The 69,773-nt window shown below is 40.1% G+C and overlaps 18 protein-coding genes across 18 annotated transcripts; 11 read left to right on the forward strand and 7 right to left on the reverse strand.

Moving 5' to 3' along the window:
• Positions 1 to 3,645: 3,645 nt before the first annotated feature.
• On the forward strand, positions 3,646 to 5,926 carry MELLADRAFT_111006 (uncharacterized protein; the record flags this gene model as incomplete). Its single annotated transcript, XM_007415205.1, has 5 exons — positions 3,646 to 3,844; positions 4,287 to 4,770; positions 4,902 to 5,272; positions 5,582 to 5,809; positions 5,883 to 5,926. 5 exons carry the CDS (start codon positions 3,646 to 3,648, stop codon positions 5,924 to 5,926), a joined length of 1,326 nt encoding a protein of 441 aa, XP_007415267.1.
• A 353-nt stretch (positions 5,927 to 6,279) lies between these two features.
• Positions 6,280 to 6,963, reverse strand: MELLADRAFT_111007 (uncharacterized protein; the record flags this gene model as incomplete). Its single annotated transcript, XM_007415248.1, has 2 exons — positions 6,280 to 6,700; positions 6,806 to 6,963. The coding sequence occupies 2 exons, from the start codon at positions 6,961 to 6,963 to the stop codon at positions 6,280 to 6,282; spliced, it is 579 nt and encodes a 192-aa protein (XP_007415310.1).
• An 11,951-nt stretch (positions 6,964 to 18,914) lies between these two features.
• MELLADRAFT_72991 (uncharacterized protein) lies at positions 18,915 to 21,228 on the forward strand (the record flags this gene model as incomplete). Its single annotated transcript, XM_007415206.1, has 3 exons — positions 18,915 to 19,449; positions 19,514 to 19,809; positions 19,895 to 21,228. The coding sequence occupies 2 exons, from the start codon at positions 19,535 to 19,537 to the stop codon at positions 20,745 to 20,747; spliced, it is 1,128 nt and encodes a 375-aa protein (XP_007415268.1).
• Positions 21,229 to 22,966: 1,738 nt separating this feature from the next.
• On the forward strand, positions 22,967 to 24,475 carry MELLADRAFT_72992 (uncharacterized protein; the record flags this gene model as incomplete). Its single annotated transcript, XM_007415207.1, has 3 exons — positions 22,967 to 23,722; positions 23,809 to 23,928; positions 24,008 to 24,475. The coding sequence occupies 3 exons, from the start codon at positions 22,996 to 22,998 to the stop codon at positions 24,109 to 24,111; spliced, it is 951 nt and encodes a 316-aa protein (XP_007415269.1).
• Positions 24,476 to 24,771: 296 nt separating this feature from the next.
• Positions 24,772 to 26,833, forward strand: MELLADRAFT_92166 (uncharacterized protein; the record flags this gene model as incomplete). Its single annotated transcript, XM_007415208.1, has 3 exons — positions 24,772 to 25,527; positions 25,639 to 26,429; positions 26,524 to 26,833. 3 exons carry the CDS (start codon positions 24,772 to 24,774, stop codon positions 26,831 to 26,833), a joined length of 1,857 nt encoding a protein of 618 aa, XP_007415270.1.
• Positions 26,834 to 27,852: 1,019 nt separating this feature from the next.
• MELLADRAFT_92167 (family 10 glycoside hydrolase) lies at positions 27,853 to 28,079 on the forward strand (the record flags this gene model as incomplete). Its single annotated transcript, XM_007415209.1, has 2 exons — positions 27,853 to 28,003; positions 28,045 to 28,079. The coding sequence occupies 2 exons, from the start codon at positions 27,853 to 27,855 to the stop codon at positions 28,077 to 28,079; spliced, it is 186 nt and encodes a 61-aa protein (XP_007415271.1).
• A 235-nt stretch (positions 28,080 to 28,314) lies between these two features.
• MELLADRAFT_57387 (uncharacterized protein) lies at positions 28,315 to 29,039 on the reverse strand (the record flags this gene model as incomplete). Its single annotated transcript, XM_007415247.1, has 2 exons — positions 28,315 to 28,559; positions 28,641 to 29,039. The coding sequence occupies 2 exons, from the start codon at positions 28,986 to 28,988 to the stop codon at positions 28,419 to 28,421; spliced, it is 489 nt and encodes a 162-aa protein (XP_007415309.1).
• Positions 29,040 to 29,330: 291 nt separating this feature from the next.
• MELLADRAFT_25337 (family 33 glycosyltransferase) lies at positions 29,331 to 31,276 on the forward strand (the record flags this gene model as incomplete). Its single annotated transcript, XM_007415210.1, has 8 exons — positions 29,331 to 29,445; positions 29,533 to 29,735; positions 29,807 to 29,958; positions 30,030 to 30,119; positions 30,202 to 30,274; positions 30,411 to 30,925; positions 31,003 to 31,078; positions 31,136 to 31,276. Coding segments are annotated over 8 exons (1,365 nt in total), but the record flags the coding sequence as incomplete, so codon positions are not given.
• Positions 31,277 to 33,554: 2,278 nt separating this feature from the next.
• MELLADRAFT_39080 (uncharacterized protein) lies at positions 33,555 to 35,852 on the forward strand (the record flags this gene model as incomplete). The annotated part of the gene is made up of 4 exons (XM_007415211.1): positions 33,555 to 33,885; positions 33,946 to 34,937; positions 35,005 to 35,584; positions 35,650 to 35,852. 4 exons carry the CDS (start codon positions 33,555 to 33,557, stop codon positions 35,850 to 35,852), a joined length of 2,106 nt encoding a protein of 701 aa, XP_007415273.1.
• Positions 35,853 to 39,847: 3,995 nt separating this feature from the next.
• Positions 39,848 to 41,240, forward strand: MELLADRAFT_72993 (uncharacterized protein; the record flags this gene model as incomplete). The annotated part of the gene is made up of 2 exons (XM_007415212.1): positions 39,848 to 40,831; positions 40,913 to 41,240. 2 exons carry the CDS (start codon positions 39,869 to 39,871, stop codon positions 41,141 to 41,143), a joined length of 1,194 nt encoding a protein of 397 aa, XP_007415274.1.
• A 1,569-nt stretch (positions 41,241 to 42,809) lies between these two features.
• MELLADRAFT_92172 (uncharacterized protein) lies at positions 42,810 to 44,995 on the reverse strand (the record flags this gene model as incomplete). Its single annotated transcript, XM_007415246.1, has 9 exons — positions 42,810 to 43,090; positions 43,156 to 43,377; positions 43,437 to 43,481; positions 43,573 to 43,780; positions 43,843 to 44,085; positions 44,166 to 44,314; positions 44,377 to 44,460; positions 44,535 to 44,661; positions 44,705 to 44,995. 9 exons carry the CDS (start codon positions 44,993 to 44,995, stop codon positions 42,810 to 42,812), a joined length of 1,650 nt encoding a protein of 549 aa, XP_007415308.1.
• A 2,183-nt stretch (positions 44,996 to 47,178) lies between these two features.
• Positions 47,179 to 48,835, reverse strand: MELLADRAFT_72994 (uncharacterized protein; the record flags this gene model as incomplete). Its single annotated transcript, XM_007415245.1, has 3 exons — positions 47,179 to 47,761; positions 47,860 to 48,177; positions 48,263 to 48,835. 3 exons carry the CDS (start codon positions 48,829 to 48,831, stop codon positions 47,530 to 47,532), a joined length of 1,119 nt encoding a protein of 372 aa, XP_007415307.1.
• Positions 48,836 to 50,141: 1,306 nt separating this feature from the next.
• MELLADRAFT_57390 (uncharacterized protein) lies at positions 50,142 to 50,946 on the forward strand (the record flags this gene model as incomplete). Its single annotated transcript, XM_007415213.1, has 4 exons — positions 50,142 to 50,344; positions 50,432 to 50,547; positions 50,622 to 50,773; positions 50,841 to 50,946. The coding sequence occupies 4 exons, from the start codon at positions 50,264 to 50,266 to the stop codon at positions 50,849 to 50,851; spliced, it is 360 nt and encodes a 119-aa protein (XP_007415275.1).
• Positions 50,947 to 51,539: 593 nt separating this feature from the next.
• On the reverse strand, positions 51,540 to 53,136 carry MELLADRAFT_67094 (family 10 glycoside hydrolase; the record flags this gene model as incomplete). The annotated part of the gene is made up of 8 exons (XM_007415244.1): positions 51,540 to 51,628; positions 51,723 to 51,908; positions 52,004 to 52,039; positions 52,113 to 52,247; positions 52,321 to 52,568; positions 52,659 to 52,721; positions 52,804 to 52,858; positions 52,932 to 53,136. 8 exons carry the CDS (start codon positions 53,134 to 53,136, stop codon positions 51,540 to 51,542), a joined length of 1,017 nt encoding a protein of 338 aa, XP_007415306.1.
• A 2,323-nt stretch (positions 53,137 to 55,459) lies between these two features.
• On the reverse strand, positions 55,460 to 55,798 carry MELLADRAFT_111018 (uncharacterized protein; the record flags this gene model as incomplete). The annotated part of the gene is made up of 1 exon (XM_007415243.1): positions 55,460 to 55,798. The coding sequence occupies one exon, from the start codon at positions 55,796 to 55,798 to the stop codon at positions 55,460 to 55,462; it is 339 nt and encodes a 112-aa protein (XP_007415305.1).
• Positions 55,799 to 56,197: 399 nt separating this feature from the next.
• MELLADRAFT_92176 (uncharacterized protein) lies at positions 56,198 to 57,587 on the forward strand (the record flags this gene model as incomplete). Its single annotated transcript, XM_007415214.1, has 6 exons — positions 56,198 to 56,482; positions 56,549 to 56,627; positions 56,700 to 56,788; positions 56,882 to 57,219; positions 57,288 to 57,458; positions 57,557 to 57,587. 6 exons carry the CDS (start codon positions 56,198 to 56,200, stop codon positions 57,585 to 57,587), a joined length of 993 nt encoding a protein of 330 aa, XP_007415276.1.
• A 7,331-nt stretch (positions 57,588 to 64,918) lies between these two features.
• On the forward strand, positions 64,919 to 66,793 carry MELLADRAFT_67097 (uncharacterized protein; the record flags this gene model as incomplete). Its single annotated transcript, XM_007415215.1, has 1 exon — positions 64,919 to 66,793. The coding sequence occupies one exon, from the start codon at positions 64,919 to 64,921 to the stop codon at positions 66,791 to 66,793; it is 1,875 nt and encodes a 624-aa protein (XP_007415277.1).
• Positions 66,794 to 68,561: 1,768 nt separating this feature from the next.
• MELLADRAFT_111021 (uncharacterized protein) lies at positions 68,562 to 69,576 on the reverse strand (the record flags this gene model as incomplete). The annotated part of the gene is made up of 2 exons (XM_007415242.1): positions 68,562 to 68,780; positions 68,911 to 69,576. 2 exons carry the CDS (start codon positions 69,574 to 69,576, stop codon positions 68,562 to 68,564), a joined length of 885 nt encoding a protein of 294 aa, XP_007415304.1.
• Positions 69,577 to 69,773: the final 197 nt, after the last annotated feature.

Raw genomic sequence — 69,773 nt, forward strand, 5'->3', positions numbered from 1 at the left:
GGAAACACTTGTCATTTTTGGTTTTGAGCTTTTGTTTTAACAACTCTGTTCATTAGAATTATTAAGGATCATGATTAAGGATCATGAGCGCTTGATTCCATCAAGCTACCCTGCTATTACAACATGGTTTGTAATTGAGTTGGAAATATGACTCCATTATAGGAGGTGACTGGATATTAAGAAAGGATAGCTGATGAGTACAAACTTTGCTGCATAAGAAGTTCTCAGAATGCAATTTATCATCCTAAGCAATTTAAAAGAAGCTGTTGGAAGATTTTGGAAGATCAATTCACATCTGCAGCTGTACTACTGAACTAGCTGCAGGTGCATCTGCAGCTCATGCATATCCCCCACTCAAACTGAAGCTGAGGTCAATTTGATATTGAATTGAGATTGTTTTGAGATTGTTTTGAGATTGTTTTGAGGTTGTTTTGAGGTGAATCGTACTCACTGGCCTGCCAGTGAGTAGTAAAATGTCACTGTGTGGACTCTCTCCATACTTTTCAATTCAAATTCATCCAAGCTTCAAAAATCAAAATCAATCAATTTTGAAATTGATCGACTCAATCTCAAAATCAAAACCAAAACCAATCTATTCATTCTGAATGAAATCAGAAGTTCCAATTCATTTGACTCAATCAACTTCAAAATCAAATCCAATTTATTCATCACTTTGAGTTTGTTATTTTTGACTTTAAATTAATTTTTGGAAGCAATGCAGGTTGAGGTGAGCTTATCTTTTGTTACAATTTTATTCTCCACCTGTCTACAACTATAGCTGACAATAAACAATCCTCCCAGCCAACCCGCAGACCTCGCAGAACCAAAGTCCAGCTTGCGCAAGATCTTATTGCTAGTGGACGTACAGGCAAGGGCAAGCCTACAGCTGCAGAAGTTTGCTGATCGCTTGTAGCCAGCAAAGCTTGTGGTCAGCCGGCTGGAGGATTTTTTTTTTTATGCATTGCTTAGAGTGCCTCCTGAGCCAAAGGCTATCAGGCACTGTAACTACTTGTGCTCCGCTCCAGTAAAAACCCCTGTGGGGAAAAGGAAACGTGCTGGCTGTTTGAAGTATTACAAGTGTTATTTTTTTGGATACATGTGGTGGCGCTAAAGGATTGAGTTACATATGAGATGAATTTAGATTGGAGGATTGGGGATGTGTTGAGGAGTAGCCTCATCGGTAATTTTTGCCCAGACCCAGAGACTTTTGAGCCGCCACGTTGAGTTGCAGAATTTGGCGATGCTTTTGAAGGCCTTCCGGTTGTTGAGTATATACATCTCAAAATGCTCCAAATCCTAATGAGCAAACTCGCCGCAAACCCCCATCCCAGCCGCCTCAGTCTTCAGGAGCACCTAAATCAGGTTACATCAACCCAAACTTTGTTATGCTCGCCTGGGAAGAGATTGTCAATCATTTAAGTCGTCCCAACTTCCGGAATGCGCTTTTTGGTGGTGGGAGTAAAACTAAAGTTGTTGGACAGGGAGCAAAGGAGTTATGCAACAACCTAGCGAGTCACATCAACAACAATTTCAATTGGCGCAATAACACTACTAACATGCAACTCACTGGACGTGTACTCCAGCTGCGAATCATCCGATACAAAGGCAAGTATATGGACACAAAGCGGAAGAGTTTAGATACCGGTTTTGGAACAACCAATGCGGAACGTGTACGTGGAATGGGACCAGGAGATAAACTTGAGATGATGTGCCCTTTGTATTCAAAGATGGATGAGATTTTTAAGGACAAGGGTAATGTCAATCCTTTTGGTATATTGGACAGTGGTTTGATTGAAGAAGAAGATGAAAAATTAGAAAAGGATGAAGAAGACTTAGAAGATGAAGAAGAAGAAGACGAAAAGTTAGAAGAATTAGAAGATGAGGAAAACTTAGAAGAATTAGAAGATGAAAAATTAGATGTCAAGCCTCAAATTGGTTTCTTTGGCGCTAAAGAAATTGTCATTTCTGATTCTGACTCCAATCACGGTAAAGCCAGAGATGCCAGTACCAGTGACTATCTGCCTGCGGTTTTAACTCCCCCTCTCAATTCCCAGATTTGATCAACTCCTAAGACTCAGAACTTCAAACTGGTCAGCAAGGCATCTGAAGCCTTCACTTCAACCGGTGTTAGCCGCACTCAACGTAAACGGGCAACACCAGCTGTACGCAAGAATTGTCAAACCAAAAAACTTACATCTGCCAAACTTGCCTTAGATGATTCTGAAGGTGAGAACAACGGAGCCAATGGAAGTATGGCTGTGAAGGCATTTGAAGCCTTGACTTTGACCAGTTAGCCGCACTAAACGTAAACGGGCGACGCCAGCTGTACGCAAGAATTGTCGAACCAAAAAACTTACATCTGCCTAACTTGCCTTAGATGATTCTGAAGGTGAGAACAACGGAGCCGATGGAAGTATGGATGTGGTGCCTTATTGAGGAACTTTAGCAGGCCGGCCTTTGGATCCCCTGCCCTCAATCAACCCTTTGAATGTCCGCATCAAAGAGCACAAACATCCGGTTGCGCAAGCCGTCCAAAGTGGGAATGATGCAAAGATGTCCATCTTGAGGGACAACAGCAATTGGCGCCACTCATTTGAAGAGAAGAAGGTCGCAGAGGAACACCGCTTGACCGCTGAGAAGGCAACTGTTGAAACATCTAAGTTGAACTGGGAAAGAGAGCAATATTATCACGAACATAATGAAGCTAAGACTCTAGCTGTTTCTGAAAAGAAATTGGAAGAAGCACGCGAGAGAAGCAAAGTCGCCAAGGAGTTGGCGCTTAGTGGTAAGTCACCAGAAGAGGTGCGAGATTACCTTAATGTTATCTTTCCAAAAGATCAATGATATATATATATAACAGGTGTGTAATAGTTTTGTCTATCTTATTTGATCTGAGTTTTGAAGCCCTTGCTGACTTTGAACTGATTTGAACATTTGGTTCAGTTTCCTCTAAATCTTGCTTTTAATATTTCACTCAGTATCTAACCAAGTAGTCAGTGTGTTGTGTTGTTCTCAGTTCTCAGTATTGCAAGATTAGTGCCCCTCCTGGGGTTTGAACTCCCACCTCATGACTGTATGGATATAATTCAAAACAGCAACAGTTCTTCAAAAATATATCATGTCTTCACCCCGGGCAAACAGCACATATGTAGCGTTGCCCCGGCCTCGCGTGTGAAGTGTCAGATGTTACATATAGTGGATTTCAACGGGGTCAGCTGTCTGAATGTGGCGTCAACTACTGTTGTTGGCGTCAGCTACCCTCGCCTACCCATGATCATTGCGACCTACCATTTTGGCCTGAGCTTCCATCCCATGGCATCCAATTTTGTTATGGACCCCCATTGTACTGTTGAATTTCAACTCATACCAGGATCTCGCCCCCTTCAACCCCTTTTGGCCGATGCTCAAAACGCACAGCCAATACGGATTTGCAAAGATGGCGAGCTTAGATCAACTTCCATCATCTTCCTCGGTTCCTTTTAGTTTTTCTTTTCATATCTGACGCTATTCTGCTTTAGTCCCTTTTACATTCTTGTACGGACCCACAGTAGCCAAATGGGACAACTATTTTTTCTTGTGGCCTATAAAATCCACAGTAAGTTCTATGTTCAACCTCTTCACCCATCCCGCTTTCATAATCAAAATATGTTACTCGCTCTTATCGACTTACTTCTGTCTATCTACCTACAGATTATTCAGTTATTGTACATCTTCCTCATGGATGAATCCGAACCTCAGGCGCTGTTGCAGGAAACCAGCAAGCAACTCGCTGCCCAGACACAGGTCATTGCTCAGATGCAAACCCACACTCCCGCGAACAAGCTTAAAACACTCTCCTCAAGAGGTTCAAAGACGTTGCAATTCAACCACCGCCTAAATCAAAGTCCAAAGCGAAACCAAAGGACGCCAGAGATCAACCTGCTGCTGGAAGCTCACAACAGCAGCCGCCCCTTGAATTAATGTCCAGCAAGACTCCCACACCCAAACGCCGCACCTCTACAACCACACCTAAGAAGACGCAGATCCCGCGAAGAACTCCAAAATAGACCCCAAAGTCTTCACCTGCTATGAAATCTGCAAGACGTGCTTCCGGCCCCCCAACCAGATCATCCCCCAAACAAAACCCTCATGAGTTGGAAATGAAGACGCTTCCGCCAGGTTATACAAAGACAAAGGTGCTTTTTTGTATAGATACATCCATTTTGGTTTCAGTTTGGTACTAATCCTTATCTTGTAGAAATCTTTCTTCACTTTCATCCGAATCATTTGGGACTTGGTGGAGGCAGGTTCAGTTCCTGTTACCCCCGATCCGACGCTTCTGAACGAATTCAACGCAAGATTCTTTGATTCAGCTCAAATCTCAGCGGCTGCCAATGCCACAGCGAGTCAGGAGCTCATTCCACAATCAGAGATAATTTCTCTTCAAGAAGCCCGAGCTGGTCATGTGAAGATCAGTAGGGGTATCGTATATGTGCAAGATTTCTTTGTTCGATACTCTCTTGCAATGTTGGCCAAGCTCGGAATTCGTAAATGGGGTCCTGATCTTAACAATGCCTCGGACTCCATGTGGAATGAGGCCTGTTGGATCAGTGCTATCCAAATCTTTAGAATGTGGGTCACTGGAAAGGCTTTTCCAAATGTGAACCCAAAGTTTGTCAACAACCTTCTTCTACTTGAACAAACCTACAACCATTACATACACTTTTTGATGACTCAGAAGTTCAAGAAGGAATCAAAGGAGGCTGGGAAGAATCAAAAAGACGATGAAAGGTAATTCAAAGGGGCCGTCAACGTGTAAGTCGATCTGGCTACGGATTTCCCTTCATCCTATGAACACATACTAATGATATTGTATGTGACTAGCTTTGAAAACTCTGCTACAAACACGCCGAGGTGCACAGTTTTCCTGAAAGGTACATCAAGATGTTGCGCAAGACTGATGCTCACAGCAATGACAAACTCGACATGGAGCAAGGCATTCAGATTGTCAAAACACCAATCTACCAATCTGAGGCGGCTGGTATCTTTATGCGACGTCTGGACGAACATATGAAGAACTCCGATATAATCCTCAATAAGCGGTCTCAAAGACACATGCGCCTTCGTCCCGCAGAACCCATCATGTCAACTTTTGCCAGACCACCCCGAGGCCTACCACTCAACTTTTACAATCCCGAATGGTGGAACAACACCCTTTCCCAATTGCAACGTGACATGATAGCAGATTGCTTTCATGTAATGTTCCTCCCGGATCCATCAGTGTCTCTGATGTGTAGATCTCATCTGGACGAGAAGCTTGGCAACCAAAAGTTTACTGACAAACATTGGGCCAGGGCGACTAAGGCCTACAACCACTGCCAGCATTAAAGAGGTTCCCAGATGGGAATATGGGTTGTAGGAATCAGACAGCCTTTGTGCCGGCATATATTACAATGGCGGTCTGATCCCTACGACCCATATTCCCATCTGGGAACCTCTTTAATGCTGGCAGTGAAATTAGAGCATTTGAATCCAGGTGATGGAAACTGGAGTGATTGATCTGGAACTAATGATGAAGACGATGAATCTGGGATTGATTTAGGTGATACAGATGATGAAGAGGAGGAGGAGGAGGAAGGAGACCAACAAAAAAAGAAGGGTAAGGGTAAGGGTAAGGCGGTACCAGAAGATTGGGCAAATTTGGCGGAATTCGGACAGCCCATTGGCGGTGGGAAGGGTGATTTTTATGTGGATGATGATGCAATGAATGAGGCGGAAGATGACGCACGTGCAACTAGATGGGATCTTTGGAATGATGCTTGTTGTACATGTAATTCTCATTTCTGTTTCTTTCTCACTTTCCATTTCTGCTGTCTCCCACTCCGCTTCCTTTTATGATTCAGTCATTACCGCTGCTTTTTTTTACACGTTATTGGTCCAATTGTGATTTTGGCCCTTCAGTTTTTATGCACTTGTGTCTTCTTCTTTCGGCTTGACTCAGTTTTCTTCCTCTCATTCATTATAACCCAAAAAATTCAGCTTCTTATGTATATATTTGGAATGTGAATAGTTTTTTTAAAAAAAAGCGAGTACAACATGAGTTGAGTTCCACTAGACGGAAAGAACAGTGAGTGAAGGCTACAATGTATTCATCCTTTCAGCTCCTAGGATCTTGGTGAATAGTTTTCATGTGTATAAAACTAACCATAGAAGAACTGATATAATTTCATGTATAAGAAAGAGCAGAATGGGGAAAATACAACCGAGGATACATGATCAAAGTGAAGAAAATACAAAATTTTAAATCATGGATGGATCAGTGTCAATGTCCATTGCCATGTCATCTCCAGCTAGTTGAGAAGCGTAAAATTCCTCCATATCGTGACTGTTTACCGGGTTTACATTTTGTTCACCAGAAGTTACCATCATTACAAGCATGCTAGGGTTATGCACACCCATAGTCCAGGCTGGGATTTTTCTAGGAGAAACTGGAGAAAGTATCACATCTACCTTGATGAATCTTCTCTCGGATCCTTCCAAAACCCGGGTAATTCCTAACTTTTTGAATACCGGATTCAGCATTTCGTCTTTGACTTCTGATAACTGTTGTACCATTGCTAGCTGTTCCGAAGTTTCAGCCAATTGCAAAATATGAAGTACCTTTACACAAGATAGCTTTCCTTCCACTTCGATACTAACAATATTGTTGGGGCTCTTCTTGCTGTATAGAAGGCCATATCATCCATCAAGACCTGTGATCTCACACACAAAAGGTCCTAAGATCCGCGCCCCATCTGGATATGGTACATTCCTGAAGTTAACCCACGAGGTATCCTGAGCATGATAATAATCAAAAAGATGATTGTATGTAATATCGTCCGCCTCAAAGCTTGGCCCAATATTTCTTTGAATTTTTCCAAGATTTGTTGTGTCAGCAGGAGGCGATCGGGCGAGTAATCTTTGAAGATGACAAAAACAATGCATTATGGTTTGAGCCATTTGTTCTACAAGACAGCGTTCTTTCTCAATCAATTAAGCATATCACTCTTACAAAATACTTATTGAACTCACCGACTTTACCATTTGTATTGATTTTCTGCAAAAATCCACACAGGCGCTCACCAGCGAATTCCGCAACCCCCGACATTGGTCCCCACCATTCCATTTGTGATGCGAGATGGATGGCATAGTGATTATTAGGTCTGATTTTGAAATTTGGGTTGATCTTCTCAGATGTACTCGTATATTTGTAATAGGCTAGTTTGAATCGCTAGGAATCACCTACCCCAATTACTCTTGATGCCACAATATGAGTGCACAGAAATTTTGCAGTAAGATTGAAAGGTGAGAATTGGCTTGGCCGGTGATGTAATCTTCGTAATTCCCAAGGGACATCAACTGCTGCCAAAGGCAAGTGAACAGCAAACAGCGTGTGCCATTCACTGGCCTTCAGCTTGCCGTTTGCAGCGGTCCCAACACCCTTTGGGATTCTTGTCATACCCGTAGGGACCTTCACCTCCCTTAAATTCTTAAGCATTACAGCTATCAAACCTTGTGAAAGCCATCCATGAGTATTTTCAATAGCGTCTTCCAATTCATCCAACTCGATTTTGGCTTCATCCAATTCTTGCTTGCCTAGCTGCTTCTTAACTTTGAATGCCCAACAATTACGGAAATGATTCGCAAGCACTCCCTCAAACCAATTGTGCATGATACCAAGACTAACACTCGTAACTGGGTCCCAATAAGGGAGTCTGTTGAGCTTGGACCATCGGACACCGGTACGCTGAACCATTTTGTCTTGTTGATCAACCGTCGTACATGCCTTCCAGGCATGTGCCGCATCCATAACTCCCCTCCTAGTTCGCTTACGTCCAATTATCATTTGTGAGATATTGACTTTTGGACACTTACATCGACAGCAGAAGAATGTGCCTGAATGAGAGGTGAACCCCGCAACCTTGTGATTCGCAACCGTATCCCCAACAAGAATGCTGAGCCGAACAGTTACCTTGCGTCCTTCCGGATGTCAATGTGTCGGAATCATGACTCCACGTTCGAGTTGAAGCATTTGATCAATGAGTGGGCCAAGGACATGAGTTGTGGTATTCATGTCCGGTTGGCTTGGACCAGGGACGACTCCAGCTAGATAGGTGAACCTGATGTGATCTTGAGGTGGCAGGTTTAAGCAGTGAAGAGCAAAGATGCCAATTGAGGCTTGTTGTCCTGAAATCTTGTTTCCGAGAGGGTTGAACCAGTCCACAAAGAGAGAGAAGCCCAATTGTAATTCATGAGACGAACTATCTTTGACTGATGATTTTTTGAGTGTGGGATAGAGGGTGCTCCACACTTGTGACTGGACATAATCCAAAACACCATTTGACTCTGATTTACATTTTTCATCCCATTTGTCAATAGCTTCTTCAACATGAGCTTGAGATAGAAACCACGTTAACCAATCCTGGAAATCTTGGAGCATGAAAGTTGAAACAGGTGTCCCTGTTTTGCGGTTACGACCAGAAGGTGGAGGTTTCTGATGTTTAGGGATTATTGATGGCAATTCAGGGATGTTGTGCGAGATGAAAAGATCTGTTTTGCAAGGGTCGCAGTTGCTTAGCTGGCAATATCCACATTCTGTAGGAGATGTGTCGATGTCATATAACAAAAAGCATGTAGGGCAGCAGACAAAACGCTTGAGTGATGCCTTGAGATCCAACCGCTTGGTGATTGTTCGCATGTCTTTTGGTGTGGTGATCTATTTATGATATCAAGCAAAAAAATTAATCATCTTCACTTTAACAAGTTATTAGAAAACTTCAGTGTAGCAGGAAATTTGAAATTCAGGATTTCAGATCAATTGAAGCTCTTAGAGGCTTATGTATACTTATTGGCTCAATATTATGTCATCTCATTTCAAAATTATTCTTAAGATCAACATAGTTTACTTACAAAGTTATTACAAAAAGACAGAAAAAGAAAAGATAAGAAAAATTCGAAAATATAGGTGTAAAAGTTGGAAAATGGTTTTAGGTTATTTATAATTAAGTTATGGGTTTTATAAGGTTCGAATATGAAAGAACAACACTTTATTATACAGTAACAATTTTAATCTTCCAGGTTGATAAGGGAAAACAGAAGTTATTAGCAGAAAGGTACTTTTTCGAAGTTGGTAAACAAGGGTTATGTGTGTAGTTTACATATGTAATGGTGGTAGTAGTGGAAATTAAGGTTGCCAAGAGGATTTTCCGGGATTTTTAAGGTTATAGAAGATGATGTCATATTACATGAGCAAGAAAAAGGGAGTAGTAGCTGTGAAAAGTGAAGAAAATGGGTGAATTTCGTCAAAAATGAAGGTTTTCAGCTTATTACATATGTCAAATGACGTCAGATTAAGTTGGTAGATAGCTCATTCAACGCAGATGAGTGGATCACATAATGTACAAACTTTAAATTATTAGTAACGGAGGTGTATGAAAAAAGTTATAAGGCAAATAAGAAATTGGTGTGAATCTCAAATTTACAGTCACAAGTCAACATGTAACACCAAAAACCTTAACTTCACAACTCAATATCTTACTCATCACTCATCAGAAGTAGGTCATATGGGTGTCAGAAATGATCAGTATACCGAGGGCTACAAGATGCACTATAGTAGATCAAAATTGGAGCACATCTGAAAAAATTTGTAATCTCAAAAATTGGTTTGCAGCTAGTTTACAAGGAAAAAATCACCTGTATTCATCTTAAGAAGTGCTGTACATTAAATAATTGCGTCATTGATCACTTTTGGCTGTGAAAATTACATCATACATTAGTAACAAGATCATTACATTGCGTCATGACATGGTTTTTAGGGTTCTTTAGGCGGATTTGACTGGTTTTTGAGGCTTTTGACTGTTGTAGAGGTTGTTACATGTGGAGATAAGTACTCTTTGATGATTTTGGGATTGTTGTTCCCTTTTCTGCATCTTATACCTTTGTTGTAGTGTTATAAATCATCATTTATTTACTATATTTGTACTAAGATCACTTAAATCCGCCCCTTCAAAGCAAGGAGAAATTTATTTACGTGTGTTAAAGACTATAAGTCAAATTGGTAATAATACTTAACAACAGTATTGCTAGTAATAACATAGTGTGTGGACTTTTTGCGCTTAAAATTGGGAATAATACTACACAACATTATTGCTTTATTTCTCTGGTGCCTTCATCTTTTTCTCTGTTATCACAAAGTGGTCAGCAAGTGCCCTTGTGCTGGTTTCTTTGAAGAAGGCAGTCTTTAGGAAACTTCTACTATATTACATGTAGTAGATTATCCCTTCTTAGGTGTTGTAAAGCTCTTGTTGAGCTTTGAATACTACATCGGCTGAAATCTGAAAATGATCGACGTATGGGTCCACTATGAGACCTTTTGAGCCAAGGGAAGGCGCCTTCAAAGGCAGACAAAGCTTTTATCAATAACACTGGAAATATGGTTGACAAGGCTCTTGTCCTCGAGAAAATAAAAAATAGCAACAACGTCTCTGATGCTGCTAAGACCTTCAGCAAAGATGAGCTGAAGACATTAGAGGTCTTGATTTATAAGTTTGAGCACAAGGTTTTTGTGGAGCCATCTGTAGCTAGACCTTGTGAATATCTCTTTGCAAACACTTCTAAAGCATCCAATATGTATTGTTCAACACCCAGGTCCCAAGAAGCGAAATCAAGACAAGCCTTGTGTTGAATCTTCCAATCAACCAAACTCAAGTTCTTCTGAAAAAAACCAATCAAAGTCTGCTTGTACTAATGCCACTCTGGCTCAGCGTATATTAGTGTTAGACTGGCACAATAAAGATGGTCGAGTTCAGGTCAAGACAGCAAAACATTTTGAAAATAGCTTTCCTGGTGTTATTGTGAGGGTAGAGGACTTATTTGAGGACTCTATGCTCACTAAATGGGTCAGGTGGGGTAGTATTATTTTTTTGTATAATGTTTATATTTCAATTATAATGTAATTACAATAAAAATAAGACTAGAATGAAAAGAGGAAAGGGGAAAGACTGGTCTGTTTGGATAAATCCAGACAGACTACAGTTAAGTGACTCCTAAGAAGGAGGTTTATAATTATAATAATTAAATGTTACAATTGATGAAGGATGGATCCAAAAGTCCTTCCTTTAATCTTTTTAAGTAACAGATTAAAGAGTGATATAAAGGTCACTACACTGGTTGTTCTTAAAGTCACCAACTTATGGTTGTTCTTAAGGTCACCAGCCTGAAAGTAATTGTACGTAGGTCACTAGCCTTAGGTTGTTGGAAGGTCACCAACCTAAAAGAGTTCCTACTTGGGGGAAGTAGAGGATCCAGAAAGGGTGAAGGTATTACTTACTTTTAATCAAGGAACTGATTAAAGTAATGAAGATATCACTAGTCTTATTTTTATAAGACTCTTGATTTGTACTTCAGTGGAACTTTAATGGTTCTTAAAAGTAGTGTGTAATAATTGCTTAGGGGTTTTCTCTGAAGGCTGAGAGAGGAGGGGTTTATATACTCTCCTCTCTAAACCTAACTGTAGTGATATTTGTTATTATCACTACATTGGTTCAGGGTTAGTCATTAACATATAGTAATGATTGTTACTAGTGATGCTTAGTTACATATACATGTTATGTGTGATATGTAATATAAGCATTTAACTCTTGACACTGAGTTATGAGGTGTAAATGGTGATTTATTACATATTACATGTTGTTTTACAGGTCCCTGTATATGTAATAAAGGTTTTGGTACATTGTATTACATGTTACATACAGTTTATATTCAGTATGTAGTATGTAATTGATTTTATACATAGGGTTTTTACTGTTACAGGTTAGTTTTGGGTACATGTATATGTACTCAGGGCTGACAGTTATCATAACACAACCTCTAGTCTCAAGTTGGGTACATAATGGATCGAAGTTGCGAGATAGTTACGAGTCTGATGTAGGACTTGGCATCAAGCGGAGAAATGAGACTGAAAATCCTCAAGTAACAGAAGCCCTACAGACTTGGGTTCAACAGGCTGACATTGCCGGACTTCCACTTACCGGAGATGTGATACGAGCCAAGTGGTGTCACTTCGCAACACTTTTCAAAGTGCCTCAAGCAGAGTGGCTTAAGCTCAGTGAAGGCTGGCTGACCAAGTTTGAATTACGCAACGGTCTTAGACAAAGAGTCAGACACGGCAAGGCGGGCTCAGCTACTCCGGATAAGGTCGTTGCAGAACGAAAACAAATCCAGGATATTACCAAGTCCTACCATCCTAGAGACATCTATAACATGGATGAAACAGGATTGGTCTATGTGTAAGAACATTTGTACTGTAACATACTTTTGATCTTTACTAACAAGCCTCGAGTTCTCAACACGTACTGTAGAATGCCACCAGACCGAGCTCTGTCTAAAGACAAACAATCAGGTGTTAAAGGTGATAAGCAATGCTTGACCTTTGCACTCACATGTAATGCAGATGGAACAGACAAGCTCAAACCGTTCATCATTGGAAAAGCAAAGCGTCCAGCCTGCTTCCACAAAAAGTCTGGTGAAACTCTTGGATACTACTATCGGAGCAATGCAAAGGCATGGATGACATTTGAGCTGTTTTCAGAGTGGATCATAGACTGGGACATCAAGTTATTGGCAGAAGGTTGTTCTATATTACTCTTAGTTGACAATTTTTCTGGTCATAAGGAGCCTTCCGAGTACAAACTTACCAGTATTCGCCTCGAGTTCTTTTCTCCAAACCTTACATCACATGTTCAACCGCTGGATGCTGGCATAATTGCATCATGGAAATGTCGATATAGATCTGAATACATTACATATGTGATCAATTGCCATGAAAATGAAGTCCCCATTGGAACAATTTTCAAAATCAATCAAATCAACGCTATGGAGCGAGCTGAAAACTCTTGGAATGAAGTGACTCAATATACAATCTCAAACTGTTATAGGAAGGCAGGTATCATTTCCCCTCGAAATCCCGATGGACCTTTGCTGCACGATCCAAACTCAGCGGATGCGAGTCTCAACACGGAGCCTTTCATTGATGATATTGCTCATCAGGATCTTGAGCAAGACCTTCAAGAATTGATCTCCTTACGAGTTTTTCACAAATCAAACATGATGTCTATTAGCGAGCTCTTAAATCCTCACGGTGAGCATGCAAGCGGCCTTGAAACCTGGACAGCCGAGGAAATCTTTGAATTGATTCAGGAACGTGACAGTCATTAAGATCTCCCTCAACCCGAGCACATTGAAGTTGAAGTACCTCCACAACCATCATATTCTGACTTACTGAAATCAAGTGATGTTGTAATGGCATACCTCAGGCATGAAGGATGCGAGGAAGCAAGGGCTTGCGGAAAAGCCCTTTGCCGAGCGTTGCGGCAGTTTAGTTCAGCACGTTCAAAGACAATAGCGGTGTACAAACCTACAACCCAACATGAAAACCCATGAAAACCCAACTTCTTCATGGGTTTTTTTCATGGGTTTTTTCACATGGGTTGAAATCGTCTAGATCTCACCACCCATTTGTTGAAAAAGACAGTTGTGTTCGATATATGTAGACTCAACCAACTTCACCCCTTCTTGGTCAACGCAACACACCCAAATAACCCAAATCCTTACAAAAAAACATATGCTGCTTGTCTACCTGATGTATGCTGATTTAAAAGTTTCCCTCTCTTCGGTTTGTTTCAACCTTTCACTGCGTCCACCACCTCCCTTCTCGACGTCGAGAAGGGTAGAATGACTTGATTTGCTTTGACTTTGTTCCAACCTTACTTCGAGTTAGTTCCACTACTGAGTATGCCACTCAGCAATTACTGAGAGATGGATCACTGGACGAGCGATTGAGCAGAAGCCATTGAGCCTCAGGATAATCCTCAGACCTTCAGACTTGCTTTGTTTTACATTTATATGTTTCCTTTATTTCGTTCTACTCACCGTGTTCGTCTAATGTTTGCTCGTCGGCAAGCGCACACGAGTCGCCTTTGTGCCTCAAAGGGAGTCCGTGTGCGCTTGTCGTTGAGAGACTGCCACACAGACACGGTGACTATAATCCAACCCTACTGACCCAAAACACGAACTCAACTTCAAGTTCATCAACTTGATTCATCACCATCACCTAAAAAATCATTCATTAAATCAAACCGGACAAAGAAACTACCTATCAAAACCAAAACCTTTAATTATTCAGAATCAAGTCAAAGAATTAAATCAAGTAAAGACAACTATATGTATGATTCATGAAAACGTGAACTTACCTTTTTTATTTTTTGTTTTAACTTTTGGCTATCAGGTTTTTGAAACAAGTTGTGAAGCAAGAGTCAAATATAATGATGGATTAGACCTTTATGAATTGTACTTCCTTTCTCGTTTGTACACCTTTATCCAAGCTCATTGGCCTTTCTTCTTTCTTTACATCTTTATCTGTTGTACATATTTCAAAGTTATAAAATCTCTTTGTTTATGTATTTAAAGTAAAATGCAACTACATAATCATATGGGCCTTTGAAGATATTTGTAATTCTCATGTTCAAAGGAAGCTCATAAATCGAATACAATCAGAACAGACACAGCTGACCCAGTTAAATTTTTGGCGGTAATGGATCTGATTCTAGGTACCTCTCGCAAACGTCGACAATTGGAGCTTTCTGTATGTATCATCTGATTTGATCTCATTTGTCTCTTCAACTTCGGAACCTACATTTATTGATCACCATCAATCCATTCCATTCCATCAAATCAACATCAACAATAACAATTGGAATCAACATTCAACAATCAAATTGCCTTTTACTCTTCAAATCACTACTCAATCTAATCAATCAATTTTCACCATTCTTCATGTTGTCTCATGAATCAAGCTGAGCAAGATGAGGGCGGTGGTACATCTGATTGCCGCACTATGACCGCTTCAAGACCTAGAACATCAGCTTCGTGTACTTGTATGTACACCAATCACTGCTCAGGTACAAGATCAGAATCCTCGATATTATGAAGAAGATGAAGGAACATTTTCATTTGCAGTACCACCTGGTTCGGAATTTATTCCTGCTCAGCCTCTTCCCACTACTCTCACTCCTTCAACTCTTCAAAGCTCAGCTCCGGTCTATCATCAGCCTAATTCTCATTCTCAGCAACCTTTGGTTTGGTGTCAAAATGTGTTATATGAACAGCAACAACAGAGAGCTATCGAGTTGGCCAAAATTCAACATTCAAATCCTTACCAGGCCTTTCAACAGTTGATATCACTTCCGATGATCCATTTTCTTGTCCTGATCTACTACCATTTACTTGCCTCTCAGTTTCTCGTTGGACCGGTATCTCTTTAGATCTTTAAAGTATGTAGACAATTCACTTGAGTCGTTATAGGTTAAAAACATGTGGTTAATTCTCCCAGACTCACATCATCCTCATCCTCATCATAATCATAATCCATAAAGATCACATCAAATTTCTCCAAACAAACATGCTAAAAATCACCAAACTACATGATGATTTCTGATCAAACTCTTAACACAAAATAAATTACTCGAGTATAGATTGTTCAAGATGTCATCGATAAGTAAATCATGAAGTTCTCTAATAATTGAAATGATTAATGCTCCAATTTATAAAGCAATCAAAATAGAAACCAAAGTGAATGGTGTTGCTGTGTGATTTAATGAGGATGGATGAGATTTGTATATGTAAAGTGGGATTGAAATCAAACTCAAACTTCAAGTTAACTTGTCTCGGGCACACTTTTGGGTTCTTCAGCTAATCGACCCCCCACAAAATGAAGATGAATCCCAATATGACTTTTGATTGATTTATTGTAAGATGATTGTGTTCTGATTGAGTTTGAATGAAGGTGAGGATATGTCTTCAATGAGAATATTTTGATTAATTTAAAGAAGATATGACCAATAGCCAGTCAGCTTACATATTCCAAGTAAAAGAGGCAAAAGGACCAAGCAAAAATACTTCTTATTGTGCATCAATTAAAACCTTCTGACCCCAAATAAGCAAGCAATCAGCTTTATCATCTTCCAAACTTGTACCGATCTTTTTCCATTTAAAGAGGATAGTCCATTCAAATCAAGAAGTAAGTAACACATGCAAATCAATTTGGCTTCATTACATTATGATATGTGAAAAAAAATCTAGTGCTCATACGTGAGGGTTGAATCAGATGACGCCGAGGCGATTGAGATCCTTCATTGAAAGAGTTCCCAAGATAATTGGGAGCGAAAGCAGTTGGAGCCGAGGTAGCTGGTGATTGATGGCGAGAAGATCGACTACATCTTCTAACTGATCAAGTTTATTTCGCAATTTCATATCGGGTACTGTGCCACGTAAGATCAATATGGGATGAAGAAATTAGACCGATTATGATTCAATTGTTTATGATTTGATGGAGATTGAGAATTGTTTTTAGGAGATGAATGGAACCCCATCTGATCAGGTGAAATGGTGACTGGTGCGAATGCTGTTGTGAAGTGAAGGCTGAGATATGAATCAGCTTCAAAAACAGGAGAAAGGGAAGATTTGAAAAAAAGATACTGAACTGAAATGATTGATTGGAGTGGATTTGAGTAAAGCAGGAGTAGATTGAGAAGAATAAAGTGATGATAAATGTTATAAGATTGAATGACTATAGGAGTTGGACTAGAATAAGGTGAATCAATAGTTGAATGATAATTAGTAGGTGTAGTAGGTGTTCTTTCAGCTTCAGGAGATGCTAATGAGATGATGTTATAATTGTTACTATTGATAAAAGTTAAAGTGGGTGAAGTACTTGAATTCGGATTGTGATTCTGATTAACAATTGAAGTTGTACTTGTACTGAGATTATTGGGATGGATGTTGATTGATGGTAGATTTGGTAAAATTGTTGGATTCAGTCTGTAATTAATAAGAAAGAAATAAAATTGAAGTAAAAAGATAGTTCATTAGTCTAAAAGTGATTTGTGATCTATTTCATCAATTTGTGATCGATTGATTTCGCAAAATGCCTCTTGGAGTCGTTGGATGGCTCATGCTCTTGCTGAACTGATAGAGGTAGTCTCATAGAGTGAAGAGTCTTGGATTTGATTGTTGGAACTGAGTAAAGGCCAGGTACGTCGTAAGTAAACTCATCTCGTTTGGAATACATCCTTCGGAGGAATATCGATTGGCCAAGGGATGAAACGTTCAGATGAATAAAATCCGGCGGGACGTTGATGCGCAGGTGTGAGCTTACAGGATTTCAAATAGCTTAGGCTGCTTAGGGGTGCTTAGGATTGCTAAGGTTTTGAATGAGCGGAAGAAATGATTTTTTTGAAAAGACCTTTCTCTCACCAAACTACAACCATTCTACCCTTCTCGACGTCAAGAAGGGAGGTGGTGGACGCAGTGTTTGCAATTTGAAGAATTCAAAAGCGATCATTTTATTTCAAACGATCGCACAATGTATTGTTATACTTCAAACAAAAACTGATCTGAGTTGCCTTTCAGACCTTTGACATGAGACTTTTGAAATGAACACATCGTTTTCAATAAAAACACATATTGTTTCATCTCAAAAAGAAACTGTCTAAGTTGGCTTCTAAGACTTTGAGATGATACTTCTAAAGCAAAGATATTGTTTTCAGTCAAATGCAAACAAGATCGTTTTATTTCAAAAAAAGCACAAGATATCGTTTTATTTCAAACAAAAAGAGATGAAACTTTCAAAACTAAAATTTCCTTGAAGTAGTGTGAGATTCAAATCAAGAAAAACCTTTATCAATACAAAAAGCGCGATGGTTGAGCTGGATGCAAAAAGAGAGATGTGGAGTAAAGTTAAGGCCTCAAGTGATGACAAGAGCAGCGTGTGGCCTGTGACTCAAGACATGTTTTAGGAGTTGGGGCGTTCAAACCTTTCCAGGGCAACCCATAAAAAAAACCCGTCAGAAAAACCCATCAAGAAGTTGGGTTTTCATGGGTTTTTTTCATGGGTTTTCATGTTGGGTTGTAGGTTTGTACACCGCTAATGAACCAATCAAATTTGAAGCACTACTTCTCATCCAATCCTTGAATCTTCCCGCTTTTTGTTCTACTTCACTATGTACTTTGCTTTGAAATAAAAATTGTTTTTTAAAAAAATTTCTCTCTATTAACCCATATTTTACCCCCAGAATAAGATTTATGGGTTATCAGAGAGATCCCCATAGGACATACTCCATCAAAACCCATACTTTTTGGTGTCCATAAAACGGTATGGGTTATTGGAGAGACGACTGTAGTTCCAAATTCTCGACTTAATATCTCCAACTCCAAATTTCTTTTTTATATTTGAACAAGTCTATTGAGTAATCCTACAATGAGTGTCAAAAATATGGGAATTGCAACTTGATATAGTGTGTGATCGTGATCAGCAGGTGGGTGAATACCCTTGCTGCCCCCAATCACTTTCAACCCCTCTCTTAATTCATCATTTTTGTCCATCATCCCTCAAAACACCACACCTTTGTATCTCCTCACCTATATTGTTTGTCATCTTTTTGACCACCCCCTTGAGTCTTGCTCCTCCTCACGCCTCTGCGACAAGAAGAGAGGATGAGCGCCCAACGCCAAGATGTCTACCTACAATGACATACATAGCACTTAGATATGGAACAGCTGGCATCCCTAGCCCAAGTAGCACCCATTTCCCACAGTTTCTTCCTAATGAGCAGCAAATTTCTGGATCTCAAGGAGGCTTGAGTTCGACATAAAACCCAATTGGGGCTCATATCGTAAGCTCACATCTTCGTTTCTAGTTCATCTTTGTATGTTGACGCCAGATTTGGAATCTAGATCTGCTCTTACTCCAAAAGCCAGAGAACAGCACTGTTGTTTCTCCCACCTTCATTAATCTGTTGTGAGCGACACTTTGCTGATCAAGGCTGATAACCCTGATAAGGTTGCTCACCTCAATCTACTTGAACCTATCCATCCGCAAGATCTCAGCCACGAACAATACTTGATATGATCATTTGATATTCAAGACCTCACCCCACCACTTCTGTGACTGTTTCTTTCATATTTGATTGTCCAGTCTATCGGTGTGTTCCTGCTGGAGCAGCACAAGAAGAACATTCATTTTCCTATCCAAATCTGAAGCTATATCGTACGCAGAACCGCACAAGTCTTGCAACATCTAACTTGAGCTGCTTTCTTTCTCCCTCTTTCTCATCAATTGTCTTACTCGCTAGCTTGCTGCGCCTTGCGTCGAAATCGCAATCCTTGGCTAATGTTATTTTTAGAGCCCGGCCTTTAGAATATCTTTGCATCTTTTTCATCCCAAACATCTTCGTTTTCAATGTTCTCTTGTTTCGCCTTTTGCTTTGGTCGAGAAAATCTGGAGGATGTAGAGAACGAATCTCTTCCTTGCCAAAAGTCGACCATCAATACCCATCCTCCTTCATTTCCGAACGATACCCTTCCAGGCGATCTTATGTGTGAGCGGACCAAATCATCTACTTTGACAACAAACGATTTAGATGTCGAATCTTGTCATCAGAGATCATCAGCCTTGCCCAACATGACTCAAGACTCAAACTTATTCTCAACCTCAATATCGCGACATCCACGGCCGTCCGTCGCGTCTTCGCTGATGGCTAGCATAAGAAACCCGATGATGATCGCTCGAACGTCAACACATGAAGAAGCTGTTACATCTGGAGCTTTACCGTCTTTAGCAGCCTATTCGCCAGCCTCTCCTACCGTCCGTACTCGCAAAAGCTCTAATTTTAGTCGTAGGAAGAAAAATATACTTACTATCAAGAGTCAAACCCCAAGCAGACAAGCAGAACATGTGTTTGTACCTTTTTTCTGAGCGCTGCATTGCGTCGTTGAGATCTTATGTGCTACTCTGACTCTTTTGTTCTTCATCAAATTGCAGGGAGCAGGAGGAGGACTGCCAGACTCCACGGATTAGGACGTCGTATGATCCGTTTGCACCCCCTACTCCAGGCCTCACTCCAATCATTTTCCAAAACCCACAATTCAACACAGCTCCCAGTTCAGCAAAGACCTGCTTTAGTACCGCTTTTCGCGATGGCTCATCTGCCATCACCCACGGTCGACCTCGGTCCAGTACCATCGCCGACTTCTCCCAGCGTTGTTCTCATCCCGAAGAACAGACTGAGGATCGCTACCAATCTGCTAGCTCTCCTCTTGCGAGAAGATCCAAGTGTTCGATCTCATTATCTCAACCTGATAACTATCGAGTGAGCAAAGACCTCAGTATTATTGAGAACACGAGCAAGAATACGACCTCTCCGGTCCCTTCGGCTTCAAGATCTCGTCGGATAGCTAGTTTTCAGCTGAGCGAGGACATTACCAAGGAATGGAACACTGCCAAACTATTTCTTGCATCCGATGAAGGTGACACGTCCATTGAAACGATACCGGAAGAATCACCCCAACCACATTCCATGCAAGAGCAAATCGATGATCATCAGGCAGATCACAAGATTACACTCTCACCGGATTCACGAGCGCAGACGGAAGGAAATCGAGAGGCGTCGCAGAACTCTGGAAGGGATAGACTTACAAGTAACCTGTCGAAGATCACAGGAAGGTCCGAAACCCCCAAGGTTAGAAGGTTCCGAAAGAAATCACAATCTTCGACAACTTCTCACTCGAAAGACCAACCCGCTGAGAAGTATCTCTCGAGATCATCTGGATTAACTAGCCCATTGAGCAAGTCGATTTGTTCTGTTTATTACTCAGCTCTTGGTCATCACGATTGAATATATCTTTATCTCTAACATGTTCCGGATTCATGTGAGATGTTATGCTTGTTGTTTGTAAGTTTCATCAGATTTTACGCTTCCTGTTAGTAGGATGGCTCTTGTCCAAAGCATGTATTAAGATTTTATTATTATGAAGTATTTGGATTGGTTATAAGATTTGTTTGTATATCATATTTTTAATATTGAAGCTCTTTACCATTCGTTCTTGCTTATATTACATTTACAAAGCTTTCTATCGTTCATTCTTGTTTCTTTCGAATTTACATATTAGCTACCTGCATATCATGGTCATCGAGATTCTTTCGAGTTTATATCTGTTTAGAAACTTGTGTTCCAAGAATGATTACATGCAGTTTGGATGCGCTTATATTTGTAGAGTTTCTCTTCCTGCTTTGTTGTTACCCTACGGTGAATGACTAAACAGTCTGAAGATCTACTTTTGTTCTTAATTCAAGTACATCCTTAAGAGTGACAGCCTTCATGACGGAGTTCCATGAACGCAACCATCGCTTTGAAGGTGACCAATTATAATACACCTCAGGTGAACATCCTCCCAAATCCGTAATTCTGATTGTCCTTTGATTTTCCGACATTCGGCGACTACGTCCGCCATCGAAGTTGAGATGAAAAGTGGACTCTTGGTAGTAGGGGGTCGATGAGAAGCAGAATTTGTGGTGAGTCTTGAGTTCATTTCTGAGGAAAGAGATTGGTACTGTGGTATGCCAATGGTGTGAATCATCAAGTCTTGTGAGATGAAACTTGTGAATGATTTGGCTTGGAATCTTGATCAAAGACCAGTCAATAAGAAGCCTTGATTTTAAAATCTTGTGCACTAAGGGCGCGTTCACTTGAGCAATTTCTGGGGGGAAATCACATTCTGTAAAATTTAAAGTGTCTATTTGGTGGAGCATGTTTCATTTTTGCATTAAAAAATTCACAGAATGTGATTTCTGGTCAGAATTTCTTTAAGTAGCAGCGCCCTCAATAAACACAAGAACAAATGTAAAGTTCAATTGTAAGATTTTTTTTGAAAAGTGCTATTGATTTCATATATTGCACTAACTAAATATGTGGGTCTACTGTACGATATTTATTGTTTACAATTGCCTTTACTTTTCCGAGGGTTCTTGACTACTGAGCCTTTACAATCAGTTCTCTTTGAAGAAAAACACTCCTAGAATTATAAACAAGAAAACAGGAAATGGCATAAAAACAGAAAGTCAAATTTGGCGTATAAAATATAACTGATTGGTCTATCTAAGTACGCTTTGAGGTAGAGAAACCTCCCAGTGTCTTGAATAAATTGTGCTAAGTAAGGATACACCTTTTGTGTCTCTAATAATCTAGTTGCTGAATTAATATCGACTTTTGTTTCCCCTTTTTTGATTTGTTTTCTGAAATCTTGACGCTGTTTTATATATGTCTTGCAACATATTAAAAAATGTACTGGCGTCTCTGTTGCAAAGCCGGTGTCCCGTACCCCAATTCAATGTAAGAACTTCTTCAAAGGACAAAGTCCACATCTCAGTTGGAAAATTGCTGTATTGTGTCCTTTTTCCAGTTTGGCCATTGTATCAGTTATCTATTTGCCTTTTATTTTGTATGTTTTAATAGAAACATCTCCCCTGGTATTAAATAATTTCCGCAAATCTCGTAATAAACAACCAAGCCTTATTGGGAGTAACATTGGTGGTATGTTTCCTTCCGCTGCCGCTCTCGCAGCTTGGTCGGCTTGTTCATTGAGTTTGATGCCCTCATGTCCCGGGGTCCAATCTAGTCGTAGCTCAAAGTCTTTGGGGATCACTTTATACGATTTCAGTAGAAACCTTGTTAGGTATTGCAGCGTTTTTAGTTGCGTAGGTTTTGCCAACAGGTCGAGTGCGGCTTGGCTGTCACTAAAAATTCCAAGCGAGGAAGATTTGCCAGGATGTGCGTCAGTAAATCTATTTGAATGGCATAAGCGCTATCTTCAATGACATTGTTTCCATCTCGTAGTTTGATATGCATGACCTATATGCATGACTTGCTGTTAAATCAACAGCACAGAGATCTCCAAAGAGCAACTGGTCAGCAGAGCTCAGCAACGTGTTGATTTGTTTTTGGTGTGTCCCGACCCGTGCACTGCTATGTAGTCCGGGCGGGGTTGAATTCCTCTCATCAAGTACCGCGTCTCAAATATAGGAAGCAAATCATTTCGACTTTCTGGTCCATCAAACGATTTCAAGACTTTACCCCAACACGCACAATGTCAACCTCCACTTCTCAATACAATGCACCAGCTACTCCACTTCGATACGATCGATTCTCAAACCCAAACCGAGCTTCTTCAAGTGGATATCAACCACAACCTTCAAGTGCACTACGAAATCCATACTGGCCAAGTCCATCCAAGAAATCACAAATGATCTATGGAACACCACCGATCACACGAACGCCTTCTAGAATCCCAGCACCCACTACACCGGCTCGTAGTGAAGGACCCCCGACTGATACGAGTGTGACTTACTTACCACATCAAGTTGTAGGACGAGATCCTGAACTGTTAACACTTTTGAATCAACATCATGAGATGCTTGATAGAGTGATTGATCAGTACAGTCAACTGAAACTAGAATCAGCACATACACTACATGTAGAGATGTCAACTTATGAACACGGTCGAACTCAAGCTAAATGTAAGCTACAGGTTTTACAAAAGTTAGTGAGCGAAGGAAATGAAAAGGCAGAGCGATTGAAACAAGAACAATCAGAAGCGAAGAAGAGAGTGAGAGGATTAGTAGAAGATCGTAGAACGATGGAATTGAAATCGACCGAATTGAAAGAAATGGCACATGAACTTCAAAGGAGAAAACAAATGCTTGAAGATCAAAAGGAGATTAAGAAGAAACAGGTAGCTGAGGTGATTGAGATGGCTAAGGAAGAGTCTAAGTTTTTGGAAGAGATCACTGGCTTGAAGATCAGTGTGATTTCAGGTCAGTCTAGTTTGTTTGATTTGGTAATGATTCGTATAATAAAAGAAAGTCGGTTTGCTGAATTATTGTTTACTACCTCGTGTTAGTTGATCAGCTGAGGTTTCAATTCAAGTTGATTGATATGAATAACTACGAACGTCCATTTACTCTTGACCTTGATCTATCTTCATTCGATTATCAAATCCTGGCTATCGAACCGCCTTTGCGTGAGTCTTCAACTTCACTTTTAAACAAAGTCGAAAAACCAACAACAAGATAATCTAACCTTTTCCCTTTGTACAACAGCGGAAGCTCAATCACTTCTTAAACAATTGAATCAAACTCGTGACTTTCGACAATTCCTTTGTAGGATCAGACAATGCTTTGTTCAACTCGCTCGAACTCGATAATCTATTTCTGGTCATCATGACCAAGTCTCGTGGACCGAACTCAAGGGGAAAGAGGACCGTCCTCTCGAACAACCATAAAGTGATGGAATTGATGAGGTTGAAAAGTTGATGAAGACATCTTCCAAATCCTCAAATCAAGGAGTAGTACCATCCAAGGTGTTCATCAAATCGTTGTAATATCCTTCAATCTTTAAAGTCTCTTTCATTCTCTTTCATGCGTACGTGTCGGCTCCTGTGTTACAATTTGACTTGATTGGTCAAAGTTGTAACCTTTTTGTTTTTAAGATAACTAGCATTGTACCCTTCACGAGTGATTTTTGTAATATATGTAATCTTGGGTCAATTTCATGCGGAGTATGTTTCTATAGGTAGAAGTTATATATGCAGGGTCAAGTTTGAGATGGGATGTTATGTGTTGAATCATATTACCACTAAAGGATGAACATCTACCCTCAGAAGTCTTGTTGTAGTCTGTGTAGTGTGAGGTGAAGAGAGAGTTGATGAATATTTGATTGAACTTGAAACCTGATGGATGAAACAGTGAAGTTCCATGTGAGAGAGTGAGTTAAGTATACATAAGCTAAGATATCAAATGAAAGGATTACAAACTGTTTAAGTGGTTGACTGTTGACTGGTTTTACTACATTCACTTCTTTCAAGATGGACTTCTTCTCAGATCCAAGATTAAAACAATCAACAACAACAACAACCACTAACAACAACAATAATAATATCAAAGTCAAAACTATACCTTCAATTCAAATTAAAAAACCAACTACAATCTCAACAAAACCTTCAATCAGTCAAACCAACCCACCATCCAAACCAAAACCTCAATTAAAAAAACAAACCAAAAAAAGAACCATCGATCAACCTATTCCAAAAGTAAGACCTATAAAAAAAGCAAAATGGTCAGGAACTCAATCATCATTAAAACCAAATCGACTTCAAGAATGTTTAGAAACACCGGGTCAACCAAGTGCTAGTACTAGTACTTTACTAAGTGATGATAAATCAGAATCTATTTCAATCACTCATTTCGATATCCAAACTTCAGATTCAGATTCAGATTCAGATTCAGAAGAAAGAACCAAACAAGAAAACCAATTATTAGATCGATATCATCGATTTATACCACGCGATGTGACACGGACTCAAACTGGATTCTCCTCAACTCATCCATTACTATCCCATCATCATCCCAACATTTCGATCCTGACTGCCGATCAATTAATCAAACAGAACAGAGCCAAGTTTAAACATTGGTTTAGAGCTGGACAAGGTGATTGGCCATTTAAAGAATCAGAAGATCCTAAGGTTTCTTTGGTTTATCCGGCGGGTGGTCAGGAAGTCTTTCCATTGTTGGTGCCTAAAGATCAAGAAGATGAGTATAGACCGATTGATGATATTTTGAATGTTAGTGCTTTTTTAATTTGAATCTTTAAGACGTTTTGTTCTATTCTGATCTGAGAAAGATGAGTTCTGTTGATTGATGGATGGGTTTCTTTGATGATGTTCTGTGAATAGGTGATCACGATTACTTTGGCTCAGTATCTTACACCTGAACAATCTATTGGATACTTTTCTGAACATCATCCGATCTTTGCTCCTTCATCCAATGTAACGTATCCGAAGCACGATTTCCGATTCTTAAATCGATCATCTTCAACTAAACCGAGTAGAAGTTCATCAGTTCAAACAGGTGCTCAAGAACCTATTATACCAAAACATGATTTAGAACTAAGATCTGATGAACCCGATTTAAGTCAGTTACCATTGATTAAATCTCTTTCGAAATCGATTCGTCGACAGAACGGACCAGATTTTTTAAAATTAGTGAATTGGTATAATAAAGTGATTCGACATTTGATTGCTCAAAAATCAATTCAAAACCAAATTAAAGAAATGAAAGGATTAAAGATGAATATCTGGGAAATGATCTTAGGACAATCGTATGAAAGAAGAATCGGACCAAAGATCGAAACTGTCAAAGAATACGAAACTTGGAGTAGTAATGTATATGGAGAACTTAAACCTAGACTCGTTTCTGATCTAGTTCATCTAGTAGGACTCAAACCTGGTCAAGTGTTTATCGATCTGGGATCAGGTGTTGGAAATATCGTGATGCAAGTCGTCTTGGAGGCTGGGTGTGTTGGGGTTGGGTTTGAGAATATGTCGAGTTGTTGTCGATTGGCAGATGAACAGATGAAAGAAGTCATCGGTCGTTGTCAATCCTTTTGGGGAGTTTCTTTGGGTCAACCTTTATTGATTGAAGCTGATTTTACTAAAGATCCAAGGGTTGGAGAATGGTTAAAACAGTACGTCTGGATTCCTACTGATCACACATTCCTTTCTTTTCTTCGAAAACTGATCTATACCATGAAAAATTCTTTTGTAATCAAATATATTTAGGGCAGATGTGGTGTTAGTGAACAATCAAGTCTTTACACCTACATTGAATGATAGTTTAACATTATTATTTTTAGAATTAAAAGATTTCACTCAGATTATTTCATTAAAACCGTTTGTGTCTAAAGATTTTAAGATTAGTGAACGGAATATGAATTCACCTTTGTCGATCTTAAATCAACCTAAAGAGTTTTCCTATGGATCTACTTCGGTTTCTTGGACTGATAATGGTGGGAAGTTTTATTTGACGGAAGTTAATCGGGCTAGATTGATTGAGTTTCAGAAAAGTTTGGGTGGATTGGATCGCAGTTGAAAATTGAAATTCAAGTTGAAATTGATATTCAAGTTGGGCTTTTTGGGAGACCGGAAGTTGGATTGAAAAAGATTTTTTGTTTATTGATTAATGTTTTCTTTGGAAGAATGAAATGTATTTAGGGAATATCATATATATATGAAAAAAAAATTGAAAAAAATCATCAAGATCCTTGTTGTCATTATTAAACATCTTGATTTCTTACAATTCTTTAAGGATGATTCATATTACTTTCTTTTATCATCATCATCATCATCATCAATTAGCAAGCTTTTCTTTCTTTCTTTTTCTTTTGATGATATATTTTCATTGCTTTATATAACTTAATTTGATATGTTCCAAAAACAGAAAAAGGATGGTTTTTGGTTTACTTAATTGTAGGTATATATGTTTCTGTGTGTCTTTTTTTGTGAACTTGGTTGGGTTTAAAATCAAATTAGTTTCTTGGAATTGAACTTTTTTTTACTTGGATTTTTGGATTTTGAATCATCAGACATGGTTCATCATATGGAGTTTGAATAAGTCTTTTTGGTATGAATTGACATAAAGAATATTCACTGGATCTAACTTGATTGAGTCTTCTTGCTGTGAAGATGTTCCGCTCAGCTTGGCAAAGAAGTTGAAAGTAAAGGGGTTACTTGATGGTGTTGGATTTCAATCTCATTCTACAGTTGGAAAAGTTCCCAATGGTTAGTGATTGGATTTGTGATACGTTTCTTCTTTCTTAAACCCTTCAGTCAAGTCAATATACACTTTTACATGATGACCACAATGATGGCCTCATCGACTTCATCACCAGGCATTTCCATTTCAGCTTCTAATCTGAACTAGCTCTGAGACCAATCGTGATTTTTCTTTTGATAGATTTCAAGCAGAATCTTCAAAGGTTCAGTGATCTAGGTGAGTGATAAGATACCTTTTTTCCACAACCCGGATCCTTACTGAAGTGTCTCCTCACACTCACATAATCATCATCAAATCAAGGCCTAGACGTTCCCATTACTGAATTAGATATCCGAATGAGGATGCCAGCAACAAAGAGTGATATGGAACAAGAAGTGCAAGACTATCAATCAGTTGTTGAAACTTGTTTATCCGTTGACCGGTGTTTGGGTATTACTATTTGTGGTGTTGGATACAAGGATTCATGGATCCCTTCCACATTTAAAGGTAGGTCCTCTATCACTTTTGATCATCATCTGGTAAAGAAGAGATCACTCTGTGGTTGGATATGTATGTGCACTAAATGGTCATCATCTTACCTTTTTGTTGCTATTTCTAGGATATGGAAATGCATTTCTATTTGACGATGATTATAACATAACAGAGTCGTACTCAGTTGTAACAACAGCTCTTGGATACAATCAAACAATCTAAAATTTCTTTGTCATGTTCTCCTACTCCAGAGGAAGGCTTGTCCTGACGCTGGTCATGAATCTGTTTAAAAGCCAAGCAGAGCTTGTGCTTAATTTATATGATGTGAAGTATTCAGCAAAGCCAAAATTCTGTGTCACCAATCCAATCTTGTGCAAAGAAAAGAAGACCCAGAGACTGACTTGGGTGCAAGAGTTAAGTCTTATAATAATTATGATGTTGGATCACTGGGGTTTAATTGGTCGATTTTCAAAGCCAAGCGAATATCGCGAGGAGTCAGTCCACCTACCGAGTGGGTAAACAGGGTAAGATGTAATTGATTATAATTATTCAAGTTGATATCAGGATGATGCTATCAACAAAAGATACTTCCTAATCAGCCCTAATAAATTCCAAGCGGTCAACCGAACAAGTTTCTGAAAAAAAAACTCACATCACACTCATCAGCCATAGGTCGTAGTTTATCATTTATCCATTCAATAGCTTTTCCCCAAGTTTTGAATTGGTTATCAAATGTTTTTTTCAAAGCATAACTTTGGTTTCCATTAACTTCAATTGGTATCACTTTCCATTCAGATCTAATTAAACTTGAGTTTTCTGGTCGATCAAGTAGTTCATCAATATCTAATCGGGTTTTATAAACTTTGAAGGGTTGCTTGGTTTTTTGAACTTTTGAGGTTGTTTGTGTTGATCTTTTGGTTGGGTTGAAAGGTAAGTTTGGAATGGATGAGAGACGGGACAAGGTTAGAGATCGGAATGAAGAAGTTACAGGTCTGAACATCGTGGATGAATTGATGATATTGTATGAGAAATATCAATCACTGCCAGTGCTGGACTCTAAAGTGGACAAACAGGCAGTGGTCATCGATGAGGATGATGGTGATGTGCTGATGCCATTGGGACTCAACCGAAGACTCGACAGCTTGTACACCGGGCTTGTACCGTGCAGATCTGAAGATATCCGCGGGGTTGAGAGCTCTTCGGTAATCAAGCCATCAACAATTCTGCCAAGTTTTATGCGAATCATTGATTTATGAACGAACTCTTCAACTACATTGCCTTCCTAGGCATCGGATTAGTGACCATCACGTACTTCTTTCTCAGACGATCGAAGAATCCAAATGCCAAGACCGTCACGATTGTTGTTTTGGGTGATTTGGGTAGAAGTCCAAGAATGATGAGACATGCTGTTTCATTTGCCGATCACGATTGGTCGGTCAACATCTTGGCATATCCCGGTGAGATAATAATGAAAATAACTTTTAAATACTTGAATGATTTGAAGAGATAATTTATTGACTTATGAATTTGGTTGATTCACACAGGTACTACTCTTCCGAAAAAACTGACAGAACATCTCAAGATTCGAATCTTGCCTTTATCTGAACCACCACGATTCATTTCGGATGATCTTCCAAGACGACTTTTCGTGTTGATTGGTGGTCCTTTGAAAGCAATTTACTTGAGCTTAAACTTATTATATTCACTTTTGCTTCATGCTCAAGACTCTAGTTATGTGATGGTACAAGTTGAGTCTGATCGATTTGATCCATCTTTTTCCAGTAAACATCAAACTAAGCAATGGGTTTGTATTCATAGAATCCACCAGCTATTCCTACATTACCAATGGTTCAACTTGCGCGACTTGTACTTGGGTTCAAGTTGATCATAGATTGGCATAATACTGCTTACTCCATCCTCGCACTTAAAGTCGGATCCGATCGTCATCCTATGGTCCGAGTTGCCGAATTGTTTGTCTGTAGCTTCTTCAAATTGATTTGGCTAAATAAAGTGTATTTTTCTGATGTACTTTTTAATTTAGGATTGAAAAAACGTTTGGTAGAATAGCACATTTGCATCTCTTTGTCACTGAAGCTGAACGTGTATATCTTTCCAAAACTTGGCAGCTTCAGTAAGTTTGTCTCTTTTTGAATTTGTTTGGTTTTTTAATGATGTGATCTGACATTCTGAAATTTTTGTTGATTTTGTAAAAGAGGAAAGACTCATGTCTTTTACGATCGACCTCCACTTGATTTTTGCCGACTAACCGTTGATGAAATCCATCAAGTTGAGTGAATTTGTTCGACTCAAAGCTCTGCGCTACGTTTGCAAAGGTTTTCCAATCCGATTTGATCCTCTTGATGATTTCCCAAGAGCTGATCTCTCAATTGCACCACTGCATTCTCCGATGATGGCGAAATAGTTATGGGAGCGCCTTCCGCTGAGTAAAGACCCGGCCGTACTCTCCACATTCTATCCCTCCCATCACATCTCATCACATGAAACACTCGTGTCTATGAAACCAACAGATACCTCAGCTCATCTCAAGCCCAATCGACCAGCGCTAATCGTGTCATCCACATCCTGGACCCATGATGAAGATTTCAGTATCCTCATCAACGCTTTATCCATCTACACGAAATCCAAGAAAGACAACCCAAACCTACCAAGCCTACTTTGTCTGATCACCGGCAAAGGCCCATTGAAAGAGTTTTATCGTCAAGAAATTGCAAAACGAGATAAAGATGAGAAATGGGGATCACAGGCGGTGAAGTGTGAATTGGTTTGGTTAGATGATGTAGATGATTATAAAAGGTTGTTAGGATCTTGTGATCTAGGTATTAGTTTACATCAGAGTAGTTCAGGATTAGATCTGCCTATGAAAGTAGTAGATATGTTTGGTTGTGGATTACCGGTCTGTGCTCGGAATTTTGCGTGGTATGATTATTTGAATTGTTATCATCTCTTCCACTCCTTGATCTCATTTTAGTTTGTTCGTTGATGAATATTTACAGTATATCGGAATTGGTGAAGCACAACAAGAACGGTTTGGTATTCGATACAGAAGCAGAACTAGCTTCTCAGCTCGAGGTAAGTACTTCCCTTGCGAAATATGATTTGGACTTGCACTGATCCTATTCTTTATAGAGTTTGTTGTCTGGGTTTCCAGATAATCAGTTAGAAGATTGTCAATTGAACAAACTCAGAGATGGGATTAATTCCAACACTTATGGAGTCAATAAGAGAGCTTGGTCAAACTGGGATGAAGAATGGGAACAAAACGTACTTGAAACATTGCAGTCTGTAAACAACACATGAAATTTGTTATCTTTGTGTTCAATTTTTTTGAAAGGATTTGTTTGCATGAGGTTCAAAGTGAGTTGATCAGGTTGAGTTGTGCCAACACTTTACAATACTCGTGAGTAATTGGGTAAGATGTTTATCGTGATGGCAAGTGTTATTGAGAGGGAAGGAAATTCTTAGGACTATGTTTTGGGTTTTGAGACTTCATTCCTGGATTATTGACCTTTTGAGTATCTAAGAAAGACACGAGCATGATAACTGATCCCTTTGCTTGAGTGTCCGGTTGAATTACCCATGGTACTTTAGTAGCGTAGCAAATTTATCAACTCATGTGATAAAACGAGAGATTGACTGGAATCTTCAGCCCTTGACCTTGAGGACAGGGGTATACACAAGAGCTTAGGCATGTGTTTCTTGCCTTGTGTGATTGGTAGACATTTGTTGGCTACTTACTGTTTAACCAATTATTCACCAAATCTTATCTCTGAGGTATTGATCAGCTGACTCTATGTGTTGTCACACTCGATACTGGTCATGGAAATAAGATCTTTTGGAAAGATGTTGTTTATAACCTCAAGTCATGTCAAGATAGTAAGGCTATAGTAATACAACACAAGAAATTTGAACAATTCACAGGCTTTTATCCGGAAGTTATGCTCTGTAGGCTCATTTTATTTTATAGAAAATGAGTTTTCACATAATAACACCCCCTTCAAAAGGCTCTACTCTTCATACTTTGAATGTTAGCTTCGTGATGACTGACACATCAGATGATACTTGTGCTTCCTTTTCTACATCTGAGATTGTTTCCCTTGAAGACAGTCGCGACTTTGATATGTTTCCTACGAACTTGCTCAACCACGTTCTGTGGTAGCACCACTGGTTGATGAGCTAATTCCTCATGTTTTGATACATATCACTGGCAATGCTCAACAGTTAGAATGCTCCTATACCAATGGCTCTAACCGTTCTTCACATTAATAATAACAACACAGGCTAGTTTCTTTGTCCTGTTCTTGTCGCGTTTGGAACTATAAATGACCATGTATTGCTCACGATGATTCGTTAACGGGAACTGCATGATAGTTCCGTTGAGATCCGAAAGGTCGCTGCGCTTGACGGGTGAAGTTAGGGAACTGCTCTCTATGGATGGGAACCCGGGCTTTGCATGTTATGGGAATGAAACTTGACTTTGCACTGGCCCTTGCAGACTTCGTGATTTGAGGGCAGTGCTGTTCCTGAGAGTTAAGTTTGTCCTGAATGCTGCTGCCGTTTAGAAAGTAAATATTTCAGGGCTGCGTTTAAAATGTATTATTAATTTCTCACAAGTCCTGACCTGGCCATGAACGTGTTTTGACTGAGTCAAATTGAAATTAAATTAAATTGTAATTTATATTTCTTCAGGGCTGAGTGCTGGTTCCGATTGATTGATTTAATTTTTGCCAAAACCGTCACCGAGGTAAAGGTTTTTGACCTTTGACCTAATAAGTATAAAACCCAATCAAATCTCTCTCTTGACTTTTTTCCCTTTTCCTCTTTTCTTTCCTTCGTCCTCCATCTCCATCACAGCCTCACGATCAAATTATTATTTCTAAAAAAAAGACAAAAAAAATTATTAAAATCACTTGTCTCTTATCATCTTCATCAATAACAACAAGAACCAAAAAAATTATTAAAACAAACAAATCATACGTTCGTTCATTTCCACTTTCATCTCTCACTTTCCTTTTTCAGTCTTCACTTTTCGTTTTCACTTTTCATCACTCCTCGATCTCACTTCCTTATCCCCCCACTTATCTCATCTCATCTCTCCTCAACTAACTTATCTTCACATCTATTCTATCAATATCGTTATCAGAAAACAGATCTTCATATCGCTAAACAAACGCAAAAAAAGATCAAAATATAAAACCGGTCAGGCGAAAGTAAATCATTCACCTTTCGATAAACTTCGTTTAAGCGTCTCGTCACTGTTCCGTTAGACTTGACTTAACTCATACTTCGTAAGTCTTTTGGTCGCACTCCCTCATACACTTGAACTTTCAACCTGACTATTTGCATCTTTTATCTTTATAGCTCGTGCCTCAGTCTTCGATCGTCTCTCTCTAATTGACAATCAGCGGACGAAGTTATCTTCATCCCATCACATCGATCTTCATTCAACAAGAAGAATCCCATAGCTATCGTCATGACTTCCACCGTCGCCGCTTCCATCGCTCAAAGTGAGATCTCTTCTTCCGGGAAGGAGGCCACCCTCGCTAGCATGGCTTCTGAGGTCGCTGCTGCTCCAAATGTTTCGGAGGGCACACCTGTTGTCGCTGCCAACACTCTTACCCCGCCATCCGCCGCAGCTCCGGCTTTGAACACGCCCTCTGCTCCGTCTTCTGTCTCCACTGCAACTCCCAATGCCAGCCCCGCTAGTCAACCCAATACCTCACTATATGTTGGCGAGTTGGATCCTACTGTCACCGAAGCCATGCTCTATGAAATATTCAGCATGATCGGTCCTGTTTCCAGTATCCGGGTGTGTCGTGATGCGGTGACTAGGCGTTCGCTTGGTTACGCTTACGTCAACTACTTGAATGCTGCTGATGGTACGTAGTATTGACTCTTTCAAATCATGTACTTGCATGTACTGACACATCCTTGAACAGCCGAACGTGCCTTGGAGCAACTCAACTACTCGCTCATCAAGAACAAGGCATGTCGAATTATGTGGTCGCAGCGCGATCCTTCTCTTCGTAAGACTGGGCAGGGCAACATCTTCATCAAGAACTTGGATGAAACGATCGACAACAAGGCCCTGCACGATACTTTCGCTGCCTTTGGTGACATTCTGTCATGCAAAGTTGCCATGGACTCAACTGGTGCCTCTAAAGGTTACGGTTTTGTTCACTATGTCACTGCCGAGTCAGCTGAAGCGGCTATCAAGGGTGTCAACGGTATGCAATTGAACGACAAGGTGGTCTTTGTCGGGATCCACGTTCCTCGACGTGAACGACAAGCTAAGATCGATGAAGTTAGGGCCCACTTCACCAATCTCTATATCAAGAACTTGCCCACCGAGGTCACCACCGAGGAACTCAACGAGATGTTCAGCAAGTATGGCCCAGTCACCTCTGCTGCTGTCCAGGCTGACGAATCTGGCAAGCATCGTGGATTTGGTTTCGTCAACTACGAGAATCACGAATCCGCTAGCAAGGCCGTCGAAGCCCTCCACGACAAAGACTACAAGGGCAACATCCTCTACGTCGCCCGTGCTCAAAAGCGTGTTGAGCGTGATGCTGAGCTTCGACGAGCTCATGAGCAGCAAAAGTACGAGACGACACTCAAGTACCAAGGTGTCAATCTCTACATCAAGAACTTGGATGACGAGTACGACGACGAGAAGCTTCAAGCCGAGTTCTTACCTTTCGGTACCATCACGTCTTGCAAGGTCATGAAGGATGACAAAGGTGTCTCTCGTGGTTTCGGATTCGTTTGCTTTTCTGCTCCTGACGAGGCTACCAAAGCCGTGGCCGAGATGAACGGCAAGATGCTTGGATCGAAGCCATTGTATGTCTCCCTCGCTCAAAGGAAAGATGTACGAAAACAACAACTCGAGGCCCAGATGTCCCAGCGGGCTCAAATGCGCAGTCAACAAATTGTGAGTTTCTTTCTATTGACCTCTTCCTCAACGTCTTCACGCTTGCTCATCTCATTTGATGTGTTAGGCTGCTGCAGGTATCCCTGGTGCGCCCTATGGTGCCCCACCCAACCAAATGTACTATGGTGGGGCTGCCGCATACCCTCCTCCTGGGCGTGGTATGGCCTATCCTCCCAATGGCATGCCGGCTGGTATGCCACCTCGTCCTCGTTACGCTCCTCCAGGACAAATGCCACCCATGGGTATGCCTGGCGCACCTCACTATCAGCCGCCTCAAGGATACCCTGGCTATCCTGCAGGTGATCCCGCATTCCCTGGAGCCGACCATGCATACCCCGCTGGCGACCCTGGATATCCCGCTGGTGGCCCCGCTCCTGCTGGATCGATGAGAGGTATGCCCGGTCCACCCGGTGGGCCTGCCCCTGCTGGGTTCCGTGGACCCGGCGGTCCAAATGGTCCTCCAATCGGTCGCAATGGTATGCCACCCGCCGGAGGTATGCGAGGGGCTCCACCTCAATCGCGTGACCCAGCCTACCATCAGCCTTCGACCTTATCGGGTCGAGCTACCAGTCACCGTGCTCCGGAAGCTCCACAGACAGGATTGAGTCCGGCTGCCTTGGCCAAAGCGAGCCCAGCCGAACAAAAGCGTTCGTCATACAATTTCTATTACCTCCTCAAGCCTGTCTGACTTTATTCTATTCACAACCTACAGAAATGCTTGGTGAAGCCCTTTACCCACAAATCGCCGAGAAGCAACCAGAGAAGGCTGGGAAAATCACCGGAATGATTTTAGAGATCGACAATGCTGAGCTACTTCACTTGTTGGAGAACACAACTGCTCTCGATGCCAAGGTCTCGGAGGCTGTTCAAGTCTTGGATGAGTACGAGCGCAAGGATGGAAAGACTGATCAATAATCGACTTGTCGATTATCCCCAAGTTTTCTTTGTTCGATCAACTCGAGTCGCACTTTTTCATTGAAGTTCTCCTTATACCATATTTCTTCAAGTTGAAAAGAAGATATAATCTAGAGGCGGGTATTATGATGGAAACTACTTGTTCTCTTTTTTTTGGTACGCGTCAAGTCGATCGAGCAAACAGTGGAGGTTGGGGTCTTGAGAGGTTTTTTTCTCTTTACGATTGATTTTTTCCCTATTTCTTTCTTCATTATTGGTGTTATTGCTTCTTTTAATGTCCACCTTAAGCTCGCTCACCCATGAGAATATACTGAATAGCTATAGTTTGTCAAATCGTTCTCTTTGACATTTTCTTTTTTGTTGGTTCGTTATTTTTTTGGGGGGGAAATGGTGTGGGTTGTGAGGAAATTTTTGGATGATCACTTTGGTTTTTGCGTGGTCTTCATTTAGTAAATAGTTTTAGTTGTCGTAACGCGAAGTAGTGAATGAATTTCTTTCCCCTGATCAAAACTTTATCTTTGAGCCTAGTGACAATGAGTAATGTTGAACTTGTGAGTCGTGAGGAGTGTTCGCTCGATGAACGTCAATCATAGTATGTTTGTCAAATTGCCAGATGCCCTTTCAACACGAATTTCAATCCGCATGTCAAATCAAACATTCAGCAAACTCATGGCTCTGTTCAAAGCAACAACGATTGCTCTACAAATTCTCATAAATTCATGGAGTCTGTTGCCGTATGCTTCCATGTAACAGAGAATGAACCTGAAATTAGTATTGAAAGAACCTGAATGAACATCCATTGAGGAGGTCATCAACCTTTGTGTTCAATTGTAGCAACAGAATGATCTGAGACACTTGCAGTCCTGTCGTCTCTTGATTAGCTTTGTATCACCGCTCTTCAATAAGTTCTTAATCTCTCCAGAATCCTTTGACTGATTGAAAGTGTTCAAAATATTTCATCACCATTTGGTAGACCCAGATAGATTGATTGGAAGTAGCAGAAGCACTGAATTTCAGTACACTTAAGACAGTGAATGCTGTGTTTATAGCATTTCTGGATCAGAGTTACAGGTACAAATAGCAAGGGAGATAAAGAATTGTCTTCAGAAAACTGAGCAATCCCTGTGGAAAACTGGCTAATGATGAGCTGATCATTACAATTTCAAGATTGATCAGAATCAGTCAAACCAAGCTGGTTCCTTACAAATACCATGTAGTTGATCAAACAATACCTGAAGTGTCCCGCCACAAAAAGCAAAAGTGGAGTGGCTTGCTCCTCTTGCACTACAGTCCTAGCTGAAAAGCGGGTCTAAGCGCTCTGCCTGCACTACCAGCTTCTCTGATCTCATATAGTGAAGTGAATTTTTAGCGGGGCAATTGCAAGTATTGCTGTGCTCTAAATTTTGACATGATGTATCCAGCAAACCAATCTGAAAGATACTGAAAGCTGTCAAGAGACAAATACCATAACATGCCTCTTTGGATAGTGGTTGTTCTACTGCACATTAATGATTGAGTTCCAATGTGATTGTTTCCACTGATTTATTCCTGGATATTTGTTTTACCTTCCATATATTGTTTGGCTTCTCCCTGCTCATTATACATATACTTATTCCTGTGCTCCCATGAAATCAAATTATAGGACAATCCGCCCCACCCTGATAACCAAAGATCATATGTGGTGGGGTGCAAGTGGTGCAGGTGTGTCTTGTAAGTGGAGCAAGAGAGGATGTTGGATTTAGCAGGATTGTGCCCTGTTACCAAAGAAAGAAAAAAGCAGATTGAAGTGGAGAGCTTCAGGTGTTGGATCAAAGTTGGTACAAGTGTTTTTGATTGCATGTACTGGATAAGTTGAGTGGGCCATTTTTGGGTGAATGTTCTGATGACCCTCTTGGTATGATCATTGGGTAATTTCTGGGCTTGCAGAAATTATCTGGTGAATACCAAAAGTTAAGGTTGAACAGAGCACATCATATAGCACAAGTATATATCATCAAGGTTGACTAGGTTTTGTTTGGAAGAACCCAAGAGCTTGGCTCTGTACGGTCAACTCCCTCTGAGTTGATATCCCTGTAAGTGCATAATTTTCTATGTACATAGGATTTTTTGCTGCCAAAAAGGGGTTCTCCAGCCAAAATGAGGTCTATAAGTGCATGTTCCTTTAAGTGCATGAAAAAACCACCCGCCAAGCTGTATGTAATTAGAGGGGGTTGACTGTAATTTGGCACCTAAAAGCATGTCTCAGATTTTTGGTATCTATAATAAACATATCACTGTTGGCATAGGATAGGAAAGAGCAGATATTAGTGTCTGGACGCACTTATTTTGGAAATGATAAAATTGAAGTTCTACATCTCCTCTGCAGCTTTTTTTGTCTTAGTTGTTGGTAACGGGTTATTAACGAATGGGAATGTGAATGAATTCGGGCGGTACATAATGGTTGTAATCATACTAACGGGTCGGATCACGTTTTCTTATTATAGCACCACAGCCATGACATCATTGGCTCTTTACCGCTTTCACCGAATTTCATTATTTCATTCCCATAGTGTTTACAACCGATTCCTTTGATTCTTTTTCTCTATCAAAGTTTCTCTATCGTGGTAGTTTTTTTTTGCGCCCACCCTCCCTTATTTCCCATTTTTTATTTTGTTATATTATTATCAAGTGAGAAAGGTTTTTCGAGGCTTTATTTTTTGTTTTTTGATATTACGTATTTTTATGGTTACGGTTTTTTGTAGAAGTTGATGAGTACAAAGACAAAGATAAAAAAAGATTATGTAGCAAGATTCATCTTATATTTTTTCTGTCATTATTTTTAGTATTTTTTTCTAAAAAATTGTCTTAGTTATGTCCGCTAGCCACCCCGTAGGGTCACGCTCACACCCGGTGACTTTTTCGTGGCCCAGGGCGTGGCCAGGGCCATGGCCTATGCCACGCATGGCCTTAAAAACATGGCACAATTCAACAATTTATACACGTTATAATGCCACCATCCTTCATGATATTTGCCGCAAAGACGGAACGAATCCAACTCGCCCTCATTGAAGCACAGAGAACACGAAATCACACAGAAGGGCCAGGGCATGGCCGAGGCCGAGGCCCCGGCCCTTGCCCTGAGCCCTGCCGTGGCGCCACGAGGCATCGGGGCATCGGGTGTGAGCGTGACCGTAGGGTGCACTTTATATTTTTATTAGCAATTCATTCACCCTCGGCAATCTGCCTTGGGTTTCGCCCAAAACACTGTTGCCTGCTTTAGTATGTTTCATACTAAGTTTGGTAAGTTTGATAAAGTTCACATTTCAACAACTTCATATAATCAATCCTTCACATTCAATTTCCAGCCAATGGTCCATTGGAAATCCCTTGATGACTTGCTTGAGACACCAAAAATCAGATGTCTACACTGTGTTGCTATATTTTTAACTTTTGGATAAGAGTGCTGGGTTAAAATTGAAGGAGCCTGATCATGATATGACAAAGATTATCTTTGTGCTCTTCATGAGGTCAAAAGAAAGTGAAGAGATTAGAAAACCATGATGAAAAGTTTGCTTGTATCTTGTGATTATGTGACGAGTGAAGAATGTGAGATTACATCAACTTCAAAAGCTCTTCCTCTTCCTCATCCTCATTTTCAAACATATAATGCTATTACTGGTTTGTTTTCATCCAAACATCAAATGATCCAACATTGAAAAGTGTCCACGTGAGATGCAATACTTCCAATGCTTTGAATCAGTGTTGTTGTGAGTGACTTCATGCGGTTTCAATCATTCCAAGATTGTAAAGATGATATGACGGTCAGTGAAATATGACCAAGACTGAGCAAATGACAGGAGATGATTACAAAGGTCCGAGGACTGGACGGTGACCCGAACTTTTGTAATCACCCTCATTGTGATGCTTATTGTGATTCTGTTGGTTGAACCTTTGCTTGCATCAATCCTTCCATCATGCCCAATTATTTCATAGTCCATCACTCCTTGATGACGTACCGAGCTTCAACCAATCTAAAAATGGCTGTCCCACGTTTCCGTTCATCATATCACAACTCAGCCAGCTTCAGCTTTCGCGAGGTTTCGTTATTGGGATCGTCACACACTCGGCAATTTGCAAACCAATCAGCAGAGATTCCGCCCCTACCTTCTAATGTTCGCCCAAGCACTTTACTCCAAGACTTTCATCTCACTTGGTTGGATCAACATATCAAACATTCGCCTTCACCATCAGTCATCACGCCGATCAAGAAGTTGGTTGAGCAAGCTCGTGGGAATGATCGAAAGCAATTAGATCCATATTCATTAAAGTATGAGCCATACCCAATTTCCGAGAGAAGGGTGGATATCATGCGAAGCGCAGTTAGTCCGATTTGGGACCGAGAAGATGGATTGCGTAAGGCGATCGAGCAAGTTGCACGAAATGAATCACCGCGAATAGTTGATCAAAACCTTGACGAACCAGATGGTGATGGGATTGTCTCAATTACCTACATCATCTCCGACAGCCCATCTCGTCTGAGGACAACAGTCAACCAGAGAATGGCACCAGATCTCAACCAAACCATCACTTGCTCTGGATTCGCGATTCAACCTGAGAACTCAGCCGAGGTCTTGATTGTGACTTGCGCTCATACACTTTGGCAGATATCTGATCGACTTGGTGCTATTGCTATTGAGAAAAGTGAAGGCACGAATCACGTGATTTCTGCTGGTCTGGTGATGTCTAGTTCAGGAGAGATCTATATGATTGACGAAGTGATTAGTGCTCTGATTGACTCTGATATTTTGATCTTACGACTACGTCAACCCAAGGATGGGCCGATTACAAAACTTCGTACCTTACCCATCAGTCCCTATCCATGCCCTGAGCAAGCATCAGTCTGGATGTACCAGGCCTTTCGAGACTCTCGGCTTGGTAGACCTCGTTGGGCGCCAACACAGGTCATCGAGTACAAAGATGTCATGGGAATTGCTGCACAGGTGAGTCAACCTATCTTTAACCACACGATACGTTGCTTGGCTTAAAAGGAGGGGTGATTTCATTCGGCTTGATGACCTTAGCCCGGAACCTATGATGATTTGGCCACTTTCAGTTTCGAGGCGATTCCCGTTGCTGGCTCGTCAGGTGGACCAGTAATTGACGAGCAAGGTGCAGTTGTCGGCTTGGTTCGTGGTCATCAGTCTAGTTATGGTGAACGAGCTAGTCGTGGGTTCGCGACGGTATCTGAGAAATTATGGGAGGTATTTGGCCTTCCTGGGTTTTTCACCCACTCGCAGCGCAATGTACGATGAGGATGGATGAGAGTTGGCCACCACTCATGCCTAACGAGTGTACCGTAGTCTGAAAAGTTGTTTGAGCTATGAATTTCTATTCTGTTTAATTCAGACCAAATAGTCAACAAACACGACAGTTTAAATAACAAACTACAAGGGTGGGTGTTGGGAGGTGAGAGTAGACAACCCTGATCTAGAAAGTCAGATGAAGCAAATGACAAGAGAATGTCCAATTCAACCTCAAGAGCAGCGCGAAGCTAAAGAAGTCAAGAATTTAGAAAAAAGAATTAATGACTTGGAGCCACTCAAGATCAAGATGGAGTGGTTTTAAAACCACATTGATTTTGGAGTCCATTTGGACCACCTCTACACCGATAGCGCCCAACAAGTCAAAGAAATCTGATACAACCAAGTTGCATCAGACGACATAGTGAGCGACTCGATCGGGTTCCGTCTAGAGAGGTGTTGTTTGACAAGGAAAAAAAGCGAAGAGTGAGCGATGCGGTGAAGTATTTATATGGAGTGCCCAGAGACTGCGCCGCGGTAACTTGGCAGGCCTGTGGTACAGTCACGTGATCGGTCAGCTCTCAGATTTCTCTCGGATCTCCAGCCAATGGACCCGTTGACTGACTGGACACCTTCTTGCTCTCTGAGTCTCATTAACCGTACCACTTGATTCTCTTTAATCTTTAACCACTGCTCAATGAATACCAACAAATGATATCAGTTTATCTATGTACTCTATACCCATATTTATCAACAATTAGATTACCTACTGCAGAAAAACTCGAGCACGACCTACCCACAACTCAAGCCATCTGGGTCTGGGTTGATAGACTCTGGACTAGCTCCTATGAGGCCAAACAGGGTTAGAAATGGCGCATATATCTGCGTGCATCTTATTGCTCGAGTAGAATCCTTATCCGCAAAGCGTGTCAATCATTAATGTGATTTTTGAAGTTGGAGACGGGTAAATCAGGGTAAATCCGCCTTTCCAGTCAACGTTCACTGGTCTGTAGATCAATTCAGTGGAATCTTGTGAAAAAGTGATGGTGCTAAGTCGGTGGATAAAGGAATTGATTATAACCGGAAGTACACGAGGCATGTAAAGGATTGTTAGAATTTGCAGGTTTTGACTTTGTTATTATTGATCAGGATTTCCAAAGTAGACATTCGAAGTTCTACCTCCCTGACCAGTTTTTGGAGATTAAGCATCACTTCCCGTGAAAGATTTTTGAATCAGGCCACAATTGGTGGAAAAGTCTGGACTTTGAGAGTCGTACTCATTTCACAAGATTATCTATAGCTATTGAGTCAAGATCCCGGTTTTGAAAGAAGGTTCGTAATATTGTAAGGAAAGTGTGGATAAACAATGCATAGAAAAGACGAAAACAACTAGAAAGGAATATAGGTCTTGTGTATAAGTAGACTGATATTTTGACTTTGTAGATACAATTCAGACTTTGTTAAACTTGAGATGATACATAGCAGAAGGTGTGAAATTGAATTTGTTTTTTTGAGACAAGGTACAGTTAGATATATTTACACATTTATAAACATTGGAAGAAATAGAAAAGACTACACTGAAGTTTTATACCATCATAAAGTTCGTTACAAACGAGCATTCATTGGTAATTTTGGACTCAGAAAAGTTTCCCTTGCCTTCTTTCGTAGCTTCATCATATCAATTCAGGGTATCTTGATGAGAGGCTAAGGTGTTGAACTTTTCAATCCTTTTGGCTTTGAATTGACTAGCAAATAGTACTGCTTCAATCGCTGCAGTGAGTAGCATGTTTGCCCCACAGAATGCTATTACTCCTGAATAAGGGCTCGAAAATCCGCTTCTTGGTGCGGTCAGATTGCTTTTACGCAAAAGAGAAGAAGAGATCGGTCCAGAGAGAATGTTGGCTATTCCTCGAGTTGCCGAGAATATACTATAGATAGACAGTGTTGTTCTTTCATCGACTATAATGCATAAACAAATCTTTTAGCTCTCAAATCAGAAGGTGGATATTGAAACTTCCTCTCACCTCTCCACTCTTTTATCACTGAGAAGTACAGACTTGTCCAAGAACCCGAAGTTCCTCCAAAGATGATTGAAAATATGATCAAATCATTCATGCTAAAGGTCTCCGCGCCCCAAAGGAAAACGATCGAAATGGCTGCCACAAGACTAGTGGCTCCACCAATGAGGTGGGTGGAGAAGTGATCGGAAAGAGTTCCAAAGACAAGTCTGGAACCGATGTTTGCGACTATATTCACCTACTGGTCAGTTTACCAGATCATCAGAGTATAGCATGAAGGGACGTACTGTTTAAGGCTGCTAGAAGTGTGGTTCCGGAGGTAGGCGAAAGCCCTTGCGAGTGAGCATAATCTACGTAGTTTCGATGTATGACAGAGATCAGGATGATTCACTAAGTGTTATGACGATTCATCCAAAGACTTACGAGGAAGATAGAGCGAGGGAAGGAAGTAGGAAAATGTTTGGAATATATTTGCGGCCACGAAAAGCCAAAGCGCTCCTGCTTTAAGTGCATGCCAATCCCCAATTGTTTGCCATATATCCTCGTCATTGTTCCTGTCAATCCTTGAGGAAGGATACGGGGGTTTTACGAGATACAAGGATACAAGAACAGCGACCGTGATGATGATGGTCTAGATTTTGGTGTTCAGTTTTCCACGTCCGCCGATTACAGTACTGAAAATCAGAGACTTACAAGGTATGCCAGAGCCATTGTGATGCCGCACTTGGCCAACAGTCTCTCTATGATGAACGGAAACAACAATCCACCCACCCCGTTTCCTAAAAAGATAGAAGTGCCTCGGATCAATCTTTGATCCGAATTCGATTTGTGAAACCGACCATCCCGAAGAAACCAAGGAACAATTGACAAACCTGAGAAAACGATGCCATTGGCCAAGCCTGGACGCTCAGGAAACCATTCGGGGAGGTAGGTCAGCTGGCGGGTCGGCACGGTCAAGTTGTTGAAAAGTGAGCCATGTTTCTTGTAGAAGATAGTGCAATGTCACGATCACTTACAGCTGGATAATATATTGCAACACCTCCTATCCCATAGCCGATACCCAACGTGAGAAGAACATGAACGCTCTGGATGATTAGAAGGACGAAAATGATGAGCTTTCCCCCGTACACCGAGAGCAGAGCCAAATTCTGCTTCCTAATGATTTCTGGGGAATGATAATAGAAGGGAAGATTCTTACATGGGTTGAAAAGCAGGAGAGCATCAAACTAATTGTTGTAAACCCCACTCCAAAATACATCGTCTGCGGTTTGATATGTGGAAAACGGTTCAGGACAGCTGAGACGATCGGGACTTATATGAGGTGGTTCAGTCATCAGCATCCAGAAGGCACTACACGCGAAGCTGAAGCAAGTCCTCAAGCGTACTAAGAAGAGCCAGCAAGCCTGTGTTCACCGTCCCGACAAGAGGGAGGATGAAATTTGCACTCGACTCATCGGCGAAGCGTGTATGAAGATAGTAGTCGAGCAACACCCCATATGAGCTTGGAAACCCCTGTATAGGAACAAATCGCCAAGATCGTTAATCAGAGTTATACGTCGTTTGCTTTCTTACATCCAGCAGTCAAGATTAAAAGCCCCACCCATATCGTTGTCTCTAGTATAAACATTCCAGCCAGATAACCCCAAGCGCCCCAGCGAATTTTCACCCGGCCTCCATTAGCATTAGATTCAAGTACGTCGGAATCCCCATTGCGGAAGGATGATCCGGAGTTTTGCTCCTTGAGACCATTTTCAGAATCTTGTTGGGCATCGGGCAGTACTTTTGGGTCTGTAGGCGATTCTTGATCTGCAAAACACCTGTCACGGTCACAAGAATGAAGCAACATATCAGCCCAGTTGTATTTTGATGAGTAGGGCGCGCAACGTCATACCCAACAGGACTTGGTGGTGAAATATCTTTGTTCTCGACTTTCGAGTCCGGAATAATGGAGATACATCCGACGAACTGACACGGGCCTTTGACCTCGTCGACATTGCAATGACTCATAACACGATGACACTTTTCCATCAATTTGGCGTAGACTCACAAAGAAAAACTAGATGAGCACAACTATGGAGAAATGTGCGACAAACACTGGGGCAGATCGTGGGTGGAAACTACAGGAGTCCAATACTTTCACCGGAACTTATATACCAGCCAGGTACATTATTAGGTACATTATTCATTGGTGTGATTGATCGACTCGACTGCAGCGTGCAGAAAAATAAACAGTCCGCAAGTCTCGGATTTTTTTACTCTAGTCAAAAGAGGTCTAGCCCTGGGACTAGAGCCGATGATGTAGTATACCCGGCTTTCTGCCTATGATCTTCATGAATCAAAACAAGGTTGTTTTTCTACGCTTTTGAAAACGAGTCATATTCATGTAAGCGGAGATTCCAATTTATTGGTCTCTACTAGACGTCATGAACTTCACCGATCACACGCAATTCGCACAGGGGTTCTTGATGATGAATGACATAATTGCTCGATCGTGACTTGAAAGTGGACTACGAGAGTACCCCTGGTCCATCATGAAACAGGGTAACGGCATCGATGTTCTACGTATTATGCGATGATCAAGCCATGATGATATTCCTCTCCACAAAATTTGAAGGAGTATACATCGTGAGGGACCATGTTGTAATGACTGAAGAAGCTTCTTGACTATGTCGCAGAGAATGCCGCGCTGGATCGAAAAGTGGACACAGTTTTGTGAAGATCGAGACACGCTTGGGTAGCTTCGGCATGGAAAGCAAGTGGGGATCTGTTTATTAGTTATGGAAAGTGGCGAAAGCTATGTCTGGGGGTCCTCAATTGCTATCCTGTTCAGCATCAGTCTCCGATACACTTTTGGCTGTTCACGAGCTTGGCGTGAAATTGTAGGGTGTAAATGGACGCGACAAAGCGGGAGCCAAGAGATGGGGGATAAAAGAAGTTGGATATTCTTTCCCGATGAAACTCCACACTTACTCGCCTTGAAAAGATTGATGCGCCTTATCCTCGCTCAATCTCCCCGGGATGCCGCATTGATTGATCTCCGCTATTTTGACCCATATATAAACTTACCGACCTTGACACACTGACACCACCATGAATACTACATATGTTCCAATCGTGAGCCAATCAAGACTGGTTTAAGTATACACTGGAAGCCTGAATTTGGGATTGGTTAGCTGAAATTAAAGACAAAGGTCGGAAAAACAAAAAGAACTGAGAAGATTGCGAACAGAACACAGAACCTCCTAAAACCATAGCTACAATGTTCCAGTGTATGCGCTCCTAGGGTGTGTCTATGAAGCATGGCTTTGTAGCATTTTCAATCAATCATTCTGGATGGAACTGAAAACCAACTTCGTATGACTGCAGATTGACTTTCTTGAATTCATCGCTCCCAACCAATCACGGACTTGATATAAGACTAAGTTGAACATAATGTTATATATTCTTCTGGGTTCACTCAAAAATATCATTTCACAAACTAGTCAAGCTCGAAATACAAGATATTACATCTAGTCTTCAAGCTTGAGCATAAACTCGCAGATGAATACTTTGCCAACACCATGCATAGCTTGGGTTCAACTTATTCTTTATAGCTAGATGAGCTGAATGTTAGAACTTCAATATGCAAAGGATTCGAGATTCTATGAATACATTGGAAAGTTCAATTCGACATGCATATCCTGCATTACATTTTGCATTGTGGAATTCAACAAGGAGTTGAAGAAGCAAGAAAAGGGCTGTATCACGATCCTTTCTTTGCAGATCTGATCAAAAGCTCAAGTTTTTGACCTCCACAGAAATCGAATGGAAACTTTCTACACCAAATGTCTGGTTTTGACATCTGAGGTAGTAACAGATAAATGATGAATATGAAGATAATCACAATGAGGTCTCTTTTGAATGATCTCATTCTTCTTGGAAACTTTGAAGCCAACCTTCAAATCCCCAAGGATATCAACCCGGCTTTCCCAATCATAAACCAGATCATGACCCAATCCACCAAAAATCCACCAATAACCAATGTTATCACGAACCAGACTTTGCATGTTTGTCCTAAAGAAAAAGAAGATCAAAAGAAAAAGAAAAACTACACAAAAAAACACTCAAAGATATTATAAAGAGTAAATAGGCCAGCAAATGTAAAAGAAGGCAAAAACATACATATCACACAAACAAACACACAAATCACCTCAACGGAATCTATTAAAGATAGAAAAGAAACATGAGACTAAGCATAAGGAAGGGAAGCCAAAAAGATAATCGACAAATATACAGAGGGATGTAGCTAGAGAATCAAATACAGAACCAAAAGAAAGAAAAAGAAAGGACGCAAAAAAAAGTACCAGTTTTATATATATATATATCTCCTGAATTGATCCTTCAAAACATACACTCCAAAACTCCATCCTCACCCTTTCCATTGTTCATCATCCCATCAAATCCTCTTAACATCTCAGCAGTCTTTCCACCTTTAAATGTAAATCCTACCCAAACCCCTCTACCGAATTTCTCATCCTTTTCTTTGACGGCTTCTACTGCTCTAGCCTTTTCAAAGACTTCTCCATACTTTTTCATCTCTTCTGGGTTCCCAAAATCATCGAAATAACCAGCACTGTAAGCAAAAGCCGATCAACATATTCATCAGTTCATTTGCTTTTAATTGTAGTCTTGATTTGGAATTACAGAGAAAAGAAGAAAATCAAAACTTACTCGATTTCAGAATCTAGAGCAGGAACAAATGGAGCAGGTGTCTTTCTCATATCATCCCAATTGGTTCCATTAAAGAATTGTAAACTACGAACAGCTTCAAGTGAAGCTAATCTCTTATCTCTTGAATTAATCAAAGCAGCAATCGCAGACCAAGCTGGATCTGAAAGATTAAAGATCAAATCTTCTGCTCGATCATAATGAGGACGTCTTAAAGCTCTAGACCAATTCTTCAAGTTCGCCCAAGTTTCTTCTGGAGAAGCTCCAGCGAATGGAGCATAACCTGATAAGAATTCGAATAAGATACAACCTAATGACCAACTTTTGGGTGGATTCGAGGAATCAAGTTTGAACTGCTAGTTAGTTAAACATCCCAAGTATTAGAAGTCGATAGGTATGACTCAACTAGTCGACTGAGAAACTATAACTTTGACCTTTGAGAACTTCAATGGCCATATAATCCGGACTACCGACGATCGAGTCAGCATATCTAGGTTCTTGAAGTCTCATAGTCTTATAAACCGTTTTCATCTCCACAGTCGAACGCCAGAGTTGTAAATCTTCTTCCTTGGCTTCATCTAACCTATGTTTTAAACTTTCAATCTTACCAGGGTTAAGAGAACCAGCAGCAAGACCAAAGTCGGTAAGTTTGATATGTCCAGTTGAATCGATGAGAAAGTTTTCAGGTTTAAGATCTCGATGAATGTATCCTAACTTATGTAAGGCATCTACAGCGATAAACATTTCTGCTGAATAGAATCTTGCATGTTCTTCTTTCAATACACCTGAATTGTTCAATAAAGTTCTTACATCACCACCTGGTACGAATTCCATAGCGAGATAAATATGAGCAGGGTCTTGAAATGCATAGAGTAATTTAACTAGCCAATCTGATTTAGAAGTAGCCGTTAAAATATCACGTTCAGTTAACACATGTCGAATCTCATCCATCTTTAAGAGTGTTTTTTTCTTCATTTTCTTTAAGGCTACTACTTCTTTTGAAAGTTTATGACGAGCTAAATAAACTTCACCATAACCACCTTGACCTACTTGAACGATAATATGAAATGAATCAAGTTTAAGTTTGGTTCGTCTTTTACGTAACAAGACTCTTTCTCTTCCACAGTAAGAACGCCATTCGCTACCTGCAGTTACTGGATCTTGATTCGGGTCAGTTGAACTTGATCGAAACAGTGCAAGTCGTTTCTTCCTTCCATTGAGATAAGTCAATAGATCGAAATCTAAACAGAAACAACGAAGATGAGAGACTGTGAAGAAAGATAGTTTTCTTTATAGAAAAGCAGAAAGAAAGAAGGAACCAACAATAATCATAGAAATAAAGTTGTGCAACATTGGCTTTACGTTGAACTTCCGGGTTTGATAAGACAGCAGATTCCCAAGCACGAAATCCTTGACCTTTTCTCCAACTCACCAACCCACCATCACCTCTAACATCCGACATGAACCCAGCTCCATCGTTCATGTAAGGACCAATACCAGGACCCGAGGTAGCAGCCAAGAGTTCAGACATGGTAGGTTCATGATTAGAAGTTGGGATAGGTTTTGAGTAATTGTTGTTTGAGTTCATGTTGAAGTTATGTTGAGATGAGTTTGATTCTTGAGTTTTACTGGTTGCTGAGCTAGAAGGAGTAGCTTGTGGTTTGATTAATGGATTATTAGATTCCAAGATGTAAGGAGATATCATTTCTCTTGGCTGGTGCGTTTAAGTTATCTCTTGATGTTGATCGTGGCTGAAGCGCGTTGGGGTGACTCGGGTCGGATCCGGGAAAAATCTGATTTAAATCAAATTTTGTAGCGTTCTATTGTTGAGTAAATAATGACAATCAACTCGAGCTCGATTGACGTATACGGTGTGAGTGGGCTGCTGGAATAGTTGCAATCCTAGAAAATTGGAATATGATGGAGGAAGACTGTGAGATGAATGAAATAGGTTCTACTAGGTGCTGATCAACTACTCAAGACTCCAATAGCCATATATGGATACAGATAATTACCTGCATAGAAACATGCTCAGTCCTCATATTGCAAAGACTAAACAAACAACAAATGGTGAAGCACACAGAGATATGGGCACAACTAGGATGAGGTTGGCATCAAGGCAAGCAAGAAGAGTAAGAAGTAAGATATGATGAGGAAGAAGCTGCGAGGTCAGGCGCGTCGCGGTCCAGGCTCAGCGCATCACAAAGTGCACGGGAAGCTGAACTGTCAGCTCAGTCCCATACCCCGGGATCGGCTTCATTTCTGTGACGGGGCCATCTCGACAGCTGAACTTGAACTTTACCGTCACGCAGGGGTGATGGATGTCCATGCGACTCAGCATTCATAAACACAACATATTTATTTAAACAAATCAATCAATTCCCGATCACAAACGATCATAATCATCATGGGTTTCTGGGACCCGAATGGAACTTCAGTCGTGTTCAGTGAACTACTGACTGTCGAAGAGATTCGTAAATGTAACAATGTAAGTCTGTGTTTGCAAGTCATCCAAAGTCATCTATTAACAATCAACTGAGCTTCTTCGAGTCTGGCTCTTTCCACGGAACATTAGCGAGCTCAAATTGACGGAACAATCGCAGGTCTCGTTTCTGGTCTTTCAACTTCAATTCTGATTTCACGTCTACCCAAGAGATTACCACCAAATCAGAATGCATTATTAGGTTTCGGGTCAGCTTCTCTTCCCATTCAAAAAGAGTGTATCTCAGTGACTTGCAAATCAAAATTGGTTTCATTTCCTACAGAGTAGGAATCATGACAGCCTATTATTACTCTAAGATCGCACTCAAATCGAACTTGGACCGATGTGAGGAACAGAAACGGATATTAGAACACGGTGCATTAGGGACGAGAGAAAACTTTTCAAGTTATAACTCGGAAACAATGCAAGATCCATGTAAGTGATCTGGCTCCTCCTAGGTTTTCATTTGAATCGGTGCTGACTTCCAAAGATCCATTCTTAGATGCCCGTTGAAAACTTGTACATTTAGGACATCTCATTGTAATATTTCCACTCCCTTGTCTTCTTTTCCTTGTGTATAGAATTCTATAAACTTGAAATTCTGTTTGATCCACAAAGGTCTGATCACCGACATTGCGTATATGAAGATACACTTCAAAAATGCCATACTGATACTGGGAATATCTGAAAACCCCATGCTTTCTGTGAAATCTGCCCCGATCACTCTCTGGTCTTGAAACTGTATACTTTGATGCTGGCCAGTGTAACAAACACGCAGAATATGATTGAATGTTGTACAACAATTAAGAAAATGCTGTGAGCTATCTGCATGATGATGTCATTGGCATGTATTCTCAATTTGATCTCTTTGTTTAGCTCAATATCACTCCCCATTTTGCGTGCGGATACCGAAAGCTGCGTCTCTTTGTTTTGGTATTGTGATCAATAGAGTTGTAAACATCTCAATGTAAGGGATTGCAGAAAGAACGGAAAGTTTAAAAGGTTTAATTTTTTATATACAATTGGTGAGTTGACCTGTCAGTGACTCGAAAGGGAGGGAAAGCTTATCGAAGTTGATGATTTGCGTTTAAAATATAGGCACTTTAGTCTCCCGTATTTTTGTGATGTGATCAATGTGATTCCGATTGAGGAAGGGTCACAAATCATTGTGAACACGCTCATCCTTACGTCACCAATATGACTATCCAGAAGACTTGATAATTGAACTGACGCCTTGGAATGCGGTAGTCGGCTTAAAATTATCGTCGAACAACAATCCTGATCCCATACCTACAAATTCCATTAAAAAGATGAAAGGAATCAATCTTTGTCAATATTTGATATTGAACACCTTGTATGAAGAACAGAGAGGCGCGAAACTAACCTGGAAATTCTTTAGGAATCCATGATTCACTTTGAGCAACTCCCCATACAGTCACACTGTAGCAACGGGTCACAGAACGACAGTTTTGGACTACTTCTTGATAATCCTTTGCCTGTTGCTCGAGATTCTCTTTGGATGCGGGGACCGGCATTCTGATGTCCAGCTCGCTTATAGCAACATCTAAACCTGTGATGGTAAAAGAGAAGCGTCATAAAGAGCAAAAGTCAACAAATCATTACTTCAGAATCTACGTTGATCACAGCATAAGTATTATTGCATACCTAAAGCAGCAAATCTCTCGAGGTTTTGCTTCATATCTATAGAACCATATATATCAGTAATACCGCACGCATTATGAAAGAAGCAATTTATCAACAATGGATTTCTCACCCTTGGGTACCTGGCCAACAATCAAATGGGTCTGAAACCCAACGCCATCGAGCAATCCCTTAGCTTTCAACCCCTTGGCAAGATTGTAGAGCCCATCTGATTTCTTATTGATCCCCTCAATGGAGTAGTCGTTGACTGTTTCGTTCCAAAGAAGTTAAAATCTGAGATCAAATGCTTCTGAAAGAGAGTGGGAATGATTGCGACGTACTATATAGCTTAACGCCAGGACTAGCTTGACGAGCAGCCTTCAAAGCCATTTCTGGAAACGTTTCTTTTAATTTTTGATACCAAAAGCTATCCCTAAATGTTCCATCTTCTCCTAAAATTTCGTTACAAACGTCTAATGCAAACATTTTTCCTTCGAAATGTTTCATGAGAGCAGTGATGTGATTTTGGGTCGCTTTGATCAAAGCTTCAGAATCCAGGTTCATTACCCATTGAGGGACTTGTCTATGCCTGCTCATTAGAGTTGAAAAGGGTAAAAAATAAAATAAGTCAGCTCCTTGCTCAATCACAGAGATTGGAGTCATAGAGATTGAAACTTACCAGACCACTGTGTGTCCCCGGACTATTTTGTGATGCTGCAAGGCGAACTGAACGATTTCATCGCTTTATATCATTTAAAAATAAATGTCAATCTCACTTCCGACAGTATATCAGGATGTCGAAAGATATTCCGAAGATGACTCACGCCCCCTCAAACGTGAATTTTCCTTGGGTTTTCTCAGTCGCGTCCCACTTCATGGCTATATTGATGATATAGGGGAATGATTAGTAAACAAGGAAAGATGTAAAGAGTTGTTATCATCTAGTGCGTACCGTTTTCAGGTGTTAAGACCTTGAAGTATTTTTGAATAGTCCTGGCGTATTCTGGATTTGTCTTCAAAAGTTGATTATCAACAGCCGTTCCTAGATGCGGCCTCCTAGGACTAGTAATACTCTTAGGTTGACCCTCTGGAGCACATATCACACCGATATTCAAGATAGAAAGGATATCCAAAAGAACAAAAAATGAAAGTAACATGACGCTCGTTGTGTTGAAGTTGAAAGAAAGGTAAAGGTTGAAAATACTACTTGTAGCTTGAGAAAATCAAATCAAATGAATGGGTGAACCTTAAAGAGATAAACTATTCCTCACTGAGATTGATGTGAAAAAAATATGATTCACTGATCTAAGAAGATGAACTACTCGGCGACAGAGTTGCTCGCTCGGATGCAAGAAAAGACAAAATTATTTAAAAGGAGTGATGTCAAGATGCAAGGGGACAGAGATTTTTAAGATAGATTCGTATCCTCTTCTTACCTATCTTGATCTCACTTGGTATCAGGATCACTAAAAGTCTCAAAGGGTCTTTACACTCGTGTTTTTTCCACCGTAGGCAGCCTGTCATATACGTTGGGTTGTTAGGTGCCTTTATAAGTTAGCAGTGTGTACATATTTCAGTTTATATTCTTAACAGTTCTGTTAGCTTCTCAAGGGTTCAATTATCTTTATTATGAGGTTCCGTTTGCTAAGATTTCTGTTAGCAGTTGTTCTTTTATATGTACCTGTGTCTGGTTTACATGAGTTTTGCTTTATATAGTTTTCTTATTTTCTCTTTTGTTGTTTTCCTTTTCTTCATAGAAATTATCATTATCTCTCGTACTTTTTAGACAAGAATCCTTCGTTATAAGACCAGATCAGACCCTGCCACGTTCTCCAGACCATGCCTAATAGAAACTACAAGGCTCCCCATTACACGTAGGCAGCCTCTGAACACAGGGTCCAAGGTGGGACAATGAGCAAGGCGACATGCCGCGACCCAGCTGTTGACACCACTCTTTGTATATGGCGCAGCTTTGACCAGAGGAATGTTTCTTTCAACCACCAGCCAGTTTCTACCCGTATGCGGGGGAGAAGCTGACCAAGATAGAAGATCCAAAGTGTGTCAGATGGCAATTCCAAGCGGACACTGACATGCTTGAACGGGATCGATAAAGATGCAGAGGCTCCATCTGCCTTTCTGATCAAGGTACAGCATTTCAACAGCTTCAGAAGCTCGGGCAAAAGCCGACCTACGTGATCCTGGTTCCAATGAGCTATCTGGCTAACTGATCTTCAATCGTGAATCTTGCGCTGGATTTATACATCTGGGGTGTACTTGACTTTTCTGATATAGCCGAGTCAGAAGCTGATCATTTGCAAAATCGATTTTGCCTCATCATATCGGCTTGGCAGTTTTCCAGATTCTCAGACTGCCCTACCAACCCCAGTCTGTGTTCTGACCCTGACTGTAGATTCTCTCGCATCTCGGCTAGCTATTCAATCTGTCAGATACTTGATAACCTTCAGTCTTTGTGTCCGCTCTCTTAACTCCAAAGTCCAGAGATCTGAAATGAGTGCAGATAGGTCAGATACTTGGCTGATTTGTTGTTGCGTCCATGTAAAGCATCGCGCGGGCGTTTTGAGAATCAGCATGAGGTCAAGCTCTAATCAATCGCCGAGTCAATCTTCTTACACACAGCGAGTGCAAGTAGCACTTGGAGATCAGCAGACATCTCAGTCGATCATGAATAGCCAATTGCCATCCATTGCCCCCCACGACAAATGTGGGACTCCAAAGCTCAGTCATGCAGCGCGTCTTAAATTCCTAAAGCCCATTTCAATTGCGGGCGTGGTGCGGAGATCGACCAGAAAAACAAAAAGAATGTGCTGAGAACCCAGTCAGAGAGATGAGAAGGGATGGGGGAACAACTTTTTTCATCCCCGGAAGCTCAGGCTGTCAAGACTTTCTGAGCCTTCTTGATCAACAAACAGCCTTGAATCTGCCTGAGGGGATCAAAAGTATATGATCTAGCCAGGTTTGACTTTGGTTGCAGGCAGTCACTGTATGTCTGATAGAGGCCTATAACTCATATATAAGTCAACCTATTGTCAGACTACTGGGGAGCTCCTCTGAGATACGAATTGAAGCAAACCAGGGATCCCAATACCCTCATTCCCGCGTAAAAATGATTTCTGTGAAGAGATAAGGACACTTCGGCCTGTGCTTTTTCAGCGAGACTGTCTAATGGCAAGATAAGAAAGAGATGTAACAACGATTTGGAGACCTCTGCGTAAATGAAAATGATGGACCGTGTGTGCCGAAAGTTGATACAATGTGTTGAGATGTCAGTTCGAAAAGATGATAAATTCCACTCCTGCCAGCGGTTGAAGAGAAACAGAGTATGAATGTCGTTAGTAAAGCTGAAGAATGTAATCCGTGCGGACGTTTATCAAGAACAAGCACATTTTGTCCCAAACCGAAGCTATAAGATATCCATTTCCATCGCATATATTATACCCTCGATGATTCTCTTATCGCAGTTTACGAAGGAATTGATGCATGTTCCAAGATGTGCAAAAGTTTATCGACTACTTTCCCGCTGGTCTCTAATCGACCACCCACATCTCTCTCCTCCAACTCCTCGGATCTCGTCTTCAGATTCTTCTCCAATCCTATCATCTCTAAAGCACGATCAACAGCCTGGTCTGGTGTCTTCGGAAGAGTAGGCTTAGCTTCGAGGGATTGTGAATCTCGGGTTTGGATTGGTTGAATCCCAATAGTCGATGAGAGTTGTTCAACCAGTTTTGGATTGGTGTCTAATTGAGAGATGTCATCTAGGATAGGTTCTAGACTGAGAGAAGGTCCAGAAGTTGAAGACATTTTGTCGTCTTTGATGGATTTGAACTTTGAAGTAAGAGAGCCAAAGGTCGAAGTGCGAAAGAAACGAGTTGATGATCGTTGATGACACTTCTGGCTACACACCGACCAGTGACCAATCAAAAGGAGCATATATGCGGTACCTCTGACCAGGCGGGGCCACGCGAGTGGAACTTATATGTTTGGGCTCGGTACCGATTTGGAATCTTGAGCCTTGAGAATACACCCTCTTTACCTTGAACTTCATCATCAAGAACATCAACCTACATCAACTCATACCTCAAGACTATAACTGATTCGGCAGCAGATACTCAACAATATGGCTGGCGTACGTGAGTTGAGTTGAGAGTCTCTTAATATTCCACCGAGGAAAGGAGGAAAAAGATCAACAACGCGACTCAAATGACTGAAATATATGAATATGTTTTAGATGACTTGGACGATGTCAAACTGAATCTAGATGACCCAGCGCCATCTACTACTAATGCTGCAATTCCACCTCAATCCAACTCATCTAAGAGTCGAAATCGAATTCATTCTAATAAAATCAACACGAAACTTGAATATCATCTTGTTATTGCTAAAACGGTCAAAGGGGCTAGCGCGGTGAAATTGATTAGCGATGCTCTTTCTTCCAACAGGGTTTATGCATTTGGTGAACTCTTGTGCTTCCGTGGTATCTCAGAGGTTAGTCTTCTTTATGAACCCGTCTGCATGATACGTAGCTAATCTACCCGTGAATTTACTATATAGCTGGCGACGCATCCTACGCATTCATCTTATTATCGATTGCTTGAAATATTTGCTTTTGGAACATGGAAAGACTATCGAGGTAACTTTGTTTTCTTACTCTGGTTTTCCGTTTTCTTCCTTCCGGCTGATGCAACCTCAATCATTTGTTCAGATAACGCGGCCACTCTACCTGAATTGAACCCTGCGCAAGCCACCAAATTGAAACAACTATCTATCATATCTAAGGCTTCCCAATCAAGAGTTGCGTTTTTGTTCTCAACTCCAATTCCTACATTCCATCCGTGAGCGTAGTATAAGGTTGTGCTCATGGTTGTTTTTTGATTTGATAAACAGGTGATTCCTTACGCCGATCTTCTTGGAACGTTGGAAATTCAAACTGTTCAGGAACTAGAAGAGTTGATCATCGATGCCATCTATTCCAACATACTTGAAGCTAAACTTGATCAGAAATTCTCTCAAGTTGAGATGGAGAGTTGTATTGGTCGAGACGTCAGATTGGTCACGTCTACAGAAACCAATGGGAGAGAAATTGAAATGGATGGATCAATAGATTCTAATCCTCCCGAAGGAAGTGTCCTGGAATTACGCTCTAAATTGCAGATGTGGACAGATAGCGTAGGCGGGGTATTGAACCAGTTGGATCAATACATCAATACCATCCGAGAAAAAGAGTTTGTATTTTCGATTCTGATTTCGTATACTTATTTTGATCTGACTGATATCCTTATTCAAATTTCAGCACGAAGACAGCCGATTCAGAAGCCCAGCAAGCTGAACTAGTCCGAAAAGTCCTTCAAAGCTTACCAAACCAACTTCCTAAAGACCGCAAAGGTAAACAAAGAGAACCTCACTTTTCACAATTGCGAACAGAAGAGCAGATGGTCCTGGATGAGGGTGATTCGACAGCAGGGTAAGTGACATCATATTTTTAGCTTCCTCAAGAGATACCGATTTTTATCTGGCTGTAACTCGCATCTACTGACACCGCACTCTATGCTACTCTGTTAGGTCGAAGAATCGCAAACGTACACGAGCGTAGGTTCTGACTCAGATACTCATACACGACTGTATCTCATTCCCTTGCCTATCAATCAAATCCTCTTATATCATTCAATCATTATAGATAAAGACGAAAAAATGACCATTGTAATTTATAAACCGCTCAGGATTGTCATGTGACATATTGAGATTGATAGGATATATAAGATATCTAACATAGAATCTCCGTATCATATCATAATTGTAATTGAAGAAAAGCGTGTAGTACTTCAGTGATTTGTTTGACGTTCTTTGAATTTGAGAGATCTCACTGATCGATATCTCATGAGAAGGTAATGCTCAAGATCGACAATATTCTACTATCATCCCAGTTCCAGAGCTCTCACTCGCCATCCACAAACACAAAAGCCAATGATGCGTTCCAGTGGGTCTGACCTGTCACGACTTTAAACAGAATAATTTCCCAAGTTTTTATTAATAATGGCCGTGTGGCCTTTCATTGTCTCAGTTTTCCGAACGGAGAGCTCATCAGGCATGACCATCCAATTGATTGAATTTCCTGGGGTTTTGCATGCCCACAACATTCCCTTCTGTGTGTTGGAGCAAGATTTATCAAATTAAGCTGGGAATGCCAAAAAATCCTATGCTTCTCTCCAAAGACATGAAAGGAGTCCAATAGAAGGAGTGTCGAAAGGAAGTTCTCCTTTCATCGATACGTCACGGGCAATTAATCGCTGGATCAGAATGCTGATTGTTATTTTATCTCAGCACAAGGGGCGTTGGATACAATTGCGTTATCTCCATGAAATGAAAGCAAACAAGCCAGGTGTTTTCTTTCAGATTTCTACGTTGGAAACTTTTGAATGTTGAATTATTCCTATGATGTTGTCGTAGGTTATCTAGGCGACTGAACAAATTTCAATTTGAACACATTGGCATACCAGTTCCAGTGAGATAACGCTCAAGAAGAGGATGTCTTTTCGATAAAGCTGTCCAAAAATTATAGTTGAGGTTTCAACCGACTTTGACTCATCCGCCGGTTGAGCTGAAGGTTTTTACAAAGCTGATTTCGCTTTTGCATCTTTTCAACAAGCTCAGCATTTTCGAGCTGTTCTCCCTCAGCAGCTTGAATATATATATATATATATATATATTTGACTACCACATTACTCTTTTCCGCCAACCTTCAAGTCGAACATCAACTCCTGAGACCATTCTATTTCCATAATTCTCATTGAAACCCTTACTTGATCTTTATCACCTAAAAAACCTTATATATCCCCAATGGGCTCTTACCTTTCACACTTCAACCGATCTTCCTCAATTCCCTCTTCATCTGACGTAGGAGGGCTTACTCTATCAGACTTCAACCTCTATCAAGTTCTTGGTCGAGGGTCCAGTGGGGAAGTCCTTTTAGCTCGCCGAAAACGTCATGGTTGTTTTGCTCTAAAGATGATCACACAAAAGTCACGTCAAACACATCGAGATCTTCGAATCAATATTCAAAAAGAAATCGAAGTATTAAAATCTTTGGACTCCGACTGTCCTTTCCTTGTTAAATATTTTGGTTCATTTCCCATCACACTTGGTACAGCTCTTACACTAGAGTTCGTTGCTGGTGGTGATCTTTGGTCAAAACTTCAACTTCAAGGTTCATTTACTGAATCTTCTGCTAGGTCTTATATTGCTCAAATCTGTTGTGGGTTGGAATCATTGAGAGGTAAGAAGATTGTACATCGTGATCTTAAACTCGATAACATCTTAGTGACTATCAATAATCAAATCAAGATCACAGACTTTGGTCTTGCTACTATCCTGGTTCATGGTCATGCAACTAAAGCTTGTGGTGCTCGAATCATCAGGCCTCCTCAAATGTTTTGTGGTGAGCCATATACGACAGCGGCAGATTGGTATGCACTTGGAATTGATTTATATGAACTGATGGTTGGAAACCATCCCTTTGCATCTAATTGCGAGGATCATCCTTCTCTGGTGAATTGCGATCGAGATTGTTTGGAAAAGAGTGTTCTTAAAGGTGAAATCCTTTATCCTTTGAATCTTTCACTCCCTTGTCAAGATCTACTGGAACTTCTTTTGAGTAGACATGAAGAATCTAGACCCAAAAGTTTGAAAGATGTTATCAATCATCCTTGGTTTAATGGATTTGACTGGGAGGAACTAGCTGTTGGTCGTATTAATTGAAATAACCCTTTCCTTTAAAACTTGTGTTGTATGTTTGCATCTTTTTAGAAATGGCTTTCTTGTCAAGCCTTGATTGAATGGATTTTAATCAAGCATTGATTCTGTTGTTGTATGTATACTCTTGCACTAATATTTATGTAGATCCCATCTGTTTTCTAATTCACTCGATTCTCTCTGCGAGGGAACGAAGTTAAAACCACTCATTCTGATACATTGCACGCATACTCTGTAGCTAATCGTACACTTCTTCGAAGCTTCTTCAAGACTTGCCTCGCATGAATTCCTTTTTACGAAAGAAAAACAAATACATTGAATGCTTTCAAGGTTGATTTATGCATCTCTTCATTTTTATTGTTGCGGAGCATGTTAAAATGCAGACAAATATCATTTAATAGTCATCGGGGTTGGTTGCGGCAGGGTTTGAATGAAAGGAGCCCGATTTAACCCCCAAACCATTTACCAGCTCATCTACGCCACCCGCTTGAATTATCAGTGGAATGATAGACATGACTCGGAGCATAATGTAAGCGAAAGTAATTTAACATGCGATCGGTGACGCGCTATTTTCTTCTGATTTGCGTCGCGCCTATATCCTCAAGTCATATGACTTGAAGTTGTAGGCTCTAGCCGGATTTGACCTTGATCAAGTGAATGCACTCGAAGTCTAAAGGTCGTTTGCTGAAAATCTCAGAAAGAAACTTGAATCCAATCACTTCTAAAAAACCACGCAAGAAGTCAGACAAAGATAGAAGATACGATGAATGAATTCAATCAATTGCCATTCGAGATTATCATCCAAATCTTACAAGAATTCACAATTCAACTGGATGAAGAACGTGAATTTGCATTGGCGCCAACTACTTTAGAACCATACCTTAGAAGATCATCATACGCTGAATTGATCAATTTAAGATTAATTTCTAAAACTTGGTCAAAAGCTGTTATACTATTTTATTTCGAAACCATTTCAATAAACGATTCAAGACGTGCGAATGTGTTATTAGATAATTGGGAAGATGATCTATTTGAGCCTTGGTTTGATTGTCCTGTCAAAAGACTCAGGATTGAAAGAGTATGGTATTCAGTCGAAGAAGGGCCAGCATGGAGAAACGGTTCGACTTCGAAAGAAAGTTCGTGATTTGGGTTATGATCGAATAGTTATGAGTGTTTCGAAGTACTGACTACAATTTGTTCTGAATGGGTTTTTAGTAGAAAAAAGATCCTTGCCAGTTTCAATGGATCAATTAGCAAGATTGATCAAATTACTCGGGAAGAACTTGAAGACTTTGAACATCCACTTTATACGTTGTATGGCAGCTTCACCCGATCTGATCAAAGCCATTCAAAGTATCAAAGCCTTGAAATCATTGACCATCTCATATGAATCTGGTAAAGAACATGGAACGTACGATGAAGATTCAATGTCAGAATTATTCTCAACGATACCTAAACTTGAAAATCTTTCACTTCACCATGACACATTGTTACCTTTTCTTATCAAACCGGCGACTTTACCAAATTTACGTTTCTTTTCTCTGATCCCTGTTGAAAATAATCGCGAAGTAAATTTATATATTACTCAAACTGCAAAAGATACTATAAAAGCTATCGAATTATTTACTGATACTAAATTGACTAGAGGTTTTAAACAAGTTCTGGAACCTATCAAAGAGACTCTGGAAGGTTTCTTTACAACTTCATTTACCGAACAACTCATGAGAGATGTTACCGATTTGACTTTTCCGAAATTAAGAGTGATTCGAACCCAATGTCAAGATTATGATGAGGATTTATCAGAAATTTCTTGGTTAGAAGTTCCAATGTTAAAGAATGTCAGAACGATTGTGACAGACTTACACAACAGTGATTATTATTGGAGATATGTTTTGAGGTCTTCTGGTCCGGATGGTTTGAAGAAGGTACCTAATTTCAAACATATTGTCTTCACTAAACATAAACATTCTGAAACTCAAGCTATCAGTTCTAAATTGATTGAAGCCTTTAAATCCTTTGGAGTTCAATGTCATCTCAGTCATGAATTAACATCAGATGAAATTCTGGTTTGTCTAAACTTCTTTTTCATCACACAAATATCTTGAGGGGAAAAGTTCACATATATTGGATGCTGACTGTTTCACTTCCTGATCAGGAATTGGATTACAAGCTCAATGGACCAATGAAATAATTCATTAGCTTCACTCATCAAAACTCTTTGGAATCAAAATTCTCAACAATATTTGTCTTCTTTCTAGAAATTCAAAGTTTCTTACACAAAGTCAAAAAGTGCAATAGTTTTGCTGAAGTCTTTTATTGGTAATTACACAAAAATTTATCAGTTGTTATTTCCTGTATTGAAATTGGGAGAAGAAAGATTGACAGAATGGGCAAGTTTCCGTCATTGTTTTCAGTGGTGTAAGTAATACATCTTAATTCAGGAAACTCTTGTGGAAGTTGACGTGAGTATAGTGCTGTACATATAGCCATCATATGTTTTCAATCTCTGCCTTCAAGAGTGTTCATCCCCAATGACTGTCCAAATTCACAACTCAGTAGAGATGTATGAGCCATAGGTTATACAAATTTGTTGATGGATAAAAGAAGGGGTTTGGTAAAAATCTAAAAATCACCAAGAATCAATTGAAAGAGATAGTATCATTAGTGAAATTCCCATGAATAATACACAGCAAGCAAAGCACTTCAATGAGGAAAATACGGGCTTGTAAGTGAAAACCTAGCTGATGCTATTTGAAGCGGATTAAATCATGGAGCTTTGGAAGACACTAGTCACACTGACAGTCTGTTTCAGTGCAAAAGAAGTTACTGAATTGCAAGGGCAACACAAACTTAGGTTGAGAAGTGGTGCTAGCAATAAGTGGTCATTAAGATGTGCTCGTGTTTTTCAGAAGTGTTGTAACAGTTTATGCATATTAGCATGGCAGACATGGACATGCACTTAGAGCACATTTGTTCAAGCATTAATTTATAGACTCATACCAACAAATTGATAGCACATCAGTTACACAACATGCAAGGCACAATGCAAGAAATTGAATTGTGTGACAACTTTGCTGCAGCTAAGCAAATCACAGCCCTCAAGTTGGCATTGCAAATACTCCACAATAAAATGAAAAAGATCAGCTGAGCATTTTGCCACAGACACAGTAGAACACATTGCTACTGAGGTTTGACGCAAGAAAGTGTACCATCACGTCTTTCCTATGATTCTTGTCTATTTACCCCTTTGAGGATGTTTTTCTTTGGTGATATCTGACTGTCGGCATCAACACATCATGATTCATCTGATAAGTTGAAATCAAGAGAATTACCTTATTATTGGACACAATCAGCAAAGTAAGTTGCATTTTTGTTTTGTTTTGTTGTTTGGCAGATAAACACAGCAAAATTCTGCACAATATATACAACAAGATGCAGTCAACATGTATTGGACCTGCAATTTTAATGTGTGTTTTGCGCTTGCACATTGAGTTACACATGCTATTGTTTGATGTCATGTGTAATGAAAATTCACTTCCAAGCCAAAAAAATCTGATTTGCCTGATACCAACATCCATTGACATCAATTTTGTCTACCCAATCATCATGTGGTGTTGTGATTCATTCTGTACATCATAACACCTGTAAGTGTTGTGATGCCACCACAAGACATCCAAGCAACACAAACACAGAACCCAATCACAGGTCACTGTCAGGCCAGGGCAACCAAAAACATCAGAATATTATTGCATATTTATTGATTAGTTATCAAACAGATATCACAGATTTCTTACGCACATATTGCCCAGTTCTTGTAAATCCATTGACCCATTATTATCAAGCTGTAAGCAGGTTATGATAGTCATTATCCAGTGAGCATAAAGTCATAACAAACAGTTTCCAAGTCCTCATCAAGTCAACATATCAGCTGAACTTCTTTTTCCATGACCAGAATAATAGGGCAAGTCATTACTTCAGCACTATTCCAGGCATATCTGCTTCCAGGTCATAAGGAATAAAAATCACAGAGCATTTGAAAATGATCCAAGTACTGGAGAACACCTCTTCAGGATGCACCAGACAAAGTGGATAGAAATAAAACTCAGTCTAATCACCTCTGAGACACTTCAAAAGGATGGCTATATAGGGGCAGAGTACACCACAAACTCAAAATTTGATGGTACCACAAGCATCCTCATCTTGAACAAGCCACATAGCACTTTAGTAGCACTTAAAGTAGGACACTGGAAAGCTATTCATACAAAAGTTTGTAGTACCCCTTGTAACACTATTTTGCTAGTTTACAGGGGCACACTTGACAAACCATCATTCCCTTGATTTTTGGTACATTGTGTCATGATTCACTGAAATTTTGATGTGATTGAATGTAATATTTAAAACACATGTGAATGGAGAATTTCTTGAGATTTCAGGTGTTTGGCCACTAGAATCCATCAACTCAATCTATCTTAGTATTACAGGATGTGTTCTGTGCTTTGTCACTATGTTGGGTTCAGAATTACAGCTCCCAAAAGTTGGGCATGGGTGGCAGATAGCAGGATCCTTATTCTATTCCATTGGACCTTCTCCATCTATTTAATCTGCATAATTCCAATAGTCTGCTGTGATTGTTGAAGATGTCCTTGACCTGGCTTCAAGTAACTAAAATCCAATAGAATATTGCCACACAAGTAGAAAAACACATTCTGAGAAGTTAAAGTTGTGATTCTACTCTACAATTAGAATGTAAAACATTTGACTCCTCTTAATAGATCTTTTGACTCTCATCCAATCTGTCTCAATAGCCATCTCCTTGTCATCTTCTTGAATCCCAATCACTTCTTCCTTTCTGCTTCTCCCTAACAATATGTTTTGGTTATAAATGTGTTTTCACCACTTTCAAAGTGTGTGATATGATGTCCAGACAATACAACTTTGGTGTTTGCAACCATATCTAGATATCAATTTGTTGTTACATGTTTGGGGACATTTCAATGACTCATCAACAAATTTGATCTGTGAAGGGAGTATGTGTAATACAATAGCAAAGTGTTTCAGTACATAAAAGTAAGAGAGTGAGATCAAGTTGAGACATCTGATAATTAACCACCATCAACTGGTCCCAAAAATATTTATTTTACATGCACTTCCCTCTTACTGTGTTGAGATAAAAATATGTTTGACTTCAAAAAATTACCTATCTTATGGGTTTATATTTGTTTTGGCTCTTTGATTTCTACCTCTTTCTTAGATGAAAGATTCCTTCAAGATACTGATCCATCATTGTTTGCATCTCCAGAAGGAATGATTGGTCTCCAAACCTTTCCATCTATATCAGGTCAAGATGCCAGCACTTCTTCAGGTATATTTTTGAATTCAAATTCCAGGACAAAACATCAAATACAAAGAGATGTGATTGACAACCCTGTCAACCCCAAAGCAATCATACCAGATTTGAATGATCCCTATATAGATGAATCTACATCTACTTCATCTGAACTGGGTCAGAGAGAGGATAACCTTCCAAATGATGGGGTGAATACCCCACATGCAGAGGCCATAACAGTAGAAGACCAGGAGCATACAGATTCATACAGCTTGTCATCAAACATGATGAAGGATCATAGGGGAAAACGTAAGCAAATCCCTACTTATCTTCAAGAGAAAAGAACAAAAACTTCATCAGGAATAGAATTTCAGGATGTGACAACTCAGAAAAGCTTGCAAAGAGCTCCATCTATTGAAAATGAGAAGTTGGATAGAAGAATCATGTACTCTGTCCTCAAATGGCAAGCTAGATTGTCATTAGGAAAGAAATATGGGCTGTCTGAAGAAATCAAATCTTACTTTAAGACAATGAAAGAATATAGTATATCAAACATTTCAAACCAATCAAAACAAACTCATTACAAAAAACAAGTTGAGATTGCTTTTGAAAAGATCAAGACTGATCTGGTTTTCAGAATCTTTGGAATAGTGAATGTGAGCTTTAGAGGGGCGCAGTTTTCACCATTGATACCCCTTTTGCTTGAGGATGCATGGAATTTTCTACAATCTTACCTGGATCAAGAAATCTTGTGGGTTGATCATGCGAAATTATTGGAACTGACTTTGAACAAAACAAAACCCAATCAACACTTCTTAAAGCCTGGCCAACTCATGATATACACCCTAAGCCTATCAAAACAAACAAACATGCCTTCAAGCCTGACATTAAAAGTGATAAGAGATTGGAAAAGATTATCAACTTATAAGCAAGTTATATCCAGAATATCATTGGACCCTGCATCTCTATCAGTTGACTGTGCAAGATTGTATCAAGAAAGGGGAGAAGAAAAAAAGATCCGAGCTAGAAACCCCACACACTCAAATCAATTAGATACTCCCCCAGTTTCATTAATTGATACAAACACTGGAGGACAAACATTTGCCCTCAGAAAGTTCTCCAGCTTTATAAAGAGATCTGGAAATCAAATTATTGGGGCACAAAGAAGTCAAGCAGTTGCAAATTTTTTCACCGACTTCAGTAAAATGATGTGGGACAGCTATCAAGGAAATATGAGACCAATTGGTCAATCCATAGATGCTCCAACCAACAAAGTGGGTCTTAGTTGGGCCATAGTTGAGGGTGCAATGAGAGCTGCCCAAGAGTCAATCACACCCTCCTTCATAGGCTTGTTGGGGCTCATGCATCCAGAAAAAACCTCCCCCATGGCTTGGGATGATATTTATGAAAATGGCTGGGAATTCTTGAAATCCTATTTTTCTACATGGCATAGATATATTTCAGAAACTGCACATCCAATATTTTTTGATCCACCAAAGGATGCAAAAGATGAGATTGAATGGGCCAACGTCAAGGAAACACTTCATTACCTGCATAGACTGTCTTGTGATAATGCTTTCCCTTGCAGGCCTATATGGTACCTTGTGGACTTGTGGTATGATTCAATAAGAAGTGATAGTAACACCATGTCTTCAAACCTCAATGTTTTACCCCCACACCGGGAAAAAATGAAAATCAAGTGCATCCAATTGGATGATCAATGATTTCCAATCAATTAAGGGAAACAACCAAATTCAAACCACCAGAGGAGTTTGTCTGCACACTCCTTTTAAGTTTCTGGATATTTTGAACTTCTTTCAATACATTTCTAGCTGTTGTAGGAGATATCTTACATTGTGTTTCATCTGATATTTTCAGCTAAACATCTTTCCACCTTGTTGCCTTACTAAACAGTTTCTTGAATACAAGAGTGTTCTTCCAAAAGGTTCTTTGTACTTCACCTATCACAGTATCAATCACAATATTTTAGCATTATCTGTGAGGTCTGCCATTTCCCTTTCATATCTAGGTAGAATACCATCATTCCTTGTTTGTCTGCAAATTCTGCATTTTTGTCTCAACTGCCCAGCAACCGGAACTTCATATGGATAGTGGGGCATGTCAAGACTGTGGTAACCATAAGTTTTGAGCCAAAATCTATGGCCCACCAAAAATCTAGATTTTTTGAGAAAATGGATACAATTCCAAAAGACTTCTTTACAATCTAATTCCAAAAATGATTTCTCAGCCCAAACAAAGACGATTTTCTTATATTTTCACCATAGAAGTTTGGATTTTTCACTGGCTGTTACAGAATTGTGGGGTCAAAGACGTGAAAAATTGATTCAGAGTTACAAATGTCTTGACATGAGCCACCATAAATTAGAACCCACAGTGTGAGTCCAATACAAAAGTGCTACCAACAATGATGTCTTGGATTCAAATTCCAAGGTGTCCTTGGATGAATGTCCTCAGATGTGGGATGCAAGATTTGATCCGAGGCTTTTGTCAAGGCCAAAGAAATTCTAGAATCATCCACCACCTTAATGGACACCCAGAAATATGTATATGAGCACACCTGGAATTTAAACAGCCACATATTTTTTTGGCAGTGAAGTAAGCTCAAATATACCCTTGGCTCAGCATTAGTCCCATTTTGTAGGGTGGTTTAAACTTTGGCCGCCAGAATTACACCATCTACCACACCACCTGGATCTGGGAACTACACCACATTGTTTTAGGTAAAAGGCTTGGCCTTTTTGTAAGTAAAAGCAGTCCTGACCCACTAATTACCCTCACTGAAGCTTACAAACAGTGTTTTCCAAAGCCTTCCAGCTACAACTTTTCAAGGAAACATTCAGTTCATATTTTTTTTCTAGAGATGAGGAACAGTCTTCAATTCTAATCAAAAGACCAGGGGCCCCTGCTTTTGATATTTATAAATTTTGGTGACTCTGGTGACTTGGAAATACATTGTAATTGATTCTATTGAGGTCAACTGGGAAGCATATCCCCATCAAGTGTCTTTATCCTCATAAGTAATGTAGTGAGATAGATTCAAAAACATAAGATTTTTGAAGCTTCAGATCTAGATACACAGTGTTGAGATCAAGATAATTGTAGTATCTGTCAAGCTCAAATTCAATTGCTTTGAAAGAAGTCACATTCTTGGCAATGAAAAACCTTCAAAGAAATATCTTTGTCAATGAACATTACATATTATATAAATTCACAATGTGATATTTCTCAATCATCTGATACCCTGCACCACTAAAAAATATTTTTGGAAAATAATAGAGTCAGACTTCCTACAAATAAATCTTGCACGCAGCTGAAAGCCATCTCAATTCGAAAAATCCTTAAGCCCTTGATAATCAATAACATATAATCCAAACCACAGCCATCTTCACCAGTCAAATATTACTCTAACCAAACAACGTTCATGATCAACACAAATCACATCAAAAAATTACTCATCATCAAGATGAAATTTCAAGGATTAGATAATAAAGGAATCTTCACTTTATCCCAAAACACATTACCAGTCACACTAATCAATTCTCTAATCTTTGTTCCTTCTTCAATAGATTCTTCTCTAGTTTTCACCAATTGATTTAATTCAGTTGAAACTTCTTCAGCTATTTGATCTGCATAATTTAGATTATCTGTTGTTGTTGAAGAAGAAGAAGACCTTGATCTAGCTTCGAGTAACTGCAATCGCAATAAAAGAAAGATGATTACTAGTTAGTAAGTCTTTTTGAACTAATTAAAAAGGTTAAGGAACGAATTTAGATAAGACGAGAGGATTTCTTGAAATAATGAAGGAAATAAGAAAACATACATGTTGAGCAACTAAAAGTTGTGATTCTAATCTGGCATTAGAACATAAACTATTTCGATTCTTTTCAATAGATTTCTTAATCCTAATCCAATTCTCTTCAATGATCATTTCTTTTTCATCTTCATTAAATTCGAATCCCTTCTTTCCTTCTTTTACTTCTTGATCCTTTTCTAAAGTATTTTGGTTTGTTGACGAACCAAAATAAATTTCATAACAATCTTTAGCTAAAGAAATTATAAATGAATAAACACTTTCAGCTGTGATCGAATGTAAAAGTAAAACAGATGAATCTCTTAATTTCATATTAAGATAACAAGGATCTTTTGAAGGAATTAAATCATCTAATAATGCTTCTGAATTTAATCCTTTATGATCATTGAAACTTGAGATAGCCTTTTCTTTTGATTCAGGTTTTGTTAATTCAGGTTTCGAAGGAGTTTCAGTTGATCCTGAGAGGAAGTGAAGTAATGCTTGATTCTCAGTTTCTTGTTTTCTTGCTAACTCAAGTAATTCGAATCCAAAGGTATCACTTCCTCCATCTTCCTGGGTAATACTAGGTAAAACTGGAGGTGGTGATGCAATCCGTTGAGTTGGTTCGATCGTAGATTCAGTATCTTCTTTCAATTGATCTGTTGGTGGTGACGGTGATGTTGCTCGAGAGGCCATGTTCTAGTCTAATAACTTCAATCGAAATATGTAGACTGAGTGGTTCATCGTGTGAAGATACAACAAGCGCAATACATACCACCTTGAAGGTCGCGGATATGTATATATCCGATTTAACCTAACCAGGTAGCTCGATAAGGCTGGATATCCATTATCCGTGTACAGCAATCGCCCACCTCACTTTTGCTCACAATGAG

Source organism: Melampsora larici-populina, assembly GCF_000204055.1.
Source record: "Melampsora larici-populina 98AG31 unplaced genomic scaffold MELLAscaffold_49, whole genome shotgun sequence".
NCBI lineage: Eukaryota > Fungi > Basidiomycota > Pucciniomycetes > Pucciniales > Melampsoraceae > Melampsora > Melampsora laricis-populina.